The sequence below is a fragment of the Lissotriton vulgaris genome, unplaced genomic scaffold (assembly GCF_964263255.1).
Source record: "Lissotriton vulgaris unplaced genomic scaffold, aLisVul1.2 SCAFFOLD_527, whole genome shotgun sequence".
Classification (NCBI taxonomy): Eukaryota; Metazoa; Chordata; class Amphibia; order Caudata; family Salamandridae; genus Lissotriton; species Lissotriton vulgaris.
In genome coordinates, this window is record NW_028247201.1 from 457244 (window position 1) to 529332 (window position 72089).

Consider the following 72089-nt stretch of genomic DNA (forward strand, 5'->3'; position numbering starts at 1 on the left):
TGAGTGTATTTGTGACTCACGGTGGGTGGGGGGTTGTGGGTTCTTGTTTTTTTGTTGCATGGTTTGTGTTTTTTTGGCGTGACTGGGAGAGTGGGGGCAACCGGGGGGTATAGGGATGTCCTTGGCATAGTTGCAGTGCTAGGGTGGGTGGGGAGGTTTTGTCGTAGAGATGTTCTTCTGTGCAGCTGTACACAGTGGATTGTTAATAACTTATCTCATGCGTCTGGTAGAGCAAAGAATGACTTTTTACACCTTGTGCTGTTTAAGTATTGCATATGATGGAAGGAGCAGGGAAGCTCACTTGGATAACTTGGAATGTCAGGGGGTACTGGCGTATTTGGATCATCAAAATGTTCATGTAGCGTTTCTTCAGAAAACTCATCTTAGTAAGCATACAGCCTCAGAGGTGGCGAAAAAGTGGGCAGGTGCCTGCTTTGACACTTCTTTTCCTCGTAAGGACGGGGAGTGATGGTGCTAGTTAAACGAAACCTTGACTTTGAAAGTAATTTTGAAGAAGTTGATGATGACGGCAGATATATAACTGCGCAGGGGAGGTTTTGTGGGACTCTCATCACGATGTTGAATGCATATAGCCCGAATATTGATGACCCAGAGTTTTTTTAAAATGTTATGGAACAAAGTTTATAAAGTGCCAACATCTGCCATAATTTGTGGGGGGGATCTTAACGTGGTGCTCAATCAGGGGTTGGATCGGTGTGCGGGGAAATCTGTAGCTGTTAAAAAAGCTGTGCAGGCGGTGCATGATGGTATGAGTGACCTGGGACTTATTGATATTTGGAGGCTGCGACACCCTGGGTGAAGGGAAGGCACATGCTACACATATGCACATAATACGTGGTCTCGTTTGGATTATTGGCTCCCGTAGCTAGATGTCAGTATATGGGTGTACCGGGTGTCGCATTTGCCCCGGACTTTGTCGGATCACGCTCCCATCTTGCTTGGTCTGCAGATGCCCACTTATGCCCCGGCCCGTTCCAATGGAAATTACAGCCCTCGGCTTTTCTAGATCCGGTGTTTAAAGGAGGCTTACGGGAAGCTGTTGAAAATTATTTCAGTGACAATCTTGGTTCGGTACAGAGTATGTGCACTTTGTGGGATGCATTCAAGGTCACTATCCGGGGGGCATGTATAAGCCTGCGGGCGGGTGTGCTTAAATCTTTGCACGGATCCATGCAACAGATAGAACAGGACCTCGTGAGGCTAGAGTGAAAGTATAAGGAGACGCATGATAGTGTGACGTTGGCTGCTATATGGTCGCGGGTCACTGAGTACAATGAGGTAGCAGACCAGGAGGTGCGACATATGTCGAGGCGTTGCAAAGCTAGATATTATGGAGAAGGGGCTAGACCAGGGCGGGCACTAGCCAACAGGATTTTGGAACCTTGGGCAAGACACTGCATGGTACAAGGGATCACCGAGGGGTATACTGTTCATTGGGACTCGGCTGTTATCATTGCACAATTTGTCAAGCATTATACAGATATGTATGGGTGCAGATGGACGACTAGCGAGGAGGAAATAGCACAGTATCTGGATGATGTGGCTTTGGTTTGGTTGTTTAAAGGACAACAAGATTTTCTGATGCACGTGCTAACGGCCGACGAAATTACAGATGCCATTTTGTCCTTACCAAATAGGCAAGCAGCGGGCACTGATGGGCTCCCGTCGAGTGGCTATGTATGACGAGGCCTTTGAACAACAAAGGCTGCCCGATTCCCTCTGAGAAGCTCTAATTGTCGTATTGCTCAAACCTGGCAAATTACCGGACCAGTGCGAGTCATACAGGCCGCTCTCTTTCATGAACACTGATGTAAAAATTCTAGCCAAGGTCTTGGCGACTCGGTTGCACCTGTTGTTAACCGTTATGGTGCTTCTAGATCAGTCTGGGTTTATTCCTACCCGCTCCACGTAACACAATCTGAGGGCACTGTTTGCGGTTCTGCATCTTTTAAACCCAGAGCTCCCAGCGACTGCAGTACTTTTGGATGCCGCTAAGGCGTTTGATTCTGTTGCCTGGACATACATGTTCGCTGTGTTGCATAAAATGGGGTCCCTCTCTTTTTCACTAGTTGGATAAAATTACTATACACTGAGCCGGTAGCCCAAGTGCGCATAAATGGTCATACGTCGGAGCTGTTTCCAATTAAGAGGGGTACTAGACAGGGCTGTCCTCTACCCCCCTTGATTTTTGCGGTCATATTGGAACTACTTGCGTGCATTCTGCGGCAGAGGCATGCTTGGTCTGCACTGAAATGTTATCAAAGGCCATTGGCAGTGTCCATGTATGCCGATTACATGGTCCTGTATGTGAGGGAGCCGGCGCAACATTTAGAGCAGGTTATAAAGGAGTATATTCGTTTTGAGTTGTTCTCTGGGCTAACCAGTAATTGGAACAAGTCTATGATATTCTCACTTACAGATTGCACCAAGCCCTTTGTGTTGAATTACCCCTGTAGTGGGCTACTGATCCAGTAAAGTATCTTGGGGGTTGGATTCACAGGGATCCTCAGGTTGTTATTAGGGCAAATTTTGGAATGGCTATATCAAAGTTAGAAGATCAAGTGGCTCGGTGGATTCGCTTACCCCTAACATTCGCTGACAGGGTAGCAATAATCAAAATGGTGGTGCTGCCAAAATTCCTATATCTTTTTGCTAATGTCCCTTAAAACTATTTTATCGAAGCATTTTTTTACTACATTACGCTCATTGTTGATCACTCTGGCATGGGGGGTGAAGGAAATCCCGTATTGGCTGGGAGACTCTGACGAAGCCATACGCAATGGTTGGTTTTGCAGTACCAGATATGCACTTATATTATCTCTGTACACTGGCACAGTTTGCATATTACTGGCAGAACGGGCCGCCATTTACACAGCATGTGGCGGTTGAAGCTGGAGCTGTTCATCCCTTACCCTTGAACGCTATGATTGTAATTTCGCATTCGGTGTTCGAACAGGATGAGGTAGATGCGGTTCAATGCACGGCTCGAGCATGGCATGTGCTGGGTCGGTGGGGGAAGCGGCTTCCACTATACGCTCCAGCTATGCTGTTGCTGCATCATTCTGTGTTGTCTGTGACCGGTGAGGCAGGTGCCCTTAAGGTATTACAAGCAGCCGGGATGCTAACTATGGGTGATGCATTTTCGGGTGGGACATTTATATCCCTACAGGATTTTTTGAAAGATGGGACGTGTGCGGTAATGTCCACATTTATATATGCTAGACTCCGTTCTGCTATGCGTAGCTTATATCCATGCTTTCCTGAGGAACCTTCAGTGCTAGGGGCTTTGCAGCTTATTTACACTGCGCAAACCCAGACTAAATTGGTTTCACGATTATATCACATCTCGCAGTTGGATGAGTGTGTGGCACAGGTTGCCTCCAGGGACAAACGAGATGCGTGTCTGTCACAGCCGCTCATAGATGAGGAATGGGACGAAAGCTGTAGAATGACTGGGAGTTTTGCGATAAACTGGAAATTTAAGTTTATTCCCTACAAGTATATTCATCAGATGTATTATACACCTGTACAACTGTATAGATATGGTCTGCGGGACACGTCCTGCTGCAAATGTTGTGGTATGGAAAACGCAGACTTTAGGCATTTAGCATGGGTATGTCCTAAACTGGCTGCTTTCTGGGATGGAGTGGTAACGACGTTAACTGAAATAGTGGATGTTTCGATTGAAAGAGATGCGAAGATGTGTCTTTTGGGTAATGTTTCCAAGCTTCCGCCAGGTGTTCGCAAACTGTTGGTGTTGAATATGCAATTAGCTAAACGTAGGGTGGCGTTAAACTGGGATGATAGACCTGCACCTATGCTGAAACACTGAGAACTCGGGATGTGTGGGGTCCGTACACTGCCTACATGCTGGCTCGCTCTGCTGATGTTGAGCATTGAGTTATGAACAAATTGCTATTGATGAACTGCCTGCGCTTCCTGATTCCATGTTTTTTTACCAATCTCTGTATTGTTTCCCATTGGCATCTACGGACATGTATGAGATATCGATTATATGCATACTGATCAGCTGCACTGTAATTTTTTTGTTTTGTTTGAAAATTTATAAATAAAAAAAAAAGGTGGACTTATACATCAAGCTTCGACAGAGTGTGAATTAACAACCCAGAGACTTATAAGTAAGTGCAGATTCAGTAGAAATAGATAAACCACCTGATTTGTCAAATGAAAGCCTAGGAAAGGAGATGTGTGTACAGTGAAATTGAGTACTGTGTTATCCCGCCCCAACACCCCACTTCACTGAGGTGTGACCGACCCTTTCTATATGAACGCTGACAAGGATAAGTGCACTGATTGTATACCGTGTTAGTGTAAGGATAGAAATGTTGCTGTCCATCCGCTGATATTGTCATTATTTGAAAAAAGTAAATCATGTCTGAAAGAACTGCTGCTGCTACAGTTGTGCTTCTCATTCAAATCTTATTAAGACAGTCCAAGTAAAGGAGCCGCAACTTTTTCCTGCAATGGCAGTATCGCACAGTGAATTTGAATTTGTTTATTGCACATTTAATAAAAACTCACAATTTTACACAAAGATTAAAATAAAAATTAAAAGTCTTTTGACTATGTAAAACTTTTCCTAACGAAAAGGATGTTGCACATAAATAAAGTCTCGAAGAGTCTGTGATCGGTTAAGTGGATCTTCTTGTTGATCACTGCTATTGTTAGTTATAGTTCTTGTAGTTATAAGGCTATTGCAGGATCTCTGTTCCCCTGATTTAATTAATTTTCGCTCAGCAGTCTTTATAGTTTTATTAAGGGTCGTTTGAGAAGGCTACCTTTGTCCCAGTGCGGTTGGTTTTTCGCGTCCTTGTTCTGTTTCATTTAATTTTTTGGGCACTATTTCGAAATATTTAACTGTTCTACAGTTTAACTGGGTCTCGTTGGGGTTGAAGCAGAGCATTACTGCTTGCCTACATGATCTTACACCCTTCTGATTCCATAGGGGCCAGAGCATTGACCGCCTTATATCCTCAAAAGCTTTACAGATGCATATAATATGTATAAGGTCCTCCGTTGCAGATTGGCAAAGGCGACATGTGTTAGACGGATCGGGCCTTTTCCAAGGTTCCAGGTGATGTGCTATGGGTATGTTGCCTAAGCGCATGTTTAAGAACTTGCTTTTTATTTTTTGTGTAAGGCCCCTTGATAGATATTCTTGTGGCTTGATGGCTCCATATCCTTCGAGCACTACCCATCTGTGTGCTCTCCTGGTCAGGGTGGCTCTATCCTCGAGTGAGGAGACCAGTTTTGTGACCTTTGTCACCGTTTTCTTAAAAGTCCCAAAGTCCGTACTTGTTTCCCAGAGCGTATTTAATCCTAGGCTCTCCAATGAGTTTGTTAAGTAGGCCCTTGCTGGGGAGATTTCTTTGGCGTGAAGCTCGGTCCATAGGTTCGCATTTAGCAATCCCTGCTCCGATTCTTTGATTTTGCGCCAACTTTTTACATATTGTCCTTTCCTCTCCACCGATTGTTTCAATAGTCCGAATTCAAGACGAATTTGGGCAGGCGAGGAATTTTTAGGGAGGTGGAAAATTACCCAATATGCACGACTGATAGTTTTGTCCAGAGTGCTTGCGTCATTACCCCGCATTGATTCGCTGCCGTAGGAGAGCATTGGCAGTAGGCGAGCTTTTATTACCTGTAGAAGTGGCGCTAGTGTCCTGTCGGGAAGGACTTTCTGCAAGGGTCTTATTGATATTTGAAAGGTCATACCCTTCCTACGGATGGCATCTAGTTGGTGCTTGGAGGAGCCGTTGCCCTCTATTATGACTCCTAGATATTTATAAGAGGCTACCAGTTCTAGTCTTTGTTTGTCCAGATACCATGCGGGCTTCTGTTTTTTATTGTAGTTCATTGGCATGACCTTGGTTTTGTCCAGATTTATTGTTAAGGAGTTTGCTTTGGAAAATGTATTTGTTTTGTCTAGAAGGTTTTGAAGACCGATGGGAGACCGGCTGATAAGGACCAGGTCGTCTGCGTAAAGCAGATTTGAGAGCGTGATATTTCCTAGCCGGGGTGCGTGTGATGTGACTGTTTCTAACTCTTCAGGAAGATCCGCAAGGAAGAGGTTGAACAGTGTTGGTGCTAGGACGCAGCCCTGCTTTAGGCCTTTGCTGGTCTTTATTTTCCTCGATAGATGTGTGCCGGATCCCAGTTTTATTTGGACCCATGTATCGGTATGCAGCATTTCCAGCTGCCGTAGAAGGGGGCCGGGGATTCCCCATGAGCTCAGCTTCCGCCATAGTTTGTGTCGGTCTACATGGTCGAATGCGGCACTGTAGTCAATGAAACATACAAACAGAGAGCTTTTTGCCGTTTTTGCTGCGTCGGACAGTAGGGGTATCGCACAGTGGGATTTGCTGTCAAAAGAGGCGAGACATTTGCTAGTCTACTTTTGGAGCTGTGTTAAATTATTTTCGATATCAGAGTTGCCCAATGACATGGTAAACAGCCTTTACAACAAAACTTTTACAACTCACTACCATTACGACGCAACCATTACAACGCAAACCATTACAACGCATTGCGCTAGGGGGCACTCTAGGATAGGGAATAGATTTAATTTACTATCCAACACCTTCCCTACTATCCATGGGGACTGGAGTTGGAATAGTAACTTAAACTATTCACTATCCAGCACCCCGAAGCGCTATGCGTTGTAATGGTATGCGTTGTAAAAACTGCGTTGTAACGGCATGCGTGGTAAAAGCATGCGTTGTAACATCATACATCCCCCTTACCGATTATGTCATAGTGATGACATCACAGGAAGAGATATCTCTAGAACTGATTATAAATGCCTATAATAAAAAGTACAATTTGCCAAACTTGCATCAAAACCTCAATAAATTAAACAGATAGACTTTACTCCCACTACATAACAAATCATTAGTCCACCATTCTTTCCTGAATGCGTCATTAATGGAGTGGGCAAAGTGGGGAAATAAAAGTAGAGGAACTATGGGCAGAGAATCAGAGGGCAAGAATAACCTGAGGATTGCCTCAGTGGGCGGAGTCAAAGGTGTGGCCAGAAAGAGCAAAACATCCAATTTTTTTGTATTTGTTTAGCATTTCACTGACCAGTTACAGCGTATTCCATTATTTAATTCAAGCAATGCAGGAACATGTTTATTTAAGGTTTAATATGAGTTAATGACATTAAACTACATTCACTAGTGGGAGACGTTTCCAATAACAGAATGGCCCAAATAAACTTATAAGTGGAATCACAAGCCATTTGTCTCTGAGTCATGCAGTTTCTGTGATCAGCACTTCTCAACCCTTTTCCCCCAAGAGCAGTTCTATCATGAAGGGCAAAATATCCTATTTGGAAACTGTTTTCCAAATAATTATGGCTCGGTCTTATTTGCTACATAATACCTCATCTGCTGCATGATCTGAAGATTTTAACAAAAAAATGGTTTGTAACTCAAAAATGTGACTTTGTTGCTGCAAAGTACAGAGCCCTTTGCAAAAGGTTGACTGGTCGCCTTTCTCACTGCTGCATTTGTATGTTATACGGTATTAAGGAGGCACAATCTTTGCAGAGACTCTTAGTATGTTTAGAAATGTCAAAATAATAAGGTAACATAAAATATACGACATCCTGCCTCAGTCTTTATTCTGTTGAATAATTTAGTCAGCACTGCAACATCATTTTGTTCTCCATTACTGCATAATTCCAGTGACTCCAAAGCAGGCAGCACAGGTTAAAAGTGATTGTGCATGCAGCAGAAAGACCATCAAGTATGCAAACTTAGTTTGGTGTGCGTGCCAATCCGGCATTGCCGGTCCCTGGTGAGTTGCACCACTACTGCTGAAATAAGGTCAATGGAGGTACCACTGGGTGAGACGGACTGGCCTCAAAGGTCCTGTGACCTCAGTACTAGAGTCACTGTTGTTCTAGGGTGCGCTGCTTCATAGGCCTGGCCGCACCACTTGAGGTGAACTTCAGTATGGATTGTGGTTGACATGCCTTCAAGGTTAACTCACACTTGCCACTGCTAGGGTCCAACTGCTGGTGCTAAGACACCAGGGCTTCTAAGGTCTAGCTGGGCCTTTCTAAGATCTAACATGGGAATATGCTCCCTCAAGAGAGTGGTCTGGTGGACTGATCATGAAGCCCGAACATGGTTCCCCAGTTCCATTTTCGGCAGCTCCGACCATAGTGTCACATCCTCTCCCACTGAACACCACACTGCCCCACTGAGAGAAGCTCGCACTGCCTTCACCTGCAACCCAATTATGCCCTTCTATAAACACCTGGATGTGACTCAATTCAAATTATGCACTAGAAAAGAGTAACCAGATCCTAGAAAAAGCAAACACTTGTATGAGATGCAAGATTAAGTAAGGCTTGTGAAATGTAAGGAGGAATAACATAGTTATCTTAACGCTTTTACACTCAATATTCAGAAATCATTGAGTGCCTTTGCCTGAAAAGTTCAGGACATGAATACAGGGCCCAGAAAGGACTCATTTCATTGTCCATTGCTTTTATCCTCACAAGACTTAAGCAGTATGGTTTGAAAAGACCACATCCCCAAACACAGAACAACGGTACACATTTTATAAACTAAAAAAGGAAAACAGCTGATGAGAAACACATTAAAGGTGTTCAACTCCACGTATCGAGGAGGTATTGCAGTACCTCCAGGAATGGTGCACTTCCCCACCTGGGGAAAACAATGAAGTTCAAAGAAAACTGAGAAAACGAAAGTACCATTTCACTGGCAAACTCTGTAAAGTGGCACTAATATGTTCGGGTGTAAAGAAAACCAATCTGCCCACTTCACGACCACTCTGTCTTTCTTTTTCAGTTATTTTTCGTATTTTTAACTTTTTTGTCTTTATGTCCCTAGGCTGCACATTAGAATAGAAAAATTTCAGAGAAAGACAACATTCTCAGAAAAAGTTTTTCTTTCTTTTTTCTGATCCATTTTATAGGGGAATAAATGAAGGAAATGAGAGGAAAGGAAAGAGAGGGTAAGCTTCAGGAAGTGAGGAGGAGCGAGTCAGAGAAAGAAAGAGAGGGAATAAGAGGAAGAAAGAGAAGGGGCAGTATGAGGAAATGTGACAGCATTATTATAAATGTGCTACAACATCTAAAGCAATATTTCCATGGCCTTCTTTTGCATGTCGGCTGTGCAATATATTGTTATTGGTATAGGTTGACATTGTTTTTCAGCTGTAAGGACTGCACATCTTTTGCTTGCCCTTCTGTTTCATCTGGATTATTTGCCAACATTCTATACATCTTCAGCTCTTCTCATCTTCCTTTATACCCCTCATCCTCCTTCAAACAGCCTGTTATCCGCAGTCATCTACCCCTCAGCACTTCCTGTATACCTTATGCTCCTCTATTTACTATCCTCTCTCTCTCTTCCCTTCAACCCTCTCTCTTGTCCTCTTCTTCTGCCCCTCAACACTTACTGCCCTCTACTTTGCCTCCACTGTTCATCTCCCCACACTCCACTCAACCCCTATACTTCCTCATTTTCCCTTCGATAGCCTTACTGTATCTCCCTTTTCCCTTCCTATCTGATCATCTTCCCAACATCTCAGACATACCTTCATATCCCTGTAATAAGACATTATTCTCATTCTCCTTCCATCGGTTTCCTTTCAAACTAATTTTCTTCCATACAGTTCTGCCATTTTAGTCTTCTACTCTGAGCATTTCCCCTCTCAACTCTATCTCTGGGTCCAGTAAATAATCTGTCCCCTCCTCTTATCACTTTTAGCTTTAAAAGGTCTGATTGATGGATCGGGGCTACGCCTGAGTCTCTAAAGAAGACAGCCCTAAGACACAAATTCATGAAACCTAGATAAATCACAAAGGAAAATCCGCACATGAAAATCCACACGAAACAGGCTTCAAAGTACAAACCATGAAGGCTTATTTAAAGTTCAAATATCATAACAGAAGGCAAAAAGCAATGGTTAGTCAATCAATTCAAAATGCTCAAAATTCAACAGCCAGAAACCGTTTACGGTCTAGCATAAATAAAATAAGAGTAAAAAACATTTGTCATAAGGATGGTTCAATAAAAGGCAGGAGAGAAAAGCATGTGAAATTATTTTAAGCATAAATCAAACGCAGACTAACGTGGAGTATGCGCTCTAAGTGGACCAGGAAATTATCTGACTCATCTCCCAAAAGGAGAGGGTATTTACCTTTTTTGACAGAGAAATTGTGCAGTCACCGAGGTAGGATTTAAAAGTTACCTATTGCTACCACATAGTGTAACAGAAAAGACATCACATGTACACAGTTGAAATCTGTTCTTTCCTTGTAAACAACATGAACAGAAAATAATACACGTTTAAAAAGGTTACAGTGCAAGCAATAATGTAGAACTAATTGAATGTCATATATTCAATGGACTCCCGATGGTCAGATTTGAGGCTCCTCGGTGCACAGGCAATCGTAATTTGACTAGGTCGACACGTCACCTTAAGCATTTCTGTATATTTGATACAGAATAAGCATTAAATTTGCATCTCTCTATTATAATTAAAGAACAAAATAATCAGTGGTGTAAGTTATTTCCACATTACCCACTACCTCAGCACCTTCGCTTCCCATTTAGGAACTTTTATTCACCCATGTCTTCCCATGGGAAATCACCTCATTTTACACCAATCAACCCATCTTCATTCAATTCCTTTAGCCGAGCTCATTCCATCCCCCCATTATCTCTCCCCATCAGCACTTTCTTTCCTGCCAACCACTTCACCCCACCATGAGACTCCCAGGGGCAGATTTACAAGCCCCTTGCGCCACTTTTGCGTCATTTTTCCCATGTTAAAAATGATACTAAAGTGGCACAAGGAACTTGTAAATAAGCTCCCCAGCAGTTATCTCTTCTGTAACTCTTACAATCCTTGTTTCAGCCTATATAATCCCCTCAACCTTCAAAACTCAGCCTTTGTTGCTCACCTCCCTCCGACGCCAGCCACTTTTATCTCTTATTTATAACATTATGAAGACTATAGAACCGTGGCAGCAAGCAATGCATGAAAAACAATTTTAATATTTCAATCTGGTCATCCCTCTTCCTTCCGACTGACACCTTTTTCTACCAACCATCTGTCTTTCCCAGATTTTCTCCCACCTTCTTACTTTGCCATGTCTATTCCTTCACCTTCCCTTTTGCCACTCTTCATGATCCTTTTCTTTACCAACTATCCTTTCTAATTTACTTGCCAACGCTACTGCTTATTTTCTCCTTCCATTTGCTCTTCTTAGTCATTTACTACTCAATCTGGTATTTTCTTTGGTAAATATAATGGATTTATTAAAGAAGCAACCGAGTAACCTCCATTCAAGGCCAGGCACCTCTATATCCAACACTTCAATTCACATAACAACAAAGAACAGCAGCTTAAAACATATTAAATTTGAACTGCATGACATGACTACATTACAATTAAAATAAAGACACCACACATTCCCTTGCTTTCTCTACAAAACTAAAGAAGATAAACTACACACATAACAAGACACAAATTGGGTACGGAGTTTTGGGAAGTTCAAAGGAAACCAAACATACTTTACAAAAAAATTATCAGGGAGCCAGTACAGCCTTCACCCAACAAATTTCCACTGACAAACCTCCTTGCACACTAAGTCATCCTGGCAGTTTTCATGACCTTGCATTACTGGCCCTACCTGTAGGGAACATCACATCATACGCATGCTGCCAACCCCTGCAGGCTCTTCCCCTATCACCAGCCCACCAATCCTTGCACTTTTAGTCACTTTAAGAATCAATAGTAATTTCCCTTCCGGGCATTCTTCTGGAATGAAAATGAGTCTGTCGTAAATACCCATCCATTACATCCTTCTTCCTCCTTCTTTTCCTCTCTGCAGATACTACTACCCTTTTCAAACAAAGCATCCTGCCTCAAATGTCATGTTTGTCCATTTTCCAACTTCACCCAGTTACTGTTGGAAATGGGGTAGCGTGGTGCAGAGCGGGCGGGCCAAACTCCAGAGGACATGTGCAAAGCATCCATGCAGTACACACAGGCGACACACACGGCACACCACAAAAAGAGACGCGACACAAGGTTGTGTAAGAGTAATGTTTGTATTGTGTCAAACATATGATAGTAATCACAGTAATCTCTATACTGCACCAACTGGCGCCAAGGCAATATTTACAGGGGGATTATATACATGGCAGGGACAATCGGGCCACTGCCAGAACCATCGCAAAAGGACAAAGGATAAATGAGAGTCTGTGAGCAATAGAGGTATCACAGTCCGTACCTACTGGGGAATGGAAGTAACTTAGCATCAGCTCATTAGGTATAACAGTGAATGGGCACCGACCAGTAACTTCTGGCAACACCAGACGCTTGGCCACCCTGCTATAAGCATTAGGTAGACAACAAAGAATCAACCTGTAGCATAAATCACATGAGCCTCAATCTTGCAATAAAAAAACACCATGGCATGACATTAGGTCTGAACATCTGCAACGAAACCATCATGGCATCACAACAGGCATGAAGACATTAGACCTAAACCTGAGTCATAGGGGCAATATCATTAGGCATATAAAGGCTTTAGCACAGGTAGGCATTAAACGCCCTATTTACCACCATAACCTCAGCAGTGGGCATCATCATGAGCATTTCATTATGCATCACACCAGGACATTAACGCATGGGGCATCAACCTTACGGGAAAGACTTCAGGCAAGAGTACACATCCCAAGGGCATGACAACAGGCCCTAAACTTTTTCAGGAGGCATTTTTAGTAGCTTCAAAACATGAGCAAACATTAGGCATACTAGTCCTTCGACAACAACAACAGACCCTCATGACACATTAAATTGGAACTGAATGGCATGGCTACATGCTTATGAGCTGCACACAACAGTAGTGTCCCAGGCGCAGCCCACATGCTTTTGCACACGTGTTCATGTGTAACGAGCCGAGTGCCCCTTACCCTTGCTGTGTCGCAGTAACTTTATCTTAAAAGGTAGACACTGTTGGTAAACACACGCAGTCAGTTTGCAATGTGATTTCCGTGGGTGAGACACATGAAGTTAGACTCACCCACAGCAAAAAGAAAAGGGTGATCCTAAAAGGAAAAAATCTTGGCATACTGAATGGGCGAAACCCAATTGCAGCACATGTGTTGCCTGTGTATATATCATATGATCATAACGAATCATCAGACACAGGACGAGGTATTGGTGAAATTAATATGTGATATATTTATTGGGAGAGGATGTAACCTTACGGCTAAAGTGGTCGACCTCAAAGCTGGGGAACCGAGTTCGAGTCTCTGCAACAACACTCAACATCCTGTGATTCTGTGCAAATCACTTAATCTCCCTGTGCCTAACAAAAAAATGAATGTGTCCTTGTGTAACAAAACTGGTGTCATGAAAACATAAACATTGATCCTTTTCTCCTGAATATACAATGTACAATGTAAAGAGGTGTTTGGGTTTAGCAATGCTTGTTACATGTAGCTAACTACAGCATTACTGTGAAGGAACATTATTGGTTTGGACAATGCTTGTTTTCATCAAGGAACTGGGGAAACCCTATGAATATTCATTAAGCACACGTTGAGCAGGTGCGCTCAACCGACGTTGCTCCACACGTGTAATGCAGCCTATAAAAGGCTTACTGACTTTTGGTGAGACGCTTCGCTTCTCAGCCTAAGCGTCACTTCGAGAGCTCCAGGACTCCCGCATCCAGTACCCGGCCCCACCCGCTTGTCTTGGCCTCCGCTTCCTCCTACCTTGTTTTCCCTTCGAGGAGCCCAGCAGACGAAGGATTCCCCTTCACTTTGGTCGTCCGGACGATCCTCGAGCTCCGCCTTGAACAGGACTTCCGACTTCCGGTTCCACCGTCGGAGCAGATTCTCAGCCGGACCTGTCTGTCCTTCACCCTTTCGGTTCCTGTACCTCGAGTTTCCGGTTATCTACAAAGGCAGTAAGACTATTTTAAGCATGGGCGAATTTTGAGAATCTGGCGTTCGCGAATTTTGCAAATTTGCGAACTCGCAATCCGCAAAATCCACGAATTCTCGCGAAGTTGCGGATTTTTTTGTGTGTTCGCAAGGATTTCTGCCAGTTTGCGAGGGTTTTGTACCAGTTCGCAATTGCGAACTTACATGTCGGCTCGCAACGGTCGCAATTATGTTGTTTCTACGTCTGGTTCATCATCACAGGTTCCCAGCACCCTCTGTTTCACCCCTGCCACCCTCTGTTTCACCCATGCCACCCTCTGGTACATCAATGCCACCCTCTGGTTCATCATCACTGCAGATTATGGGGGGAAAAAGCAAGAACACCTGCCCTGCTTCAACTGACATGAATTAATTTGGGGTTGATTTATTAATGTGTCACTGTTTTAAAATTCCAGTCTGGCACCTGCTTCCTTATCTGTAATTTGCTTTCTGTTGCAGTGCAATTTTTTTTCCAGGACCTTTGTGGCCTACTTGTAGCGATTCTATGATCCGGCTGTGAGGGTCAGAGCAGGGTCATACAATTGTTGCAACTAGCAACTGAACTCTGGAGGGGCCCCAGTCAGGAAGCACTACAGGGAATGGTTACTAATGATGAATTTGAACTTTTGCACCTGCTGCTGAGTGCTTTCAGTTTAGCAAAACTCGTTTTTCTGCAGAACAGCATTACAGCAACTGTATTGCCCCAAACAAGCTTACTTGTGAAAGTTGATTTCTAATCCAAAAGTGATCCAAAGAAAGTCAAAAGGCCTTAAATCCAAAAAAGTGCAGGCAAATGTCAACCTGAGGAGTTATTCTCATAAAAATCATCATTTTCAGAAGGTCTATGCTGCTTGCTCGTGGATTTCTTGTGCAGAATTGCAATTTTTGTAATTTCGCGAGTGCGAGATTGTTGCTGCCCGCCGCACCTACATGTTCGCAATTGCGAACTTACACTGCACGCCGCAAAATTGTATCACCAAGAAAAAAAAATCCGCTGCATGCTAATTTGCGGATTTTCGGTAAATTCGCGAGCGTTCGCGGATTGCGAATTTACCGAAAATCCGCAAAATCCGCGAGCGGAACGGATTTTCCGCCCATGCTTAGACTATTTAGTTGTATAGGAAGAAAGAAACAAACCTTGGCAAAACAATTATCGAGCAGCTTTTCTTAGAAGGAGAATTTAACTTACAAGAGGATTATTAATGTTTTCAAACTTAATTGTAACACTCAAAAATTGTAGCAGTGACATTCAAATGCAGGACTAACTTTAAAAAGGCAACTTTACCTCTACCCCTCGAAAGATAAAATATGGAGTGCCTCAAGGGGCAACATTGAGCCCAACATTGTTCAATGTATACGTCTCCTCATTGGCGTCGATTGGCAAGAAATGGGGCATTAATATCTGCTCCTACGCTGACGATACTCAGCTGATGGTAACCCTAAATGGCGATAATGACGCCAAAAGTAGACTGCAAAACTGCTTGTCAGAGCTATCCAATTGGATGCATGGTCATTATTTAAAACTAAATGCTGACAAGTCAGAAATTCTCCTTTTCGGTGGGGCTAAACAGCTCTGGGATAACACCTGGTTGCCAAATTCCTTAGGTACTCCACCTAATCCTACATCGTCTGCTAGAAACTTAGGAATTCAGATGGACAATACTCTATCGATGAAACGCCATGTCACCTCAATATGTGGCAAAGGATTTGCCATACTAAAAAGGTTGAAACGGGTCTTTCCCTGGATCCCACTGGAATGCAGACAGATCCTAGTCCAGTCGCTACTAGTTAGCAGGCTGGACTATGGCAATTCACTATTTGTTGGTATGTCGGACTACTTATTTACAAAATTACAACTGGTCCAGAATGCTGCAGCTAAAGCTGTTTGCAATAAGAGAAAGTATGATTCAGCCACAAACTGCTTGAGAGCCTTACACTGTCTGCCTATGAGGCAAAGAGCCACGTTCAAAATGCTATGCATCGCCCATAAAACATTACACAATACTGGCCCTTACATTCTGCGGAATAGAATTAAGTTCTATGCTCCAGCACGGAACTTACGCTCACAAGCCTCAGCCAAAGCAGCCACCACACGGATCAAGCTATCCAGGATGGGCGGACGTGCTTTTTCACACATTGCTGCCAAATGTTGGAATGATCTGCCCATCAACCTCCGACTCACGGACTCCTACCCCATCTTTAAGAAAAAACTAAAAACTGCATTATTCCCCATATCAGAATAATCAATAAGCCCCGGGGAATTGCCCATGGTTTTACTGCTCAATATTGCAGCGCCGTGATATCCTGGTAGGATGAATGTTGCGCTTTTCAAGTACACATAACAATAACAATAACAAAGTGTTTACTCAAATTTAGAGTGTACTTGGGTTGTAGATACTTTTCTTTTTGGGCTTGTGTTCTCTTCTTTCTCTAATTTCACAGAACCCAATTAAAGACCCACGCATTTGAGTGCAAGGTAAGAAAATACCGATGCATGCAAGAAAGTTCTGTTATAAGTTATACTAACCAGTTGATTGGCTTAGTGTTAAGCTCATGTAAGTGCGATCATTTACTTGGTGTGTTTATATTTCAAGGTGATTATAAGAAGCTCAATTACGCTAAATGAAGCTCCATAGAACTTGCACTTTTGAAGTATAGGAATGGGTTTTTCTTGTTGTTGGTATGTATGCCATTAGATTCTACGGTCATACTTTGTAGTAGGCATTATAGTACTGTTTACATAAATTCTAATAAGTGTTGATCTTAAAATACAGTTTCAGCATTTAAAGAAAACGCAACTGTTCAGTGAAAGCCCAGAATACTTCAGGGGAAACAGACAGTCATCTCAAGAAGAGATCCAGTGTTTGTTTGTTTCTCTCTCTCACTTTCCCTTCCCCATTCCACTTCCCTTTCCCTTCCTCACTTCCCTTTCCCTTTTGGGACCAACTGGTTGTGTCAAGTGTTGAATTCCTTGCCACATTTGTTGGTTCTTGGAGGTATTGGGACTAGTCATCTTCAAGACGGAAACACCTGTACTCTTGTAGTGGCACTTCTGACAACTGGTGCTTTATAAAGTGCTCTGATACCCAATATCTTCGGGTCTAATTTGCGCTATATAAAATACAAAACATTTTTTTTTAAATCATAGGCTTCAGTTGGAAGGTGCCAGAGGCAGGAGCCACTACTTAGCCTGCCCTTTCCTACACTAGCATTGACCTTTCAACCTCTGGCTACTGTTTAGTGGTGCCAACCCAAAGGTAATTCAAACAAGACCGCAGGCTATGAGAAACATAAATTATGCAGACAACAGTAACATTAAAGCTCTTAAGTTTCCCAGGTCCATGCATGAGTAGCTAACCCAGTTCTCGTGTTTTATTTGAATTCTGAGATGTATATTCCTAATTTAATCATAGAATATAAATCCCAGCATGTAAACCAAAAAACCTAGCCTCTAAAGATATTCACGCATGGACCTAGGTAACTTGAGAGTTGTTTAACTTTGGAAAATGTATCCATTTTCGTTCTCACAGCAAACACCAGACAAATGCTGTTCAGTATGGTATAGACAATTATGTCCTATTTCAGTAAACCTATTGCAGTAAGCCAGAAAGCAGACCAAACTGTGGAAGAAGGGCGTAATGAACCACCCACTTTATCCGATTAAGCAGGGGTGCCACTGGTGAAAAATTGATTTATGGCCCTTTTTAACTTTGATCTGTAGTTTGCAGTGTGGCAAGAATAATTACCATGACAACGTTGTGTGATAAGGGCCGAAGGATGCCAAGAAAGACAAAAAGTGACAGACAGAAAGAGAAATTATTTAAACATTAAAGACAGGGGAGGAGCTTCGCCGGCGATCAAGATGGCCGCGTGAGCTCGGAGCTCCGAAGACCTCCCGATCCTCCGCAATAATCCTGATGCCTATCCTGTCCCACATTTGTGGGAATCGATTGCTGAGTGGGTCCTGATGCGGTGCCCGCTTTCGGAGTGAAAATCGGACATTCCTGGACCTCGTTAGCTCGACGGACCTCGGTGGCTCCGCCCGTGACACTGGTCGATTGCTGTGGTGCGCAGCGGTGCTCCCATGTGGGCGCTCCTTTGTCTACGCCTGGACCCTGCGGTGTGTGACTCCGCTATCGGGACTCCCTGAGACTCGGTTGGTGTATCAGACCCTGGCAACATCACTGAATGTGTGGCGCACCTCCCGCTGGACTTCTTGGTCCCTGTTGATCATCTTGTTGGACGCGCCAATATGGCGGGCAGGGGGGACCTGGACAAAGGCAAATCCCAACGGGTCAACAGAAAACCGTCCCAGTCCCAATCTACCATCCCAGAGCGCTTCTCCCAGTCGAAAGGCTCGCCGGTTCTGGCAGGCCGTGCTAAAGACCCGACTAGGGATCGATCGCCGGAGGACTCTGAGATAACGCTTCGGGACGTTATGGGTGCAATCACGGGAGTTCAATCAGAAATGCATACTCTCCGAGAGGAACTGTCCAGCAAGGTCGACTCCCTGAAGATTGAGTTGAACCTCATCAGAACTGACCTCGGAAAAACCAACGACCGGGTCAAATCGCTGGACCTTAAGATGACTAGCCTGACCACTGATGTATCGGATATACAGACGGAGGTGCGTGACTTGAAACTGGCGAACGGTATGCTGGCGCGCCAGCTGGACGATTTTGAAGGCCGTGCGCGACGCCAGAATGTCTGCATTACTGGGGTCCCGGAGAAGGCCGAGGAGGACTCGGTGGAACTTTTCGTGGAGGATCTGGTGCTTAAGAACTTGATGCCCGGAGGCTTAAGTAAGTTCTTCTCGGTGGAGCGGGCCCACAGGATACCGGGGGGACCGCCGAAGTCAGGCGCCTTCCCTCGCCCTATTATCGCACGGCTCTTTAACTTTAGGGACAGAGACGCTATCCTGCAGGCATCGAGGACCGCGGGCCCTCTGCGTTTCCAAAACTCCGAAGTTAACTTCTTTCCGGACTTCACCCAGGCCGTGCAGAAAAAACGTCAGAGTTTTACCGGGGTGAAACGGCGACTGAGGGAAATGGGCCTGCGGTACTCCATGCTCTATCCAGCCAAGCTTCGGATTGAGCGTGACCACCGGACCTTGTTTTTTGACTTTCCGGATGAGGTGGGACACTGGCTGGACACCCTTCCCCAGGAGCGGCAAGAACCAGCTGACCAAACGGAGGAGGCTACCGGAGGCGCGGAAGCACGGGAGTGATGGTTTTCAGTTTGACTTTCCGCTAGCTGGGTGACCGTATGGGACCTCAACTTTAGACATTGCTGCTATTGGTTTTGACTCTTTTTGTCATTAATATGGGGGATGACGGGGGGCGATAGGATGTCTCCTTTCTCCTCTGTAGACTTCTTGTAGATTAGTTAAGGGGCGACAGGCACACTGCTAGTTGGGGTGGATTATAGTCTAATGCAGGGGTGCAGGGTGGGGGGTAGTTGGGGTGTGATTCTTCAACTTTCTTTTCTGTCTTCTTCTTTGTTCTGGCTGAGGGTTCCTTGGACTGTTATGTCGTTGTGGTGGGCGCCATTGCGGGGGGTGGGGAGGGGGTGGAGCTTCCTTGACGATGGGGGGTAAATCTTTAAACTTGTTGAGCTGGAATGTCAACGGGTTAGGGGACCGCATTAAGAGGGGTGTTGTTTTGCAGATGCTTAAACGTTGTTCGCCTGATGTCATTTTCTTACAGGAGACCCATCTAGTGGGACACACTTGTAAAGCACTGAGCAGACGCGGATTTAAAATGGTGGCACACTCGGGGTTCTCTTCGGGATCACGAGGGGTGGGCATCATGGTGCGCGTGTCCCTCCCGTTGGAGGTGGAGTCAGTGACTGCGGATGAGAGAGGCAGATATGTGGCTGTGGTGGGCAAATGGGAGGGCCGTACTCTGGTTTTGGTTTCAGTTTACATTCCCCCGGGGTTACAGGAAACTACTTTTAGGGACCTGGCTGCCGCCATTTTGGGTCTCCCCGAGGGCCTGTTGTTGGTGGGTGGGGACTTCAACTCTGTCGTGTCCGGAACCCTGGACCGCTTCCCATCCAGAGACCTACGTCCTTCCCAGTCCTGGTTGCCTGACTTTTTGGGTTCAATGGGGATGGTTGATTGCTGGCGGTTGATGCCTGGCGGTTGATGCACCCCTCCCAGCGACAGTACACGTTTCTCTCCGGCGCACATGGTAGCCTATCCAGGATAGACTACATTCTCACCCCGGCTGCCCAGGCGCAGTCCGTATCCACGGCGCGTCTCCTGGCTAGGGGTATCTCGGACCATTCCCCAGTTTGGGTTTCCTTTGATTTTCAAATCCCCGCGTCAACGCGAGTGGCTCCCATTAACCCGTGGTACTTCCGTGACCCGAAGTCCAGGTCGCTACTGACCAAAGCAATGGACCGGTACTTTGCCGAAAACACTGGCTCGGTTGACTCAGCCGTCTCCCTCTGGGAGGCTTTCAAGACCGTGCTGCGCGGCGAGGCCTTCTCCTTGATTGCGGAGGCCCGCCGCCGGCGGGATGAGGATGTTGTTCGGCTGGAATCCGACCTTGCTGAGCTAAACTCTCAATTGGAGCTAGACCCATCTCCCGAACTGCTTCACACGCTCTCCCTTAAACAGTCTGAGCTCCGCGCGTCTGCCACGGATGCGGCGAAAGCCCTGAGTAGGGAGCAACAAGGTAGGATATACGACGCGGGGGACAAGGCTGGTAAGCTCTTGGCGTGGCTAGATAGGAGGGAACTTGCGTCTCGAGTGGTCCCGGAGTTGGTGGGAGCGGAGGGCGTCACCTTGACGGACCCGGCGGCGATAGTTGGGTCCTTCGCGGACTATTTCGAGGAGGTCTACGCCTCAGCGGACCCTCTTCCGGAGTCTGCGTCGGCCTCCTTTTTGGAAGATATAGAGCTTCCCTGTCTCTCGGACCTTGAGCGAGACGACATGGATCGGGCGCTGACGGCGGACGAGGTGGCCTTGGCTATCAAATCCTTGCGTTCTGGCAAGGCGCCGGGGCCTAACGGCATCCCGGTTGAGCTCTACAAACTCAGGGCTGACTCGCTCGCCGGTCCCTTGTTGAACATGTTCCTTGAGGCCCGTGCGGTGGGCGAACTCCCCCCAGACCAGCGGTTGGCTACCATCGTAGTGATACACAAGGAGGGGAAACCGCGCGATCTTTGCCGGTCTTACCGACCCATCTCCCTTTTGAACGCTGAGCCAAAGATTCTGGCTAAGATACTGGCTAACCGGCTAGTGGGCGTGATCTCGGACCTGGTCCACCCGGACCAGTCCGGCTTCATACCGCACCGGAACACAGCGCTCAACCTGAGACGACTTCACGCAGTGATGGCACGTGTGCACCTGATTCGTGAACCTGCTGTCCTCGCCTCTCTCGACGCCACTATGGCTTTCGACTCGTTGGAGTGGAATTACCTATGGGCTGTACTGGCCAAGTTGGGGTTTGGACCCGCATTCATTGGCTGGGTCCGACTACTGTACTCTGCACCACTGGCCAACGTGGCGGTTAATGGTCGGCTGTCGGCCTCTTTCGCGCTACGCAGAGGCACTAGACAGGGTTGTCCGCTTTCCCCGCTTTTATTCGCTCTGGCACTTGAGCCATTGGCGGCGTGGATCAGAACGCACCCCGATATCCCTGGCATTTCGTGGTCCCCGGGGTTTGAGGACCGGGTGTCGCTCTATGCTGACGACATCCTTTTGTACCTCACCTCTCCCTGTCACTCACTCATAGTGGCTTTTGATCTCTTGAGGACCTTTGGGGCCCACTCGGGCCTGGTGATCAACTGGGCTAAGTCCTCGCTGTATGTACTGTCCGGAGATACGCCGCGTCTCCCCCGGGGATGCTCAATCCAGGTGGCCCAACAGGGCTTCCGGTATTTAGGCATCTACGTGTCGCGGGACTCCCGAGCCCGTTATTCTCACAACCTCCTTCCACCGTTGGAGCGGCTGCGCCGGGACGTCGAGGGCTGGCGGAAGTTGCCGATCTCCCTTATGGGCAGAGCCGCCCTTTTTAAAATGATGGCGTTACCTCGCTTCCTGTATGCCCTGCAGAACACCCAGGACCCTGTGACAGCTAAATACTTTGCGCAAATCGAATCCCTCCAACGAGCGTTGCTGTGGGACGGCAGGCCGCGGATTTCGCTGGCCAAGCTGACTATACCGAGTTATGATGGGGGTATTGCGTTGCCCGATGTGCGGCGATATTACTGGGCGTCCCAACTTGCGGCAATCAATCACGGCCTCTACGGCCCGGCGGTTAACCCAGGCTATGCTATGGATCGATGGCTCGTGGGGGACGGGAACTACTACAGAGCGTTATACTCTAGGTCTCTGGATCGGAAGCTTACGGGTCCCACTAAGACTATGGTTCATATTGGCGTGCAGTTACTAAAACTTTGGGCTGGCACAATAGGGTTACCTTGGCCACCCCGCTGTTTGACTCGGACGTATTGGGGAAGTTGTGGCACACGAAGGGCTTCGACAGGTGGGACACCATCGGGATATCCAAGGTTGGGGACATGGTGGCCAGGGGTAGGGTCAAGTCTTTCGATGTGTTGCAATCAGAGTACCAACTGGCGGCAACGGAATATTTCCGACACGCTCAGCTTAGCCATGCTCTTTCCCCTTATGTATCGGGGGCGGAAGCGATCCCCGAATCATCTCCCCTGGAGGATCGGGTGTTGGACGGCCATATGCCGGACAGCGCTATCTCCCTAACCTACAAAAAACTTATTAATGTGCGAGTTGACTTGCTGGTGCGATTGAGAGAGCTTTGGGTGCATGATGGAATTGAGGTGGATGATGAGGATTGGCAATCGGCGATTTCCTCTCCCAGAGAAGTGGCAATTTCGGCGCGTCTCCGCCTGGTGCAGCTGAAGATTCTGCATAGGGTGTATGTCACCGGCCCCAGACTAATGCACATGGGGCTGTCAACGGATGGCTTGTGCCGAAGGGGATGTGGAATGCTTGGGACCTTCCTACATATCATATGGGAATGCCCTTGTGTGGCCCGATATTGGGCGCGTGTACATGCCGTGATGGAAGAAGTAACTGGTGTGACCCTGCCGGCTGAGGCCCGGAGATGTCTCCTTAACATCTGGGGCCCGTCTGATTATAGTGTTGCGCAGACTCGATGGGTCACCCTGGGTTGCATGGTGGCCAAAAGGGATATCGCCCAGAAATGGGGTGCGCCAGCTCCCCCCTCGCTCAGCCTCTGGGAATCAAATATGGACTGGTGCATGCTGCGTGAGAAGACGGTGTATGTGGCCAGGGGTAAGCCTAGAATGTGGATGTCTGTGTGGGGTGCCTGGAACTCCTATAGGGGTGACGTCTGCGACCCCCCCGCGGAACTCGATTCCGAGACCCTGCCTTCCCCGTAGTGCCTTCTACCCGGGACTCCACTTTGTCTCCTGCTGTGCTACCCCCCACGTAATTCACAGTTGTCATTCTTCTTGTGCACAACCTTGGGTGTCGAGCCTCCGACCCCCTCCCGCTACAAAAGCCCGCTATTTCTGTACTGTCCTCAGCCTCCCTCTCTTTCTTTTCCGCTGTTTATCGTGCTTCCTGCACGCCTTCTTCTTTTGGCCCTTTTTTGGGCCTTCCTATCTCTTGGTTTATTTATTTTTGAGTTCACTTTTATTTAAAAATTAAACCTGATTGCTTCTGATTATTGTGTTGTGCACGACCTTTCCTGTTGACTTTATGCTGCCTGGCCTCCGGGATGTATGGCTGAATAGCGGTGTACTTTTTTCTGCAAATAAAGGTTTTCCAAAAAAAAAAAAAACATTAAAGACAAAGGTGAGAGGTAAATCGAATGAGATGGCATGAAAAAAGGAAAGTGAATAGAATGTAAATGAGGAGAGAAAAATGAAAAGCAAAAAGGAAGTAGAATGAAAAACGGCACAAAAGAAAAATGGAAATAAGGAAAGAAATAAAAGTAAGGAAAGAACAAAGACATGAAAAAAAATATGGAAAGAAGGACAGCAAGAAGAAAAGATTCAAGGAAAATAACTAAAATTAAACTTGGAGCAAGGGATATGAAAATGGAGAGCTGGAAAATAGACTGAAATAATGGGAAGAAGGAAAGGGAGATGGGGAAGGGTGATGGAACGAAATGAGAGAAACAACAAATGGAAGAAGTTAGAAAAAGAATGGAATGAAGGGGAAAAGAAAGAAAGGAACAAGAAACGAATTAAAGAATTAAAGGAAGAAGGAAGGAAAGAAAATGAAATAGGAATATAAAAAAAGACATCATGGTAGAAGGAATGAGAGATGGAACGAAAGAAGGATGGAGAGGCGGAAATTTAGCTAGGAAGAGTAATGAAAGGAGAATTGAATGAAGAAAAGAAAGAACGATAGAAAGCAGGAGAGGAAGATGGATATAATGAAAGAAAGAAGCCAAGACAGGTAGATTCAGTATTTTACTAAAGTCCTTAAAAACCATGCTATAAAAGGCAGGATTATGAACGATTATCTGCAAATGTGCCTTGGGTGAACAATTCTCACTGGCTTTTATTGGAAAATTTGGGATCGCTCACGTTTCTGTATTATTTCATTTCTTAGGGCTCAAAGTGAGGGTATTTTGTTTTCCTGGCTAATTCCTTGCTGTAAAAATATGATTTTACTAGCAATTCTTGCGTACAAGCTGCCACTTTTTTTTCAACTAGCAGTTATGTTGTAATGACAGTACACGAATAGCATACGGATCAAAAGTTGAAAAAAGGAGCTTAAAAACATAGGTTTTTAGTTTTGGGTCATTTTTCTCATATGAATGTTTTATGATACATAATGTAATAGTCCTTTAGCTACAAACTTCCAAGAACAACCACGAACAGGTCTGTCATATCATTATCAAAGAAGGCAGTTATTCACATTGTTTTTCTACTTCTCATTCACTTTTCTATTAGTCATAAACAACATTGACAATAGTCACATGCAAAAAAGTCAGCAGCCACAAGTACATTTTAATTACCTCACAGAAATCCTTACAGTGGGGCCTATTCACACTATGCATTTTGTAGTATGTTTAGTAGTATCACAATAGTATTACTGTTGATTGTCTAATTAAGAGGATAGATGTGCAAGATGAGGACTGTCTGAGTCTTTGTAAGAGTATGTGAGTCTTCATAAGTCTTAGTCCAAGGCCATTGAACACAAACCTGTGCTAAACAGGATTCTATGTTAAAACTCAGACGTTTATTTAAGAATAACCATTATAGAAAACAAAAGGCAATTAGCTAGTTATCATGAATTAGCTCGAACAAAATAAACTGTCAGCGGTAATGGAAGCCATATTCTGCAAGAGGAATAGCATAATGTCAGAAGCAAAAGAAGGTCAATAGCCAATAGGGTACTTCCAGAGACAGCTACTCCCTACTGCATCCTATTGGTTAGTCTATGAATAACTAATTATTAAGATGAATTAGCATTTTTATGTAACACAGCAATACAACAGTGTGTTCAATTTATAAGTGGCAGTAAACAGAGCCTCAGAAGAAAGCCTTTGAAATGTATAGAATAAATAACACCCTGGACATTGCTTTCTCAATAGAACACACAATTTACATTGCAGATACCACTGCAGAGCCTTCTTTTTCAATGAAATGCTTTGCTCATGTAAAGTAAAAGTACACTATTATTCATCAAGTGTAGGCAGTTATCAATGCAAACTGAGGCCTTGTCAGACTAAACGAATCATCTCTAAATTAGGCAATATTTCAAATTAGTAAACAAAAAAAAAATATTGAACTACTTATGTACTGCAAAATACTATTCACATACCTATGTGCAGGGGTCTACACCTCCAACTCTCCAATCTTTTTTTTCCAATGGTATTTTATTATTTGAATTTCACAGAAATATAAATGGCGAAGGAAGCTTGCCAACAGAAATACCTTGGATACAGTGCAGTTCCACAACTTCACAGTAACTCCCTCTACCCCTTTTCCCATCCAGAGAATTGGCTACAACAAAGCCAACATAGTGTACAGTTAGCACCCATTTATTTCAATGGCAGACTAAAATATACGCCTCTGAAATATTTTTCCATAGCTATGAAGTTGGGCTTTTGACTAACATACTAATCTCAACAATCTCAATGACTTCGGACACACTAATGTCCTCTCACCTCCTGCTAAGTAGGTGGTCAAGGGCTGCTACATACTTTCATATTTGTCCCCCATATCATTTAATTCTCACATCAGCCTTCCAATTGCTAGTAGTACCACTATTGAGTGATCAGGTATTTAGCAGCTAGTAACATATTAGCAATTAATCTCCAGCCTTTCACTGACAGTTCATTTACTACAGGAGGTCATATACCCAGCATTATCATCACTTTCCATCCTACCCAAATTCCCTCCAACATTTCCCCTGTATATTAACATACATCTGCTTCAGCTTGATGAGAGTGATGTGACAAAACATCAAATGTCTGTACATTCATTCCCTGTTTTGCACACATTTGCACAGAGAGGGAAAATATATCCACAGGTTCTGTCACTAGTGGGAGGAAATATTGTTACCTAAAATACAATGCCATTTTCTCGTATATGGCAATTAAAAGTTGAGGCCTAGACCCAGGAGTCTTATATAAATATTATTGGAATAAGTAGTGAAGTGTTTTTCCCTTGGAGTAAGAGGTCTAAGAGCTGCCCCTTGTTCTCATTAGTCAAGCCCCACTGTTGCAATTAGAAGTAACGCACGTGGTATGCTTCTCTTATCTGAAATACCTTTTTGCATTGTTCAAATTATATAATCTCACTTCCCTGAAAGACGCTTTAAACCATTTCACATCCTTCCCTAGTAACCACATCGCCAATGTCCTCAGCTGTAAAATCTGGGTTAAGCAGGAGGATAGATTAGGAGGAGGGAAAGAAGGTGAGTCTTTGATTTCTAGTGAGTGAATCTCACTCGTCCCACTTAGGTTGCAGCATCTACAAGTGGTAACATCAATGGGGTCTACCAGGCCTAGGCCACCACTGTACAGCCCTTGGAGCCCAAACCATTATCACTGCATCCATATGTACCCAGTGTCTTTCATCTCATTTAGAGACATTCAAATAGAATTTGAAAATTAAATCCATTGTTAAGCCATTGCTTTCTAAGATTGACAAACTTCAATCTGAAGTGAAAAAATTGGGAGGGCAGATGAGCAAACTAACTGAGGGTGTTGACAGTGCTATGACGATAGTGTTAAACATGGGTAATAACAGCAGGCAAGATGACGATCAAGAGGGGGAGAATACAGTTGTTGCCCCAAATAATCCACCACCCCAGCTTCCTGCCCAAACAACTAGCGGTTCTGATATTAACAGAAGGGACGGTCCTTTAACGGTAGAGATACCCCCTGTACACGCTCAGCCAACCGACCCTCTTCAATTTATAGTTGAAGCTTCTCCTGTTGTCCTAGTTCTGGCTAATGTACCACCATTAGAAGCCGGCATTGAAGAATCCCCTTCCTCCCTGTCTAACAAAGCCCTACAGTGGCTTACAACCAATATGAGATTAGCTCCAGGGGGTGGTCAGCAGTTAGCTCAAGAGATCAAAACCGCTAAGAGGGTTTCATGGCTGGGTAATCGCCCCAAAAAATTCAAGGGGGACTGTGTGGCAGTAAGCTTTTCACACACAGGTGTGTTACCTAATATTCTTATTAACTTACTCCCACCACAACGTAGGCAGGGCTCTGTTGTACCATTAACCTTAAAATTATTTTATGGTGAGCAACAGAATGTTACATACCCTAAAACACCAGCCTTTGGTTGGGATTCTAACTCTGACTTACACCACAGATGGGGTTTTGAACATACTCGCAACACTGTAAATCAACCAGTATCCCAAGGGTTTCAGAATCCTTTTGCCCAACCTCTCTTACTGTCCAACCGTTTTGCACCCCTGTCGTAATTGGCATGGCCGCGTTAGCGATTAGCTGAAACTACACGTTGTCCTCCTTAACTTGGCTATATATGAAAACGCCATTTTGAATGTTGCGGCGGCCATCTTAGACCATAAGCGGCCTCGTGGCCGGCGTGCCCTTTAGTCCGTTGTCCGTTCCACTGACCACTTCAGTCTGCCCAGCAACAGGCTATTTTTAGTACTGGTCAAGCTTGCACATGCGCAGTCCCAACTGACCAGTAAGCCTTTAGGAATGTGCGCCAAACTGACCAGCGGAGTTGTGCCCCCTCCAATGAGCTGGCAGTATTCCAAAGCATGACCATATATGTACCTAAATGTGTTCTAAAACTTGTGCCGCCTATCTTTTATTGCCCCAAAACTGTATATAAATTGGGGTCACACCGGTGTGATACCTCTTGCATTACCGAAGGGTGCTGTTTGAGTGTACCACCACCCCATGGGGTCTTAATAAACTTGTTCTTTGCCTTTTACAGTTTCCGTGCCAACAGTTCTTGAGTGTAAGTGGGTTGTCTTCGGAGCATGTAGGCCTTGGGAACCCTGATTACTTCAAATTGGCGACCACGAAGGGACTCATCGGCGACTCGGATGCCCGAAGGAGAGGTCGTGACGAAGGCTTGGAAACTCGCCATGGACGCGCGCTGCCACTGAGTGACCCGAGTCTTGGCTCCCACGGTGTTTCTTCCTTTCCTTCCGATCTGACCTTCCAGGTGGCGCCGGTCTCCGACTGAGTTTTCGAGTGTCTGCGTTGCTGGGAAAGTGCCGTTTGGCTGATTTGAATTACAAGACCTTGGCAGTTGGAATCTGGACATTTGAGAATTTGGGTAAGATTTGTGTTCGGTAAGGTAGTCTTCGGACGCTTACTGAAGTTCTATGATTTGTGTTCGGTAAGGTAGTCTTCGGACGCTTACTGAAGTTCTATGATTTGTGATCGGTAAGGTAGTCCTCGGACGCTTGCCGAAGTCCTACGATCTACGTTTTGATTTGAGTTAGCTAACATTGTGACTTTGTGATCTTTGAACTTATATGTGTAGTGCACTTCACATAGGCAGGCATGTAGAGATGTTTCTCTAACTTTGTTTTTTTTTCCTCTGAGCGGCACATTTGTGTGAAGTACTGTAAGTGCCATTTTGTACGGTGTCACGCTTTCGTGATACTTTTTGAACATGCCTGTTTTCAGCACACTCCGAGGGATGTGCTGTCTTGGAAATGGTACCACAATTAGGTTAGCGGAAGCACAGCCGGCTCCCCCAGAAGGAACACCAAATCGCGAGATGTACATCAAATTTGGCCTTCCCCCTATTATGTACAGCAAATTATGGCATAAGTATACAAAGGCCGATCCTGAATTGCAATGGCCTCTACATGGGTCGTTCGATTTACGAAAAGTACAGTTTGTGGAGCAATGTTTGTTTCAACGCAGGTCTAGACAAAACATGTTTGATTGTGTGCGAATGTGAGAGAAAGCAGTGCGTGAGCGAATGAAGCGTGAAGTTGCCTTGGCGGACAAAGAGCAGCGCAAGGATGCTCGGGATAAGGCTTTACAGCTTGAGGAAAAGGAGGCTCAGGAGAAGAAAGAAAGGGAGGAACGGGAACGTAAATTGCAAACGACTGGTCAATTTCCTATCCGCCGACCGCTTTATCCTGTCCTTAATAATGAAACTGATGATTTTTCTTTGCTAGATCGGTCACCGCCTCCGTACGTTTCGCCGACGGCTCCAGCTGCAGATTCGGAGGATGATGGACAGGATAAGTACGACCAGAAGGGTGTATCCGCTCTCAGGTTTACTGCGTCGAGGTCTGCACATTTACGTAGTTGGGCTCGTAAAGTGAATAAGAAATGTGTTTCTCAGGCTGAGGTGATTGCGGAGAAGTGTTCATGGTCGGATCTTGAATTAATGTATTTTTTGTCTAGTTTGGCGGATGAAGTTGTTACCGCGTATCGAGAACTTTCAGACACGCTAGAACCTAAATCTGTGTCAGTGCATCGTGAGAATTTGGTTAAAGGTGAATTTGATCTTTCAGATGTTGATGACCTTTTCAAGCAACTGATCCAGCTGCGGGATGAAACGACCAGATTGCGGGAGGAGCGAAAGAGGAGGCAAAAGGAGGCTGAGTCGGAGCCTGACGAGCAGATTAAGCAGTGTTCTCTCCGTGGTTCAGATAAGAGTTCTGCATTGCATGTTATGCCTATGCGTGAAGCTGCACCTTTGTATGTCCCTCCTAAAGGGCAAGGTACGGATGAGGATAAATTGTCAAAGGATGCAAAGGGGTATTTTGTATATAATTGGGTGTACACGCCCTGGAATAGAGCAGATGTTATGGCATTGAAAAATTCTTTACCTGATCTTCGGAAAAATCCGGTGGCATTTTATGAAGGGGTGGAAGGGGCTATTTCGTCTTGTGTGATGACTCTTGTGGATATAGATTTGTTCTTTGGGTTAATTCTACCACCTGATATGTGGAGGCAGATTCGTAAAAATAATGATGAAACAATATTGGGGGGCACATGGAAAGAAATCAATACTGCCGATTTAGAAAGGGAGCCGGCATGTAAGCCTTGTCAGTTAATTCTAGATCTTCCGGCAGCTATCTTGATTAAATTAAAGACGCTTGTTCCCTCTAAAAAGATCGATTGGACTATGTTAACGTCGTGCAAACAGAAACCCGATGAAACGGTCTCAGATTTCTTTACACGCTTCGAGGAGGCATTCCATGATTACAGTGGTCAATCTTTAACAGACGATACGGGTCGGCATTTGTTTGTAGATAAGTATGTGGCTAATCTCCTACCGGAGATTGCAAAACGATTGAAGTCGAGTGAAAGTTCCTGGGCCACGGCGACCCCTGCGTCTTTGTTAACTATGGCTCAGTATTATGAGCGGCAGGAATTGGAGGCTAAAGAAAGTGTTGAGAAAAAGGCAAAGGAATTGAAAACGAAGGTGATGTTGGCACAGGTTCGGGGAACACAGGGTAGAGGGAATGATAGAGGTAGACGAGGTGGAGGGAATACGTCGTATGGTCGTACGGACATAGCGGAGGATCAGTGTGCTTATTGTAAGGAGTTTGGGCATTGGGCTGATGATTGTCCGGTACTTCGTGAACAGCGTAGTCAGCGTGGTCGAGGAGGTGGTAGGTCGAGAGGAGGTTATACGGGAGCGAGAGGTGGCGGAAGTGATCGTGGAAAGGTTGAGGAGAGGGGCCGTGGCCAGGATGAATGAAACACGTTTGATAGGCGGAATCAATATCAGATTTCGGAGAGTGAGAATGTGGAACACCAGGATTATGTGCATGCATAGGACTGCGTAGGATGGGGTAAGGAATCAGTTGAAGTGCCGGTAGATCAGCAGGGTCCATATGTAACAGCGGGTATTCTGGGTTCTACTGATCAATTTCTAGTCGACACAGGAGCTACACGTAGCGCTTTGTCGAAAAACTTGGTTCCGAGGGCTCCCCTGTCTGGCGAAATGATTACATGTGTAGGGTTCGATGGCACACCCTCCCCTAGCCCATTGTCCAAGCCCCTTGCACTATGTCTTGACAAATACTTCAGTTTTGGTCAATTTTTGTTATCACCCCATACACCAGATAATATCCTGGGTATTGATTTGCTTAAATATTTTCGAGCAACGATACGTTGCGCTCCTGAGGGAGTGCGGGTTATCCTGAATGACAATTAACCTGACCCCGACAGGTTTTACGCCATCTCAGATATTCCAGCTTTGGCCTCTCTACCGCATACGTTATGGGCGACCTCAGATACGGATGTGGGAGAGATGCGTATTCCACCAATACACATTACTGTTAAGGAGGGGGCCCCTCTACCGCGAGTGCCACAGTATAAGATCTCGAGAGAAGGTGAAATTGCATTGACACATATTGTTCAGGATTTAATTTCTGCAGGGGTTGTGGAGGAGGTCCCTTATAATGTTTGCAACAGTCCTATTCTTCCGATCCTTAAAAGAGATACTGACGACAAAGTCTATCGCTTTATTATTGACTTGCGAGAGATCAACAAAATTGTCATCCCCCAATACCCGGTGGTGTCTGATATTACGACCTTGCTTACATTGGTCCCACCCACGGCCACCACGTTTAGTGTAATCGATTTGAAAAATGCGTTCTTTTCCATCCCCGTTCATCCTGATAGCAGATACCTGTTTGGCTTTACGTTAAATAATAAATCGTATAGATTTTGTCGTGTTCCCCAAGGTTATACTGAAAGCCCTAGCATCTACAGCCAGGCTTTGAAAAGGCAGTTAGATTCCTTTAAATTGCAGTCTGGCGTTGCTCTCATCCAGTACGTGGATGACCTTCTGCTTGCTGCTGACTCTTATGCACAATGTGAAGAAAGTACACTTGCGTTGCTTTCCTTTTTTGGCGCAGAACAATCATAAGGTTTCGAAGAAAAAGCTTCAATACTGTAGACCTCAGGTGACCTACCTCGGTCATCTGTTGTCTAAGGAGGGGCGTGCATTAACATCTGATTGAATTCAAGCAATTTTAGACTCACCAGTCCCCCGCACGCAGAGAGATGTATGTGCCTTCATAGGGTTGACGTCCTTTTGTAGACAGTGGATCATGGGTTTTTCACACATCATAAAACCCTTGCTAGCGTTATTGTCCAAAGCTACACCAATGCCCCTGGAATGGACAGATGAATGTCAGAAGGCTTTTGAACAGTTGAGGCAGGCTCTTTGTTCCGCACCCGTGTTAGGCACACCAGACTACACGAAACTTTTCACATTGTACGTGCACGAGAATGATGGGTGCGCGTTGTCAGTGTTAGTGCAACTACACGGGGATAAGCAGAGACCATGTGCATACTTCTCTGCCATTCTGGATCTTGTAGCACGAGGGTTGCCTGGGTGTTTCCGAGTGGTAGCAGCAACGGCAGTAGCCATACGACAGAGTGAGGGAATAGTGTTATCGCACAAACTGCTGGTGTTAGTTCCTCACGCAGTAGATGCTCTGCTAAACCAAACAAAGACCCAATACCTCACGAGTGCACGGCTAACAGGATATGAGCTGACACTTTTGGCGCCACATATTACACTGAAAAGATGCGCTACTTTGAACCCTGCCACTTTATTGCCCTATCCGGCCGAGGAGGGTCAGGAAGAAAAACATCACAATTGTGTTTTCCTGACCGAGGAACAGACAAAGGGTCGTGTCGACTTACAGGATGTGCCACTTCCAGATGTGGATGGGGAACTGTGGGTTGATGGATCGTGTTTAAGGCTGCCAGATGGCACGACTTCCGCAGCCTATGCGATCACGACACTTAAGACAGTGGTAGAAACAGCTAGGTTACCACAAAAATCGGCCCAGGCAGCAGAGCTGATAGCTTTAACAAGAGCCTGCGAACTGAGTGCTGGTCTATGTGTGAACATATACACAGACAGCCGGTACACCTTCGGAGTGGCACATGACTTCGGGCTACTCTGGAGAGAACGTGGGTTTTTGACATCTCACGGAGAACACATTATGCACGGAGAGCTAGTGCGTGATCTCCTAAACGCGTTACTTGGCCCAAAGAAAGTAGCGATAGTAAAATGTAGTGCCCACAAAAAGATCACGGATAAAGTGGGTCAAGGAAATGCCTTTGCAGACAGCATAGCGAGACAAACGGCTATGTCCCGAACTAGCTCCCCCATGTATGTGATACAGTCGCAGGCTGAGCGATGGAGTGATGCTAGAGCAGAAATATTGGACATTCAAAAATCAGCTACTGAATCTGAACTTGCGGCATGGGCAGCAGATGGGGTACTAGATGACGAGGGTTGTTGGAGAAGCAAAGACATGGAGAAATGGAAATTGCCTGCGGCTTACTTGCAGGCGATGGTCCAGATGCACATGGACTGGCACATGTCGGAGCTCTTGCAATCACTCGGCTCTTAACACGAGTTTGGGAACATCCTGAGATTGCTAATACTGCGAAGAGAGTAGTGCAGACCTGCCTGGTTTGTTTACAACACAATCCTGGAAAGGGGACCCATACTCCGAAAGGAGGGTTCGTTCCACCTTCTGCACCATTTGAGGTACTCCAAATGGATTACATCCAACTCGAGCGCTGCAACAACCTGAAGTACGTCCTAGTGGTGGTATGTGCCTTTAGCAAATAGGTTGAGGCCTTCCCCACGAAAGACAATACGGCTTTGACAACAGCTAAGGTGTTGCTTAAGGAATTCTTTCCTCGCTTTGGAGTTTGCAAACTTCTGTGGAGCGATAATGGGCCTCATTTTGTTGGAAAGATTGTGGAGTATGTACTGAAGGGATTAGGGATTCAGCAGAAGTTCCACGCTGTATTCCACCCTCAGTCGGCAGGTCGGGTTGAGCGGTACAATGCTACGTTGAAACTTAAGCTGGCCAAAATTGTGGCGTCTACATCGTTGAAGTGGCCAGACGCTTTGCCGCTAGCACTGCTCTCTCTTAGATCAGTACCCCATTCACGAACTGGCCTTACACCCTACGAGGTGGTGTTTGGGCGCCCCATGAACATCTGGGGGGTGCCTAAGCCGCGATTAATACATGATGTGCCTTGTGTTATGATGAACGACTATTTGGCACGATTAACAAATGATTTACTCTCTATTCATCAACAGGTTCGAGAAGCGCTCCCTGACAACTCTACTGGAGAGGGCCATGATCTCCGTCCTGGGGACCACGTGATGATTCGGTCGTTTGAGAGAGCGAGCAGTCTGGAGCCCAGGTGGAAGGGCCCCGAACAGGTCCTCCTTGCAACCCGAACCGCTGTACGAGTGACCAACAGGAAGCGGTGGGTGCATTCGACACACTGCCGCCGTGTCTCTCCGGATCTGGTGACTCCTGCTGTGCTGACCGACTACAAAGAGATCTTGGAGAAAGAAAAGAGCCCAGCTGTGACGTCGGCCGAAGTTGAGGGAGCCTTCCCGGACCACGCTGTTGCCGGACGAGAGCGCTACAACCTGCGTCCTCGATAAGAAGATTTTTTGTTTTTTTTTAATGACTGGTTGGTTACCGCTCCAGGTTTGTGAAACGGAAACCGGGAATTCCAGGGGGGGGGGATCAGTTCTGCCAGTGTAGCGACACCCGTCTTGGCCCGGAGAAGAAAACAACGGCTACCTCGGAGTTCAGCACCGCATTTTTCTTTTTTAGGTATACACGCACGTGTATCTGAGACTCTGTGAACAATTTGTGCTATTTGAGACTTTGCACGAACATTCCTGAACTATGGCATCAACGGCATCACGAGATAAATGAATATTGGGTGCCTTTCTCTTTGTTCTGACTATTGTGGTGATAGCGGTAATAGCCTGGGTAGTTGAACTTGTGGTGCCTGTACGTGAACATTTGCTGCCGACTACCCCGGCTCCATCTGAACATTTTCACTTTACATTACCCTATCATGAAGAACGACATCGGCAAACATATCTGAATAACAGTTTTATTCAGATTCTTCATCACACACATAATATGACCAATACCTCGAATTGCTGGGTGTGTGGGATGTTGCCGGGGCACCAGAAGAGAGGGGGCACCCCACTCATTCCACTCCCGTTTTCGCACAATGGATCATGCAACGCCTGGTACACCCTCCTCTTTACTTTGAGATGGCCAACAAAAGGGGGGGTGCTTTTCCGTTTGAATAAAGTATGCTCCCATGACAAGGATGGGTTTCCACGGGCTGAGGGTACTCGATTTGAATGGGAGGAGTACAGGCCCGACAACGTGTCTGCCCCACGTGTGTACAGCAATCAAAGAAATATTAATGTATCCAGCGCACATGTCATTAATGTCATTGCTACTAAAGCCGATTTGTGTATTAGGAATAAGGGTTTGATTGCAGTGGGGAAAAGCGAATGTAACACTACTCTCACTTTTGATAGCCCGAATGGCATCTCATTTGTAGCATCACGAAACACGTATTTTATTTGTGGAACGAAGGGTTACCATCAGCTTCCATTGGGATGGTTGGGCACGTGCTACGTATCGTTTGTGCTACCTCCTGTATTCATTGCCCCACCAATGTATCACAATGATTATACTTTATATCATGATTTTGTCCTGAATAGGGTTAAGCGGACTGTTGTTCTGGATGGCATAGACCAGACCGATACTGCTTTGCAACAGTATGTGGACTTTAATTTGGGACTATTTTCCTTCGTGGGGGCTGCATTGAACAGCCGGAAAATAAGATGACTGACACGTGTTGTTGAGGCTGTAGCGAATGACACTGCCATTGCCCTGGGAAACATCACTGAGGAACTACCGATTTCCAGAATTGTTACGCTCCAAAATAGGATGGTGTTGGACGTAGTTTTGGCTGACCGTGGGGGGGCATGCAGAATTATCGGAAGCAGCTGTTGTGTATACATACCGGACAATTCTCCATCTGTTTATGATGCCATATCCAAGCTCCACAAGATCGCAGCTGAGATACATCCGGACAATGGAACTTGGACACTTTCAGGATGGTTCTGGTCCATGCTTGCTACCTGGGGCTGGAAACTGTTGACGATTCTATGTATAATCGTGGGTGCAATGTTTTTTATATGTCTATGTATTCAATGTGGCCCAGCCTTATGTTCTATGTGCCTATCAGCTTGCATACCATCAAGACGAGCTCTTGCTCATGACAAAATGATGCTTCATAAAGAAGTAACCCAAATAATGTTATTAGACATCGAGGACGAACATCCTGATTATGTTCACTATGAGGTAGATTCAGCTAAACGCTAAAAGGGTCGTCTGTCGTAATTGGCATGGCCCCGTTAGCGATTAGCTGAAACTACACGTCGTCCTCCTTAACTTGGCTATATATGAAAACGCCATTTTGAATGTTGCGGCGGCCATCTTAGACCATAAGTGGCCTCGTGGCCGGCGTGCCCTTTAGTCCGTTGTCCGTTCCACTGACCACTTCAGTCTGCCCAGCACCAGGCTATTTTTAGTACTGGTCAAGCTTGCACATGCGCAGTCCCAACTGACCAGTAAGCCTTTAGGAATGTGCGCCAAACTGACCAGCGGAGTTGTGCCCCCTCCAATGAGCTGGCAGTATTCCAAAACATGACCATATATGTACCTAAATGTGTTCTAAAACTTGTGCCGCCTATCTGTTATTGCCCCAAAACTGTATATAAATTGGGGTCACACCAGTGTTCGGTGTGATACCTCTTGCATTACCGAAGGGTGCTGTTTGAGTGTACCACCACCCCATGGGGTCTTAATAAACTTGTTCTTTGCCTTTTACAGTTTCCGTGCCAACAGTTCTTGAGTGTAAGTGGGTTGTCTTCGGAGCATGTAGGCCTTGGGAACCCTGATTACTTCACCCCTATCCTTTTTAGACCACAATGATTGACTTCAGTCAGAACATTCTGTACAGTCTGGGAATAATGTGCCTGTTTTTAGCTTTCTCACCTGGAACATTGCTGGTATTAAGTCAAAAGCAGATAATGTAATATGGTTAAATTTTATATCCAAGTATGACATTATCGCTTTACAGGAAACTTGGAACACAAACAATAGTTTTTCTCTTGATGGCTACAGTTACTTCAGTATCCCTGCTGTGGCTAGCCCAGCAGGAAGAGCGAAGGGAGGCCTGACCAGCCTCTTTAAACTTGACATCAAGGGTTGCCTCAAGATATGTGACTCAGGATCTGAGCATTGTCTTATTGTTGAATTGTCTCGAGCAGATTCTCCCAACATTTTGTTTATTAACTTTTATAATTCCAATGCTGCCGATTGCACGTCATACAGTCTCGGAAGATTGGATGATTTTCTGTCAGTCTATAGTGAAGATGTTAACGCATTTGAAATCATCTTCTTAGGGGATTTTAATATACATCCGTGTTTACTCTTGTGTGTTTGCGATGACCTAGATTCCCCCCCAAACAGTGCAATGGTCCATCTGGTGCATAACAAACAGGGGGACTGTCTTGAAAACTTTCTCGCTAGATGGAACCTATACGAATCCAGTTGTGGGGAGGGGGGGGTCAGGGCCCCTACTTTTAAGGGCTCAGACAATGGCTCTATCATTGATTACATTTTTATTTCTGCATGTTTTTTATCTAAGGTTTTATTGTATAGAACTGTGGCATCCGCCTTTAGCGACAATAACCCAGTTTCTTTGGACCTAGTAGAGAGTGATTTTTTAGGACGTAACCAGGGTCCATTATATAAAGATGGATCACTTAAAGTTAAGGACCAAAGACGTAGACTGAAATGGGACAGTATAATCCCAGAACCCTTCATTCAAGAAATTTTGTTAGAGGCAGAGGAAGAGGTTGGAGTGTGTCTATCTAGTGAAGCTAACGATGGGGATGTGATCCACGCATTTAGCAGTATATGTTGTAAGATAAACGGTAGGCTCTCTGTGATCAGTAAACCCAAAATGAAACCTCTTAAAAGATGGTTTGATCACAGTTGCTCCCTAGCACATTCTGCGCTGATTAATGCTCTTAAAACCGATCCAAAAGATCGTGACCTCATCAGGACCAGCAGGGCTTTATACAAAAAAGCCATTGCAGATAGGAAGAAACAGCTTAAAGATGAAGCTTGGGCACAACTCACAGATCCAGCCATAATAAAAAACAGTGGTGAGTTCTGGAGGATTGTTAACCAACCCCTTCTTACAGGCGAGGATAACTCTCCCCTAGAAACCAATATCCCAGATGAGGCCTGGATTAAACACTTCAGAGACATATACTCAGACCATCTTCATGTCGAGAATTGTGCACAGGAACCGTCTACTACTATACCAGGAAATCACTTGCTCTTTAAAGTTGAGGAAGTTTTAGCTGCTATTGATTGCACTCTGACCAAAAAGGCACCGGGACCAGATGGTGTTCCTGCTGATGCCTTTAAATGCTTCCCTAACTTCTGGTCAAGACTGCTTTGCAGGGTTTTCAATGCCTTAAACCGTGACAACATTCCTGTGTCATGGAAAACATCAACAATTATTCCTGTTTTCAAAAAAGGAAATAGGCAGGACCCCGCATGCTACAGGCCCATTTCACTGATAGACTCCTCAGTTAAGATTCTAGGGAGAGTCTTATTAGCGAAACTGAATGAATGGGCCTCAGAGAACAATATCTTGAGCAATTTGCAATATGGGTTTAGACCCAAGAGAAGTACCCTGGACCAGTGTCTCAACCTTCATCTACTGATTGAGAAATATACCAGAGCCAAGGATGGGTCCATGTACCTAGGGTTCATGGACCTCTCCTCTGCATTCGATATGGTTAATAGATCTAAGCTCTGGGGTAAACTAGTTGACATGGGCCTGGACAGATCCATAGTCAATTTATTGGCTGACCTCCACTCTGGCCTCTCTGCCAAAATTAGAGTTTCCACCAACGGAAGGTGCACTGATGTGTTTGCATCTGAAAGGGGAGTCCGACAGGGATGCATATTGGCACCACTACTGTTCACGCTGTATGTGAACGCTCTAGAGCCCGCCCTAAGGGGCGTTACAAGCGACATCCCACGTGCAGGGGAACAGGGCATACCAGTTCTTCTGTACGCGGATGACGCGGTCCTACTTGCTCGAACAGGGGTGGGGCTTCAACGACTTTTGGACGCCTTTGAATCCTTCATGGGTTCCTTAGACCTGAAAATAAATGCGAAAAAATCTCAGGTTTTACTTATGGGCCGGGCCTCAAGGAAATCTTTCCACAAAACCTTTTTCTGTGGCCAGGAAAAGCTTGTTCGCGTCACCTCTTTTCCCTACCTGGGGATCACCTTTGATGAGAAAGGTAGTTGGGGTCCCCATGTAAAAAGCAGAGTAGCCACGCTGGCCAGAACTTCCGCTGCCCTCCATGGGTTTTCTAAAAAACTGGGGGGTAGGCCAATTGCAGCTATCAGCAAAATATATAGAGCTAAATGCATCTCAGTTGCATCATATGGTGGCTCATTGTGGGGCTATAAAGGAGTTGATCCCATCCAGACAGTGGAAAACACATTTTTTAGATCTGTTTTGGGTGTCCCGCAGTCAACCCCATCCTATACCGTCCATCTGGAATTAGGGGAAGGCTACATCACTGATGTGATTAAAACAGCACCTTTAATCGCTTGGCTTAAGATGTGGCTTAATACTGAAATTCCCCTGAATCATACTATAATGAGGGACTGCTTGACTCTAGATAATGTACATAGGATAGGATGGTTGATGTACATTAAGGATAGCTTTTCTAGGTTGGGGAGGCCCGAACTATATTCTGTCACCGACTCTATAACATCCAAAGACGTCGTTTACACCAAGGCGGCTATGAAGGAGCTCCTTTCTTTGGAGAGGGAAGAAACCGAGCTGAAGAAACCCAGTGTCAGGGCCAGTCTTTTGCTGGCTATACCTAGTGGTCCTGACAACTACCTCAACGTGGTGACTCATCCCTTCCACAGGTTCATTTTAACCCGTTTTCGACTTAATTTGATTCATTTTAACCTGGGTCTTTTTCCTGTGTGGAGCACCCCTGAAAAGGCTCCGCCCTGTTCTTGTGATCTTTTTTCGGAGCAAAGTACAATGCATTTTATAATGTTCTGCAGTTATTATAACGATGCTCGGAAGTTGTTTCTTGTACCTATACTCAAGGAGGCAGGATTCATCTTAGTCAGACCTGCTCTTATTTACTTACAAATGTTACAAACTCCCAGGATCATGTTTTACGTGGCAAGCTTCCTGGTGAGAGCCATAAGAAGCAGGAACATCAGACTTAAAAATGCGCCTACCTCCTTTTGTAGCCCAGACTCGTTTATCAACTAGTCTGGCTGCTGGTAATTTCCGGACAAGAACCTTAGATTATATTGTATCAGGGCGTGTAGTTACCTTACTTTAATATCCATGTGGGGACACACCTAGGAAAATTTGCACTTTTTTCTGCACTTTAGCACTTTGCACTTTAGTACCTCGTAACTTGTACTAATATTTTATCAATGAAATATAATATGGTGTACAATGATTTTAACTAAAATGTTTTTTAATGTTTTTAAACTGTTTTTACTCATGGTATTTGTTGATTGTGATTTCATGCCATTGTCTTTGTATGATATTAAGTTATCGCAATAAAGAATTTTGACTGACTGACTGAAATAGAATTCAGATCTGGGAGGCTTGATAATGATGCTTAACAAGTATCAATTTACAATTTACAATTTGTTTACTTTTAGCACTTTCCCTGATATTTGCGCTCATTGCCCAGCACAAGTAAAGGCCTCAATGGGTACTTGGATGGCCTTCATGTCCTTCTGAGGAGTCTTCACCAGGAGAGTCTGAAAGATATATAGTAGTCTGGGTAATATATTCAGTTTTATAGTCTCTATTCTCCCTAACCTGGCTATATAAAGGTTCTACCTGCACAAAGAGAGGTCAGCAGGAAAAGGTAATTAATTGCCCTCGCAACTGTCAATGCTATACACACAGAGAAAAGATGGACCTCAGGATTATTTGCTTTCTCTTATGATCTCACTATTTTGGAAGTAATGTCCTCAACCACTTATTGTGGCATGCTTCATCATAGGACATGCTTCTACACTCCTTGTACCATAGTGTACGGTGATGGAGCTTGATCAAAAGCTCTATATAAAATTAAGGGCTCCTGATCATAAGTGGTTAAAAATGACTATAGAAATACCACATCTATTAGATTTCTATTGGCGGGTTCCCTGGACAGGATTAAAAATAAAAATGTAAGTTCATCGGCTTAGGCCATTTATTACCCTATCATCCCTCGATTAGTGTAAACATGCTTCAGCCAGATTTTATACACATTGTACAATTGTAATTCCCTACTTGTTTATGCTCTAAACAGTCAGTTGTTGTATCTTCATTCTACAAGTGTCAGTTACACAAAGTACTGAAAAAGCTATACTTGCCTTTTGTTAGATACTGTATGGAGCCACCAAAGGAGGGAAGAGAATGGCTCCATTCAGCAGCTATCTCTTGACAAATATGTGCGACTACAGGGGTCAAAGCCTAATATGACAGATGGGTAAAATCATCTATTGTTTTAAAAAATAAGATTTCTTTCATTTTACTCCATTACCTATTATTTTAGCCCCTTGTGTTTTGTAACCAGCATCAATCCATGTTATCATATGTGGTCCATGGCCAATTGCCTCTGGCACCTAACAAAGGAATGTCCAAGTGACCCTATTAAATGATTTTTCTGCATCTAAAGAAAGTATGGCAGAAAGATTTTTCAATGATGTGGGCTACATGCCTAATATTATCAGTTGCCTGTCTATTAAATATAAAGCCTGATCAAGTTGTATTGGATTGTGTAAGTAGGTTGAAAGTGTGTTGGCTATGATTTATGTGATGATTTTTTAGTCTAAATTGAACAAAGATATGGGGGTCTATCTGACACACACAAAGGTTTTTAAGCCTTCCAGCTTTGTGAATAAGTATAACATGCACCTCAGTCATTGAAGCAACTAAAGGTATATTCACAAAAACGCATGATAACTACAGCAAGAGTAGCATAACGCAACTTTCAACATTGCAGCATATCGTGGGAAAATAACCTCGTCTCAACGTTTACTTCACAATGCGGCAGTAGCATGCAATAGACACCAGCTAATGCATCAAATGTCCACGTGAAAATCAATGGCATGCTACAAAAATGCAATATGCGAATGCAAAAAAACATGCGATGAGGCCAACCGCTGTACAAAAAGTAGCAAAAACCAGCCACATGCCTGCAAATCCCACAGAAAAAAACCCACCAGAAACAAGCCAAAGTATACAAAGCCGGTCGCACAAGTAGTGGCTAATGGCCACATATCACCAACGTTCCAATTAGGCAGGGGGACTAGACAGGGTTGCCCCTTGTCGCCCTTGCTCTTTGCGCTGGTGCTTGAGCCCCTGGCGACTCAGATCAGGGCTACGCCCTTATTTAAGGGAATTAAATGGGAGGAGGGGTGGGAGGACAAAATCTCCCTATACGCTGACGACATGCTCATCTACATGACTGCACCTGACGACGGAATCCCAGCCCTGCTGGAACTCTGTAACACACACGGGAACTCGTCGGGATATACCCTGAATCGGTCGAAATCTGTCATATACATACTGAAAGGCCCGGCACCGAGGTTGCAGGCTGACTGTCCCCTGGCTACGTCAACGACCTCCTTCAAATACCTAGGTATTGTCATCACGAGTAATGAAACGGACTTCTTTGCCAGTAACTTAAAACCGCCTATAGATTGCCTACGTGCGGACGTTAAACATTGGGCGGCCCTGCCCCTGACCATACTGGGAAGGGCAGCCTTATACAAAATGATGGCACTCCCCAGGCTCCTATATGTCTTGGAAAACACCCCACACCTAGTACCACCACGATACTTCAAACAAATCGTAGCGCTGGTCTCTACTTTGCTCTGGGATACTGGCCCGGCACGTATAGCATACGACAAATTGGTTAAGAGCTGGTATGAGGGAGGGATAGCACTCCCTAACATTCAGCTATATTACTGGGCGGCCCAGCTTAAAGTAATTAATCATTGGATCCACACCCCGAAAGAGGACCCAGCTTATCGGGCAGATTGGTCACAGCTTGGGACGGACTGTATGCTATCAGTACTATACAATAAATCGCAACTTAAAAGTCTAATCGGTCCAACACAACACACGGCGGCCCTATGGCACATGGCACAGGCACGGCTTGGCTGGGCAGGAAGAATCACCAAAATGACACCATTGTGGGACACGAAAGCATTGGGAAACCTCAGAGGGTGTAAGGGATTTGCACGGTGGGACTCCATAGGCATTTCTATGGTGGGGGACCTCTGGGACAAAGACACGGTAATACCATTTCCACACCTACAGCAGCAATATAACCTCGGACCCACGGAAACATTCAGATACGTACAAATTAGGCACGCACTACTCCGGGCGATTCCTGCGGGTACTACTCTGCCGGAATCCTCACCTTTAGAAGATAGACTACTAACAGAATTCATGATCCAAAGCGCGACCTCACTCACATATAAAAAACTGATCAATAACCTGAAGGACCCCACACTGAAACTTAAAGAAAAATGGGAGGGAGAAATAGGTGAGGCGGATGAATCTGAATGGAATGAGGCGTTGGCCTCCCCAAGAGAGGTTGGGATCTCGACTAAATTCAGACTGGTGCAACTCAAAATTCTACACCGCATCTACTACACCAGGACGCTACTCCACAAAATACAGAGAGCGCCACATCCCTTTTGCTTGAGAGGCTGCGGGGAGGAGGGGACACTATTTCATACATTATGGGAATGCCCACAGATACGAGAATTCTGGAGGCAGATACTGCGCACGATCTCCCAGACGCTTAAAACTTCCGTGTTGCCTGAACCACGCAAATGCCTTTTGAACATCTGGGACCCCAATGACCTGGGTAGGTATGAATTAATTTGGGCAACACTGGCCATGATAGTGGCCAAGCGAGATATCGCGCAGAAGTGGGGCGCTCCAGAAATACCCACCGCGAGCAGGTGGGCTAAAAACATGGACATCCTGATGGTTACAGAAAGGGCAGTATATGTCCTACGAGCGGCGCCCCGCAAATGGAACAAGGTATGGGCAGCGTGGAATATATATAGGGGAGAGATCTGTGACCCTTTGCCAGAGGGGGACGACCTAGAATCCGAAGGAGAGGATGAGTAAAAGATAGGAACGGGGGTATTAACCTCAGCGGACCAAATGCACAACGGTTTTTGCGCTAACCTGGCTAAGTAACGACGAGAGAACTAAGGGAATTGCTGATTGGGAAAGTGGGTGAAAACGTACTGGCAATGATGACACATGTTTGGGGGGGGAGGGGTGTTTGTTCATTCTATAGTAGAAAGGTAATGTTAATGTTGAACACTGCATAACGGGGGGAAAATGTAACGAACTACAATGATTACGACTAGACCACACGGAAGCGTATTTAATGGTTTTCAAAGGTTTACTACATCACAGTTTATGCTTTTGTCATGAATGCTGCCACATACGAAGAGATATATGTACAAACTGCAACCCTAACCACATGACTGTACGATACTAAATGCATATTATGCCTTCATGTTAATAAAGATTTTTTTTAAAAAGAAACAAGCCAAAGCATGCAGCAACAGGGATGCACCCTGAGCCAGCGCAGAGGCCAACTTGAACCCCACAACCCCCACAGACTATCAGCAAGGAGCAAATGGGTCGGGAATGCCAAGGAGAAGAGGGAGAGGAAGGCGGGGTGAAGATCACAGAAAAACAAGACCAGCGTCACGGAGGTGACAGAAACTACCAGCAACTGACCCACTAGCAGACCACCTGGATTGCAGTCAGAGTGCCTAAGAGGCCAATCTAGGAGGCCAATAGGCGCCCGCATGACGTGACTACTTAAACCAGGCACCAACCAGCTGCCAACAGGAAGGCAGCAACGGCGACAAGAGGTGGCAGTCCAGCGCCACTAGATGAGCTGGAGGAAACCCAGGCCACAGTCATCAGTGTGGAGACGGTGCAAGGAGTAGGGAGTACGGTCACAGATTGAGAGGACCTGACACAACATTAACAGGGAGTGCAACGATCAGGGACTGGGGGGATGGGGGGAGATGGGCACAATGGCATACATGCACACTGAGGTGTAGCACACTGCACACCCACAATCCCCCAGGATCATGTCCCAGATCCCCTTGGTACACTGCAGCACACACACATAGCACGAACAGCACACCCACATTGACGACAATGTGGAACAACGTGCATAGTAGAACAGAGGACACAACTGGCTCCTCACATGAACAGAAACATGCCTACTACATCTGACATAGCTGGAAACTGTGAAATAGAAATGTACGCGTACGACCTAACATATGTCATGTAGTCCAAATGTACACTGACCCACAGAAGAATCCAGCACCCCCCAAACAGTCACAGCGCACATTGCCTTACAATGTGAATGCAAACCAGCACAATGTGCCAACATATATGTCAAAACAAAGTCAACACGCAACTCCCCTTCACATCGCAGAGGGGCACACAACACCTTCAGCAGAGCACAGAATACAACACATCAGTGATGCCGGAGAGGACCACCACACTGTCGACACCGGCACCCTACAACAGCCCATGGATATCCCACACAACCCCCCACCAGGACCTGGCCAGCCAAGCTACTCAGATGAGAACCCTGAGCCTGCAACAGACCCCACAGCAGGAAGCACCCGCAAGCACAGCTGGCTCACGACACTTCACCCACCCACACATGGCACCCCAATGCCATGTGTCAGCACGCCAAAAGGAGGTGGCCGAACAGGTGTTGGTGGGGGCCGAACCCATGGAATGCGAACTGGGACAAGTACATAGGTATCTATCACCCTTCAGGGCCCACTCACACCCACATGACGGTTTTCTCGATGACCTTGGCCGGGAAGAGGAGCAGAGAGATGGGCCGGAAGTTCTTGAGGTCTCTTGGGTCTGCCTTAGGTTTTTTGAGTAGGGCGCTGATCTCGGCGTGTTTCCAGATTTCTCGGAAGGTCGCGGTCTCGAGGGAGAGATTGATTAAGTTGTGCAGTTGGGGTGCGATGGAGCTGCTTGCTTTGTTGAAGACGTGATGCAGGAATGGGTCTGACGGAGAGCCGGTGTGGATTGTGCGTATGGTCTTAATGGTGTCATCAATGCTTACGCTGGCCCAGGCTAGCAGGGGGCCGTGGTTGATGGTGTGCGGAGGGTCTGTTGTGTTGCTATTAGTTGGGGCTTTCTGGCTGTAGAATCTGTCTGCTATCTTGCGGTGGAAGAAGGTGGGGAGGGTGTCGCACAGGGCTTGCGACGGTGGGATGTCGTTGGTGTTGGAGAGTTCCTTCACGATGTTGAAGAGCTCCTTGCTATTGTGTGCGTAGTTGCTGAGGCGGTCTTTGGAGGAGGTCCTCTTGGCCGCCCTGATGAGGTGGTTGTGGTTGCGGATGGCGTCCTTGTGTGCTGCGTGGCTGTCCGGAGTTTGTTCACTGTGCCATTTCTTTTCTAGTTTCATGCAGGCTTGCTTGGAGGCTAGGAGTTCTGGGGTGAACCAGCTGTCCCTCTTGCTGGTGTCTCTGTGGGGGGGTTTCTTCAGCGGGCGAGGGTGTTGGTGCAGTTCTCGATCCAGCATCTGAGGCTGTGGGCAGCGTCGTCGGTGTTGGAGGGTTTGGTGAGTGGGCTGAGAGCAAGGTTTGCGTGTACTTGGTCGGGGGATCTGTTGGGTGCGGTGGTGTGTGGTGGGCTTCTGGAAGGCGAAGTGGATGCAGCGGTGGTCGTTCCAGAGGAGTTCGGTGGTGTGGCTGACGGAGACTTGCGGGTTTGAGGAGAAGACGGGGTCGAGGTGTGGCCGGCGGAGGGGGTGGGCGTTGTGACGAGTTGCTTCAGTCCGAGGTTGGTGAGGTTATCAATCAGGGTTGTGGAGTTGTTGTCATTGTTGTTCTCAAGGTGAAAGTTCAGGTCTCCGAGGAGGATGTAGCCAGTGGAGGTCAGGGCGTGCGTGCTGATCAAGTCGGCAATGGAGTCGCTGAACTGGGGGCGAGGTACGGGGGGTTGGTAGATGAGGGAGCCTCTAAGGTTGGACTTAGGGTCTGTGTGGATCTGGAAATGCATATGTTCAGCGGTGCTGAACGCATCGTTGGTGCTAGTCGAGACCCTGACCCTGATGGCGATTCCTCCTCCAACTCCGTTGGTGCGGTCTCTGTGGGTGATCTTGTAGCCGTCTGGGATGGCAATGGCTATGCCGGGTGCAAAGGAGTCATTAAACCAGGTCTCTGTCAGGAAGGCGACGTCTTGGGTGACTCTCCCTCACCAAGGACCCCCCACACCGCCAAAACCAACCTTCACGAAGGAATGAAGGCTGTTGCTTAATGGATGAGGAACAGCCGACTGAAGCTGGACTCAGACAAGTCCTCACCCTCGGATCCAACCCTTCGGCCTGGGACGACTCCTGGTGGCTGACCGCATTGGGCACCGCTCCAACACCCACCGACCACGCACGCAACGTAGGGGTCATCCTCGACTCCACCCTCTCCATGACTAAACAGGTCAACACCATCTCCTCTTCCTGCTTCAACACCCTTCGCATGCTCCGTAGGATCTACAAGTGGATCCTCACTGAAACGAGCAGAACAGTCACCCAGGCCCTTGTCAGCAGTAGGTTGGACTATGGAAACGCCCTCTACGCAGCAGCCTCGACCCAAACTCATGAGACGGCTCCAACGCATCTAGAACGCCTCTGCACGCCTGATCCTCGACATCCCTCGCCGCAGCCACATCACACACCACCTGAGAGACCTGCACTGGCTCCCGGTTAACAAGAGGATAACCTTCAAGCTCCTCACCAACGCACACAAGGCACTCCACAACACCAGACCAACGTACCTCAACAGACGACTCAGCTTCTATACCCCCACCGCCAGCTTCGCTCTCCTGACTTCACCCTCGCTACAGTCCCCCACTTCCGAAGAGCGACCTCGGGCAGCAGATCGCTCTCCCACCTCGCCGCAAAGACCTGGAACACCCTCCCCATCCACCTACGGCAGACTCAAGACCTGCTGACCTTCAGAAAACTCCTCAAGACCTGGCTTTTCGAGCAGTAGCAGCATTCCCCACCCCAGCGCCTTGAGACCCTCACGGGTGAGTAGTGCGCTTTACAAATTATATGATTGATTGATTGATTGATTGATTGATTGTGTTGAGCAGGTCCCAGAGCTCGACGGCATGCTTGCGGGCGGAGCGGTTGTTCAGTAGTATGAGGTGGTTGAGGTCTTTCTTGGAGAGTGGTTAGTCGGCTCTGAGGCTGGTGTTGCTGCAGTTCCGGCAGGTGAAGGGGCCGTATGTGCGTTTCGGGCGGCCTTAAAGCAGGTGTGGCTCCGTCCAGAGTGGAGAGCGTGCAGAGTGCTGGAATTGTAGTGGCTGCGGTCGTCGTGGCGGGGGAGGGGGCCAGGGGTTCTGGCGCTGGGGGCGGTCCAGGCACGGACGGGCGCAGACGGGCTTGCCTTAGAAGGTAACAGAAGAAAGAAGGGGTACAAAATCGAGGGAAGAACGAGTGGCAAAGAAGGTGAAAGGGCACAAAAAATGAGCGGAACAGAAGGTAAAAGGGGCACAGAAACGAAGGAAAAACGAGTGGCACAGAGGGCAAAAAAAACGAGTGGAACAGAGGGCAGAAGGGTACAAAAAACGAGTGGAACAGAAGGCAAAAGGGGCACAAAAACAGGGAAAAAACAAGTGGCACAGAAGGCAGAAGAGCACATAAAACAAGGGGAACGAAAGGCAAAAGGGGCACAAAAACGAGGGAAAAACAAGTGGCACAGGGGGCAGAAGGGCACAAAAAACGAGTTACACAGAGGGCAGAAGGGCACAAAAAACGTGTGGAACAGAAGGCAAAAGGGGCACAAAAACGAGGGAAAAACATGTGGCACAGAAGGCAAAAGGGCACAGAAATACCGGAAAAACAAGTGGCACAGAGGCAAAATACAGAACACAGAAATACAGGGGCTGCTAAGAACAGAAGGCAGAACGGGCAGAGAGGCACGGAGGCAGCGAGGGGAACAGAAGGAAAGACCGGGCAGAGAGAGCATGGGGACAATGAAGGAACAGTGGGAAGAAAAAGGGGTACGGAGCACGTACACGCAGTGGGGGAAGACAGACAACAGCAGTCACAAACACAACAGTGAAAATACAGGCAATACAATAAAAGCAATAAAGCGGAGGATGAATAAACCTACCTACGGCCTACCACTGACCACAAGGGACGAGGCGTAAGTGGTAGCCTGCGGGTGGTGGATGGCCTCAAACTTCCTCAGCAGCGGTGGCTGGGGCAGGGAGACACAGGCAGTGCTGTGCGAAGGGGGAGCGACCTACCTTGTGGGGTCAAGGGGCGCTCATGGGTAGTCCTGTAGGTGGCTAGTTTTCCACTTCTTTTTCTATCATGGTCACAGTGACAAATTTGGAGGTCTTAGCTCTTGTGGTACATTCCCCAAAATGCCCTTTTTGCCCTAATATAGGTGCTGCCCATTCTTTCTGCGTAGTTCCTTTTCTTCGGAGGTCAACCACCAGGTTAGGTCAATTAAGTCTCTACCAGCTGTAGATTGTGTGTCAATCTGAGCTAGAACATCTTTTAATTTGGTAGTAAACTGATGCTTTCTTGTCCTTGGGCCAATTAGTTTAAGGAGTTAGTCGATTGAACTGTGATAGATATGTCACCAGATCCTTGTTCTCTTGCTTTAGATGAAGTAATTCTCAGTCAGCGGACCCAGTAATGGTTCCTCTAACAAACATTTTTTTAAATTCCCTTTTAAACCTCTCCAATTAAATAGAAGTAGGTAGTCTGAATTGATGAGCGGAACTGCCTATGTGTCAGCATCTCCTCTGAGTTATGAAAAAAATAAATGCTATGCGCGATTGCGCACTTGGAAAGGCCACTGGGCCGACCATATAATGAAGCTGGATCGGAGTTACAAGTCTGTACCTTAGTCGGTTCTCCCGAAAACTGTTCGAGAGAGTCCAGTGTAGCGGAAGTTGGTACCACAACGAAGGCTGCCGGGAGAGGGTTGGGGGTAACCGGAGTGGAGGACATGGGATGAGTTGGATTGATGTGGGGCAGACTGAGCTGCCCCTGAATCTTCACCACCTGGTTGATCAGGCCTGCAGTCTCCAATCTGGCTGCTGCCTAGTCCTTTTGCATGTTAGCAAGCAGTATGCGTAAATCTTCTATGGTTGACAACCTAAGGGCACTGCTCAGGAGGAACTAATACCTCAGTTCCAGTTCAACTGTCAGGAGCTTTCTTCCTCTGGAGCAGTACCCTCATCAAGCCCACCTTCAGCCAGCACCAACTCTGATTTGAGGATTTACAGAGGTTCAGAATGGCCAGGCCGGGGAGCAGTATCCAAACTTTCTTGTAGCTACTCCAGCGGAGCTTAACATCTCAGCTCATATACTGTTCAGTTTCTTTCTCTTGTTCATGTTAGGGATTTCTCTCTCTGTTTCTACATGGAACATTGAGACACTGATCTACTAAGGTCAGCTGAATCTTACAGGGATGGGTAACAGGTAAGAGGGCTGAGTGGTGTGAATAAGCGTTAATGATCTGAACGCAGTAGGTATTGCATGCCTTACCAGGATTCGGATTTGAGAATTGTCTCACTCAGCCTCTGTGCGTATGCACACCACAGGTTCACTGCAATGTGCACTTGCATCAAATCTAGGAGCCGGATCCGATCCCCAATTGGGCAGTAGACAGAAGTTCAGTATGCTGCTTTGAAGCTGGAGCACAAGGAAGTGGCATGTTCTTCTGAGATAGGCCGCCCATTATATAGATGTGCACAATCAAAACTGGCACCCGGGACCTAAAGGAGTCTATTTCGAGAACTCAGGGATGCAAGCTCTCAATGTAATGAAAGAAAACAAACTAAAATTTACCATGAGAATGATTCTCCCTTTCCAGAAACCGTTCACAATCCTGTTACATAAATATATATATTCATGGTGATTTCAACGAATGGTTCACAGCATTTAAGGGGAAGACTGTAGTTAAGGTGTATGGATGGTGCATTTTGGGAGCTCAACACAGTAGAGATGTAGGTGGGGGACACCAGGAAGGTAGCAACACCTTTTTTGCTTGCACAGTGCTGACTACCTGGAAGGGTCCCTGGCAGGCGGGCTGAGAACATGTTAACCACACATGTTTACTAAGCACAGCGTGGAGCAGCAAATGAGAGAGGTAGAGAGGCAACATACAGGGCGGCATGTCAGAACGGGATAATGGTACACAGTCTTCAATCATGCAGGCATGCATGCAAGCGACATACAGGGCGGCATCCTGGAACGAATAATAGTGGATGAGGTGGTGAAAACTGAGATGCAGGCGTGCACGCAAGCAGGGTAAACTGTGACAGTCTGCGATTACTCTGATAAGTCGCTAACATTTTTTGCTCATTCTGGTATTCGGTTTAATCACTCTGGCTCCACCTATGGAGTGGATGGTTATTGTTATTCAATTGTTTAATTAGGACTTTGCCATATTAGCAGCTTCATATTCCATGTTAGAAAGAGTAGACTTTACAAGTAAAAATAGCTTCGTTACTATGTGTTGTTTCCAATCATATACATTATATGATGTGTTATTGTGTAAATATTGTGCTGATGATACTGGATTATGCTACCCCTCCTATTCTCAAGATTCTGCCCTCCTCCTCATTCCTCAATTGATTAGTTCCACTTTTCTGATCCCTTGCAACCCCTTACATCTGTTTCCTTAGCCGTACAGTCTCAGGTTTTGGCAATTAATATATTGTAATGGAACTTAAAATTTTGTGCTCGATATTCTCATCAAGCACTCTAAAACAATTATTATATTTCAAATGCATACATTCTTGCAGCTTATAGAGAAGGTAGACTCAATGACTGTGTACACTGTGCATGTAAAAAAACGTTAAATCCCTTTCTTCAAAAAGCAACTTCAGACCTGCTGTTCAGACCCTCATACTCTTGCATCTTAATGGAGATAATGCCATGCTCCACGGCACCTCAAATTTCACATTGGTTCCTTTGAGATTCATTTGACATGGCACAATTCATTTAAGCTACAGTTGAAGAAATATGATCACATCACCCACATCCCGAGGAAACTCCATTGTCTCTCCTCGTCGGCCAGCCCCATCTTCAAAACCAGCTGCATCATTTACAAAGATAACCAGCTTACCGCTTATATTGCTGACAGGCTCAGCTGCTTCAGTGGTTCTCAGCACACATTCAGCCAGAACACCATCAGACTGCACACCAAGAGTAAGAAAAAAAATAAAACAAGACAGCAGGCCTTTATTTTATCTATGCATCCCAGGATCTGGAAAAACATCCCCTTATCCACCAGGACCTTCCCAACACTGCTCAAAAGGAACACCACAACACAATGCATTAACCCATCAAGACCCATCTTCCTCTCATATTACTCGTTACCTCTATGCTTGTCTTCAACTGTGTACAATGCTGTATTGCCTTTTTGCTAGGTTTGTGCTATTGAAATATCATATACAAACATACATTCATCCATACATATTAAGAAACAAGATTCCCAGGATTCTAGATCTATAATTATGAGTTCCCTCCTAATGGTAAGGTTCAGTTTAACATGGCAGATCATTAACACTGAGTGCCACAAGAGAAAGAGAAGATACTCACATAAATGCTGAAAAATCCAGATTTGGTTTTATAGCTTTCAGGATCAGACCGTGCATTCTATAAATCCATTTTTCTTCAAACTAACCTAGTTTACAGTCTCAACCCCCTTGCAGATCTATTTTGCCAATACGTATATTACTAGCAAATACGGCTCAGACATTTCCAAGTAGTGTAAAATTTAAAGTGTGAATTTTGCCACCTTCATAAATCTTTGCACAGTCACGTGTGGTCGTCACACTTATTCTTGAAATGTAGAAAGGCATTTGACACACAATTCAACTTCTTCTACAATCTGCTTGAATTGTAAACAAGCATTTGCAGTGCAATAGGTCTCGCATTTATGAGAGTTTGAGCTATTGGCATTGTAAATGACAATGCCTTTTATTTATGTGTTAATTTTAAAACAGATAAATAAAATGGATTTTCATTTACAATGCCAATTGCTTAAACTCTCGCAATTGCAGATCTATTGCATTGCAAATATGTTCCCGCCCGTGCTAGAAAAATACAAATTAAACGTTAGGCGAGAGCTTGTCCTGCCTGCAACAACAGCCAGGACAAAGTTATTTGAGAAAATAGTAATCGTAGGCTGTAATTAGAGCCTACCGGGTAACAACACACATAATGGGGTGTGTCACCATGAGAAGTTATAAAACGAGACAAAGCGGTACTAAGGAGTGACTACTAAGCCCATTGACTAATGAACAGCCACAGTTTACAGTGGACAATGACAACAGCCAATGAAAAATATGGGTGAAGCTTCAAGTCCCTACCTGAATACAGCATGCCTCGCACAGCAGCGCATGCACTGCCCAGGCTCAACCTAAAAAAGCACTAGCTTCAATTTCATTTTTGTTCTTCGGGAACAAATAAAAAAGTGTATAAATATTAATTAAATGGCAAAAATGTAATAGGAAATTAAACAGAAGGACGCGTCAAAAAGAGACACTAATAAAACATAGATCCTCTTTTACATTATAATGTATGTAGATGTCAACATCATATTTAATGTGCCACTGCAAACATAAATGCCTTATGCCACACTGTTTTGTAAAGAATACATGTGGATGCATGTGCATTTTAAAATGCACATACTGATTTCAGTATTTTTGTTGTTTGTATTCATGCAGGACACTAGCACATACCAGCCTGCTATTTTCAAAGGTTATACATTTCACTCGCCGAACGAAAATGCGTCCTTTTACCAAATTCGTCAAGAAAGCAGTGACCCATGCCTTTTCACCTGTTCCCTGGTGAGTGACATGAACAAGGTGGAGGAGCTGGTGATCAGTTCACCACAAAACTGATAAACTCTGGGCTCGCGAGAAGCCTTTGAGAAAGAAGGATCTTCAGAAAGCAAGAATATGCTACAGAACAGATTAGATCTAGTCAAAAACAGCTAGCGTTCTACTTACGCATTTGGACGTATTTAGACTTTTGTTTCGATCTTGCCGTTGCTTTTGCGGTCCTCACTCTGAACCTAGGGAAAAGACTGAATGTACAAAATAGGTTGAAATTTCAAACGTGGCAGTATAATCCCAACAACTCATTCCCAAGAGTGTAATGATGCACTTTCTTCCCCCAATAACTCTCGGAGTCGGGTGGTGGTGCCAACCTCTTTATTCAGGTACATACATACAAGGAGCGCAAAGCATGTCCTACGCCCAGCCTGCTCGCGCTCTGAATGCCGCGCTCCGCCTGCCGCGCCTCTACGTCAACGTACGTCACGTAGCCACGTGACGTACCATGCTAGCGCGCTCACTACATATCTCCCTTTTTTCCAACGAATTATGTGAACAAGTCCTGACTCATATCGTAGTCTCTGAACCTCACTGGTGGGACCACCGCCCTGCCCCTTCTTGTCAGTCTTACCGGGGAACTGGCAGTCATTGCTTCTTCCCTTTGTCCACTCTCTAGCGCAGCCGCGCTAGGCACACTCCGACTGCTGTCTTCCTCCGGCTGACACTCTGCACTTGCCTCTTGATCCTCATTACTACTTTCTCCAAAGTCCGGGCCCTCACCTCCATAGTCACTGGAGTGGTCACTGTTGCTCTCACTCTCTTCCATGTTGCCTCTGCTTCTCCAGTTGAGTATTTTATTGCACCTGGCCATGCGATCCTGCGACCACACATTTCCATCGCTCAGCAAAGCCGCCCGGCCCTTGATTTCCACAACTCTCAGGGGCCTGCTGTACTTACTTTCCCCCTTTTTCTGTAGTGTGGGCAATCTTACTCTCACCCATTCCCCCTTTTCGAGGGCAGTGTCTTTTACATTCCTCCTCGCATCGTAGTGTTTGGTATACACTGCTTGTGCCTTCTTTAGATTGGCTTGCACCACTGCCGGTGACCACTCACTCTTAATGACTCTGTCCTTCCATATCCTGTTGTCTTGGGTGAACGGCTCCCGGCCCCTCAATATCTGGAAAGGGCTATAGCCAGTGTTCGTGGGAGTTATCCGATACGCCCACACCATGTGCCATATCTCCGCCTCCCAGTCTTTGTTGTCTGCAATAGCCACTTGTATCGAGCCCATCACCACTCTATTGAAGCGCTCCACCAAACCATTCCCCGCCGGGTGGTATATGGATGTGTGTTTAGACGCTATTCCGTTTCTTTGCATAAATTGGTTCCATCTGTCAGAGCGGAATTGGGGCCCATTGTCACTAAGGACACACTTAGGGATGCCCTCTCTCACGAAGGTCTCCGCCATGAAGCTCACTATCCTCTCAGTGTCCATTGTTTCTTCGATCTTTAATTCCGGCCATTTTGAATAGCGATCCACCATTACACAAATGTATTTCTGTATACCTTGTGCATTCAGCACTGGCCCTAAAATGTCTATGGACAGTTCCTCCCACTGATTTTGTGGAGGATCAATCTTTCCCAGGGCAGGGCGCAATGGTTTCAGTGTTTTGTCCGCGCCCTGGCACCTCGGGCACTCTCTCACATGTCTTTCCGCTCTTATGTCCATTCCTGGCCACCAATAATTCTGCTTGGCCCTTAGTTTCAACTTTCCCGCTCCCAGGTGGCCTTCGTGTAACATGTCCATCAATCTGGATATCATCGTTGCCGGGGGTATGACTCTTTCCCCTCTGTATACAAATGTGCCCTGGTCATCCATAGATAGTTCCTCTCTCACCTCGAAGTAGGGGACAAGGCCACGCTCTAATTTGCATTTGTCCGGCCAGCCTCTTACAATGTAGTCCTTCACTTTCTCCAGAGTCGGGTCTCCGTCATATGCCGTTTTCCATTCCTGTTTGCTGATGGATACTTCGAGGTCCTCGGTGAGTGCGACCCACTCTTCCCCCGCCTCGGGGCATTCTGTACTGGGCTCCATCGCTGCCGCCCTACTCAGGTAGTCCGCCACTTTGTTCCTGTTCCCTGGAATGTGTTCAACATCATATCGGAACTCCATTAATTTGAGCGACATTTTCGAGATCCTCGGTGTCGCTTCCGCATGTCCACTCGATGTGAGCACTTTGAGCAGGGGCTTGTGATCGGTCCTCAACCGGAACCTTGTGCCCCACAGGAACTGCCGGAACCGGGACATGGCCCACACCACCGCCAACATTTCCTTTTCAATCACACTATATCTTTTTTCAGTGTCATTCAGGGTGCGGGATGCGAAGCATATGGTTTCGACTCTCCCTTGGCCTCGGTCTTGCATGAGGACTGCTCCCAGTCCTTTATCACTCGCATCTGTAGTGAGTATGGTGCTTCCTTGGGGGTCGAACCCTTGCAGTGGAATTGCCCCTGCCACTTCACTCTTTATCATTTCAAATTCCCGTTGAGCTTCCTCTGACCAACAGAACTCGCTGTTCTCTCGGGTTGACAGCCTCATATGGTGAGTTTTCGAGGCGAAATGTTCAATGAATTTCCCATAGTATTCCGCCATCCCCAGGAATGATCTGACCTCCTCCTTGTTAGCTGGTGATGGTGCGTCGCAGATCGCCTTTACATTTTCACTCTTGGGAGTCACTCCTTGAGCACTGATTTCGTGGCCCAAGTACGTCACCTTCTCCATCCCTATCCGGCACTTGGCCCATTCTGCTGTGAGGCCCTTCCCTTCCAGGATGCCCAACACCGCCTCCAGCTTTCTGTCGTGGTCCATCCTGTCATGGCCCATCACCAATATATCGTCCTGGAAGTATTGCACTCCCTTGAGGTCCTGAAACAGCTGATGCATGAGCTTTTGAAACACCGCAGCCGCCGAGGCTAGTCCGAACGGCATGCGGCGGAATCGATAGCATCCGAAGGGAGTTATGAAGGATGTTAAGCTGCGGCTCTCTGGGTGTAATGCTATCTGGTGATACGCTGAAGTTAAGTCTATGGTGGAGTACCACTGAATACCCCTTGTGCTGGCCAGCATCTCCTCTATCCGGGGAAGGGGAAACTTCTCCACCACTATGTTTTTGTTCAACTCACGTAGGTCCACGCATAAACGGACCTTCCCATTCGGTTTCTTCACTACCACCAACGGCGATAGCCATTCGGCACAGGCTATCGGCTCAATGATCCCTCTTTTCTCCAGCTGTTGTAGTTCTTCCTTCACGTCGTCCCTTACTGCTAGCGTGATGTTTCTCACCTTGTGTGCCACCGGTACAGCTCCTTTTTTGAGTATGATCTTGTGCGCGAATTTGTCGAGCCTGCCCACTGAACCTCCAAAGACCGTTGGGAACTCCTTCCTCCATTTATTCGTGTCCAGTGCTTCCTCCGGCTCCGTCATTAATATCTGTTCCTTGCCTCCCGGGTCCAGCTTGATGCCCAGGTCTCCTTGGTCGAGCCACCCTAGGACGGAGGGACCTTTCTCGGAGACATACAGTTTGCATCTGGCCTCTCTGCCCCTGAACTCGAAGTTCAGTTTCCTGCACCCGGCCATGGGGATTCGATCACCGTTGTAGGTGACGGGACGTATGTCCAGCTTGTCCAGCTCGGGGCCCAGTCGCGGAGCAAACTTCTCTTCCCACACGCTCCGGGGATGATGGTGTAAGGCGACCCGGTGTCTGCCACCACTTGGATTTCGACGCCTCCGATCTTCATTTCCAAGACTGGTTTCATCGTTCTTCTTCCGCCGGTGCCACGGCCTCGGTCGTTTATGCTTAAGATTTCGTCGTAGATGCAGAGGACTGTGATCACCTCTTCCTCTGCTGCCTCTTCTGGCTCCTCCGCTGCTTGGGCCACGTACTTCACTGCGTTCTTGGCTGCCTTCTTCCTGCACGCCTTTTCAAAATGGCCGACTATTCCACAGAACATGCATTTGGCGCGAAGCGCGGGGCACTTCCGGTCGTGCGCCTCGTGCGTCCAACTGCCGCATCTGTAGCAAGGCCGTTTGCTACTTCCGGCCTGTTTGCCAGGGTTGCCTGGGCTGTTCCGCCATTTGTCGGGACCCTTTTCTGGCTGTTTCCGTGCCTGATTATCCTTGTGGTGTTCTTCCTCATCTACTTTGTTCACCGTTCCACTGGGCACGATCTCTTTCTTCGTAGCCGCTGCACACCTTCTTGCCAGTTCAGCCCTTTTAACTATCACCAACACGTCCTTGAGCGAGGTGTCCCCCGCGGCCCATAGCTTGTCCTGCACGCTCGTGCACGTGGTGTGCATCACCACTTGGTCTTTTATGAATTCACTTTCCCAGTTGGCATATTTGCACGAGACCGCCAGTTTCTTCAACGCCGCCACATATTCTTCCACCGTTTCCCCGGGTAGTTGCTTCCTTTGCTGGAAGTTAAACCTGTCTACTGAGACGCACACTGAGGGTTTGAAGTGTTCTTCTAGGTCTTCCAGCGCGTGGACATACACGTCGTCATCCTCTGTCTCTCTCTTCTTCGGCACCAAGCTTTTGTAGATCCTTAGGCCTTCTGGGCCCAGATTTAGCAGCAGGATGCGTTTCTTTCTCGGCGGCTTGAACTTCTCCTCGCTTTCGTCTTCCATCACTTCTATGAAATTGTCTATGTATTCCTTCCAGTCCTCCCATTTCATGAGCGGTTCCCCTGGTCTGGGAAGGAACTGGACTGGCGCTATCGCGTAGCCCGCTTGTGCATTCATCTTCTCCGCCCGGGCTGCGGGCAGCGTACCTTCCAGGCTTCTCGGGCTCCCTGGTGCACCGTTTCGTTCTTCCTTCTTGAGCAAGGGTGGAGGGCTGCTCCTTTCAGCCCTTTCCTGTTCGGGTGGAGTAGCCAGTGCGTATACCGGTGGGCCTTGACCGTGACTGGCTTCCTACCTCGGTTGTTCAGGATTCTTCGACCGTCTGGGAAGGAACTGGACTGGCGCTATCGCGTAGCCCGCTTGTGCATTCATCTTCTTCGACCGTCGCTATTTGTGCTCTCGGTGCTCTGTTCTCCTTGCTGATGGTTGCGTTGCGCTCCTTGCTGTGCCCTATGAGGGTGGGGTCGCTGTGCGTACCCTCGGGCCTTCCTCGTTTCTCCTGCGCCACCACTCCGTTCCGCCGTGCTTCTCGTAGTCTGCGTGGTGGGGGTCGTGGGTCGGTATCCCACCCTCGTCGCCACTGTAATGATGCACTTTCTTCCCCCAATAACTCTCGGAGTCGGGTGGTGGTGCCAACCTCTTTATTCAGGTACATACATACAAGGAGCGCAAAGCATGTCCTACACCCAGCCTGCTCGCGCTCTGAATGCCGCGCTCCGCCTGCCGCGCCTCTACGTCAACGTACGTCACGTAGCCACGTGACGTACCATGCTAGCGCGCTCACTACAAAGAGGTCGACGTTATGTGCAACTCTGGGCATTTTCACCCATATCCCCGCTGTCAAGAAATACACTTGTTGCAGCAAGGCCCTTGCTGTGGAACTAGGGACGTCAGGAACAAGCAGCTCCCTGGATACAATGTTATTCTTTTTATTTGGCGAGAGGATAACACTCTCGGTTTCTTTTAGATATAATGGCTATTACTAGTAGCTGCTGCAAAGGCTTGACGTTTCTGGAAGGGCCCGTACCTAGGACTTCAAAACGTGCTTGCAATTGAGGAAGCACTGCCAAGCTACAGGTATACCTTTTAAACGGCGATAGCCAAAGCTATTAGTATTATTATTATTATTAGTTTGTTACATTGGCCAAAAAAAAGGAAGATGTAGTTCCCTCATGTCAGCGATTTGCGGACAAAAGAATGCTAAAGTGACCAGGGGAATATCGCAGGCTCCTTCAGCCCCTGTACAAGGGGCCCTCAACCCTTCAGACAATGTTGCACCAATTTGGTATTAAGTGTTCCTGTCTTCATTGCGCTTAGATGTTCCTGGATTCTGATTTTAATTTTTCTGGTGGTGACCACCAGAATTTTTTTTTTTTTTTAAATAATCCAAAATTGTCATGAGCAAAAACACACTTTCACCTCGGTAGTACTAGAGAAGGTAGTGGGAAACCCACAGAACATTGATGGAATTCTGGCTTTAAAGGAAGCCTGCTGGATTTTCGGCTTAACGAATTAATAGAATGGAATAAAGTCAGATAACACTTCCTCTATAGATCCTAGTCCTTGTTGTTGTTTCAATGAGTTCACTACAGTAATTGACCAGGGTGCATGGTATGGCAACAGGAATCCGGAAATGAAATCTGCCTGTACCATGCCATTATTGTAACTATAAAAACAATGGTATGTGATACAAAATAGAGAATACTTAAAGTCTGTGTTGTCCCATATTCTTTGAAGAAGTTTTGAGAAAATGAACATTTCATATGTACATAAATATATATATATATATACAGAATTGGATTTTTGGTGTTCTTCGTTTTGAGTCTGTGAGTTGTTGCAAGATTCCATAATGCACAAGGCTCTATAATGCAAATGCACTTTCTCACCTTCTTATTTGGTGTTTTTAGTAATAAGGGTCTGCTGTTGATGATTTTTATATGAAATATAGGTCAACGGCTTTTATATTAAAATCTCCCCCGTTTGTCAACCATTCTAATTCGCTGTTGGTGATAGAATGTAATCCTTTTCCAAGATGGCGCCACCGCCGGGTCGCCTCCCCATGTGAACGCATGGCCCCTCCACGTGATCCAGCATACGGAAGTGGATATAGGCAGCATGCGAGTATCGGGAGAGGATCGGAAGATGGAATGCGCTCAGTGAGGCCCTGGTCTGTAAGGAGGAATGTGGGAGGTAGTAAGATGCTGAACACAGTAGATAAGCGGGTGGTGGCAGACAAATTGAGGAGAAATGGCCCTTTAATCAGCGATACCGCACACCCGCAAAAGCTATGAGAGTGACTCTAAAAACGACCGGCAGTACGACGGTGCATGCGGCTTACTGCTAAACCGTGCGTGAATTGGGAAGTGATGAGGACAGCTAAATATAAAGGTTTAATGCAGAGACGCTTAAAAAGTGTAAGAGACACAGACGAATAATACATTGTTTTTTAATGAGTGCCATTGGTTTTCCATCGTGTGCAACGAAATGGCCCTAAGTACAAAGAGATTTTGAAATGGTACAAAATTTGCCCTAAATGCCCTAAATACGATCATTATGTTGTTCAGAACTACATGTATATTATTTTACAGATTGACATTATAGCTGAATGATCAATCCACTTTGAGGACTCACAGATGGAGTTCTCTGTGTGACCTCAATAGAACAAGCTGATACGTGGAACAGTGGCTTTTTGAGGGTAAATATGTATATAAACACATACGATACGCTTAATGAATAAGAAGGTCTTCTGATGAAATGGGAGTTGTGAGAGTTATGGAAGGTGTTGTCTTTCTTCTGTTTTTACATTTGGCAGTCTCCAATAACGGTATATGGTGTGTTCTATACTGATACTGGTACCTTGATGAAGTGGCTTGCCCTTAAGAATTTGCCTAAAATTGATGTGCCAAAGAAACATGTTGGCACTGGAAACGGTATGCATGATAAGCAAATGGTTTTAACCCCTTCGCAGCGGGGGTAATTCCCCCGCTGTGCTGGGGCACAGGGAGGGAAGGGGGGAAAGCACCCCGATGCTCATGTGCTCATGACGAGCTGAGCTCGTCATGACCACACCCGTTTCCGTGGAACGTTCAGCACAGCAGGGGAATTATCCCCGCGTGTGAGCGTTCCATGGCTCATGACGAACTGAGGTCGTCATAAGCACCGGAGCACCGTGCCTCATGAAGAGCTGAGCTCGTCATGAGCATAGAAGCTATTAAATTTGAAAAAATACACAGTTGAATAATAAAGGGGTTGCTAATATAGTGTATTTTTTCAATTTTAGTGACACACGGTCACATCGTAAGATGTGACCTGTTCACTTCACTGCACCCAGTTTATTTTCTTTTGGACACCAATTCTCATTTTTTTAGACAAAATGACCACCAATGATGAGAAAAGTGGGCACAACTGGTGAGTACCAACCAGTGAACCTGTTGGTGGTGCACACATGAGGGGTCATTTTGTCTTTTCACACTTTTTCCTTTTTCCTCTTTGAAACCTTTGGGTTCTTTTCAGATTCCAACACGTTGATGGAACTATTACAAGAAGTGGTGACTGCCAGTTGTAAAAACGGTTTTATTCCTAAGTAAAGGTGGAAAACATCTGGCAATTACCTCATAAAAGGAAAGAGAGCAATATATTGAATTTAGAGTTTGTGAATCCTCGCCTCCCGTTTTGAATGTTTCCTGACAATAGGTGCCTTAAAAATCAGGTCTTGTTGTTTTTGATTGAGTGGAGGGCGACCTGTGTTTTTCTACCCTCTAAAGCTGCTTTTTGAATGTATGTACCATTTCAAATTGACGCACACACATGCCAATCCAAAGTGTGGGAGGAGTCTGATCCCACAAAGCACTTACAGCAGATCACCTAACAGCTGTATAGGCTCAACCTAAAAAAAAAAAAACTTTGCAGTGGCCTCAGTAGGACAATCCCATAGGGAAAGGAGGTTTACCTTATTTAGAAGTCTCTTTGCCACAATAATGCAGGTATTAGGAAGCCTACTCCAAGCTATTGGGCTTATGCAAATAAATTATGTCACCACCAGTACTTCTTAAGTGTAATTTTGTTATGTTTTTTCAGATCATAATCTGTAAATTAATATATCGTAAAGCCAGTCTGAAAACATTCTTATCTTCTTATAAAATATGAGGAATTTCATCGATAAGAGTTTATATATTTAATGCTTGCACTTTATTTACAGATTCAATAAAGGAGTAGGAACTGTAACCTTCACTTAGAATTCTAGAGTCGATAATATTTTATTCTCAATCAAACTTCGCCTATATGCTACATTAACATTTCACGTGAGATCCGCAAAATAAAAAAAAAAAATTTTCATTGCATTGGAAGACTACACACTGCTGGGACTGCCAAAATTCAATGATGACTCTTTGGAGAAATGCCAGACATTACACATACATTGATAATCTCCAGTTTTAATTAGACGAAAATAATGCTTTCCTGACATGCATTCAATGGCAAGAACATATTCAGTTTATTTTGCAACTGCTATCCTATAAGACTGTACTAGAAGTTGAAAATCCTAGCTTCTTCGGTTTGACATGAGAAACTTGTGGGAGCGCAATATCTAAAATTATGTGCTGCTTGATTTTGCTAGATCTGCCAGAGATAACATAAACACATTTTTTTTAAAACAAATAACATGTTCCTGAGGGAACAATTTTTAAGTACCCATAAGTGAATGAAAAAACTTTATGTACTATGTTTTAATGGAAACATTTAAACAAATGTAACTATGACTTCACACATCACATTACTCTATGTTGTAAAATACCATGGATTATCCAACAGCTCTTTTCTTTGTCGACTGAGAGGTGTTTGGTGATAACACTTAATCAAACACATATAATTAACAGTACAACCAATTTTGCTTCATCTTATTTACCAGGAATCAGTAAAAAAAAGTCAAGAAGTTTTATTACAAGTTAGCAGTTCAGTTTCGGAATTATAACCTGGTTAATAGGCATTGAATTCCTTTTCTATAACAATAAAACCATGAAGAAGTCAAGGGTTAACACCCTAACAACAAAACACTTGTTGGCTGGACTTTGTGGTGTTCTCTTGAATAAAGATCAGAAAATATGCCAAGAGACAATATTAACTACAGAGAAGCATGTCCACAGGAATTGACAAACATTAACAGATTCTCCTAGACTAGTCCTGTGATGGATATCTACTTTGGGTACCTGCAACTCCTCAATACATTTCTGAATAGGGACGCTCTGGCTCTCCCTTTTTTGTCAAGGTTCTCTTCTCAGGCTCTCTATCACTACTACAGTGTTACATCTACTCTCAAACTAACAAACCAAGTGAACATACCTGCAAGGAAAAAGACAAGCAAGCATAGATGGAAAAGCAGTATTTTAGACAGAAAGAAATACAGGACTACTTAGGTCAACTTAAACCTTATGATTCAATGGTGCATATTTAATTGATGTTCATATGTGTATGTAAAGCCACAATAAATGAAATATCAGCACTAAAATTCAATGTTAAATTCAGAGTGCACTTAAGAAAAATCAATATAACTTTAAATGTATGAATAAAAGTGTGAGAATTACATTATAAAGGTAAATGTGAAAAGATTAGTGCACGTGTTTACATAAATTTTCTCGGTTCTAAAGTGAATACATTTTAATAATGTGAGGATGATTTTATTCAATCTCTAAAGACTACATTTCATTTTATAACATAATGGTACACAAGTTTATATAAATTTCTAGTTCTACAGTGAATGCACTTCAGTACTGAATTTAAGTACAATACCATCCATTGATAATTTTAGGGCACACGAAGTATGTAGTGTTAAGTGCATGTTTATATTGCATGTTTGGGACGTGTAAGGGTGGATCCAAAATTGAACTGCTCAAGTCCCCCCTTTGGTGTCAAATCAAGCCATCACATCAACATATAAATCTCTTATCAGAGGGACCAGTTAAAACCTCATGCGCTTCATAAATGCTTGCCTGTAATCTTCCTGATGCTTCATGTCATCTTAGTATCTGCCATTTCTGTCTTCTAGTTTTATGTCTGCTCCTTTCCTCTTTGTATAATAATCCCTAGCATCCATACTATCAACATACTCACAAAGTAAGACTAACTGGCAACTCATGACTTTATTCTGTGCTGTTAGCTCACTCTGATTAAAAGTCAACCGACATGTTTCATCACTTTGCCTTACAGTGATTTCTTCAGGGTTTCTTGGTGGGTCAGCGTTTAACATGCACCTTTCATAGTCTTCCCTTATTGTACCAGGTGGCCTTCTGTGGTGAGCCTACCCGGCCCCCGTGGAAGACTGCTTCACGTGTATCGTTCCCTGTCTCAGTACTGGGACGCTTTGAACCGCCAAAAGGTCGGTATCGCGTACGCGTGCAGGTGTGGTCAGATACGAGGGGTGAGCCGAGACCACACCTGCACGCGTACGCGATACCGACCTTTTGGCGGTTCAAAGCGTCCCAGTACTGAGACAGGGAACGATACACGTGAAGCAGTCTTCCACGGGGGCCGGGTAGGCTCACCACAGAAGGCCACCTGGTACAATAAGGGAAGACTATGAAAGGTGCATGTTAAACGCTGACCCACAAAGAAACCATGAATAAATCACTGTAAGGCAAAGTGATGAAACATGTCGGTTGACTTTTAATCAGAGTGAGCTAACAGCACAGAATAAAGTCATGAGTTGCCAGTTAGTCTTACTCTTTTTATAGAGGTATATTTGTTGTTTTTTTCACTTAATTGGGCACGGATATATCACACCGGGTCTCAGCACTCACAACACCTTACGATTGCTTGACCTATATGCACTTTCTTTATGTTTGTTTTTCTCCCATTTCTTTAAGGTTGACAGTAGCCGATGATGAGAAGTGAGGAATCAGGCGAGTACCAGTCTGATACAATCCTCTCCTTGGTGTTGCTTCCGTGAGGCACTGTCAACCTCCCCTCCCCCTTTTTTCACGTATGGAAGGGAGGACATATATGTAGCTCTGTGGTGGTACCGATATACAAACACACGTCCTGGCAACATTGCCAGACTGAAAATTGCAACGGTGTGCATTACTGTGGATAGAAGGTAAATACTCCCTCTACCACAAGAGTAAATTCTTCCTTTTTAGCCTTTGAGCTGCTCAGGAGCAGGCCATTGTTGTATGAGAGATATTTGAGTGGGTGGCGGCCTGCTTCTGTTTCCCCCTAGGCTCCTTTTTTTGTGAAGGTATCTAATTGTCACGTATGAAGATTTCCAAGCATCATTTCTTTTCATTCTAGTTTTAACTTAGCCACATTTGCTGTCTTTTCCCTCACTTGGGTTTGAACAGTCTTTCCACTTGTTCCCGAACCTTCACCTTCACTTGGGATGTCAATACCTTTAAACCAATCATCTGATTCTTGGGCACTAAGACAAGGTTACACTTCAGGGATATTCATTAATATCTCTCCTCCAAAGGGACTACGACTTGCATTGGCTGGTGAATTCCAGATAGACATGTCAGAACCTGGCGAACCTAAAGGTATTTGTGTACTATGGGTACTGCTCTGGAAGGTACATTCATGTTGGGCTTGAAAAAGAGTGGTGATCTTTGGGGAAACCTTACATGCAGAGAAACCCCTTTCTGATTCAATATTAGTTCAGCACTTGAAACACGTGGAGTACTCACTTGTATAGACATCAAAGGTATTTTTCTCACTGTCTCACCCATATGATTGCTACCTGAGGTACCTATCTCAATAAAAATAGCCAAAATAGGTGTAATATTTCCTGCCAACCCAGGTTTATACAAACGAACTACCGGATCTATTGTGAAATTAATGGTCAATGCATCTGGGGTATTTAAGAAAGACACATTTGGAGTGACTGTCATTCCTAAACCTTCTCCTTTCAAATTAGATTTTACATTTACTGGTGCTGTAGGCACATGAGAATCTCCACTGGTATTTGCATTACTACCTCAGCCAGCTTGGGGCACACTGTATAGGGTGGACTGTTTAACAATAGCTCATTTATGAAATCCTCATCTGAATCACTATCACTGTCCTCACCTCCATTCTCTGTGTAATCTATCTCTTCTTTTGTTGTCAAGTCAAGTCAAGTCAAAAATTTGTATAGCGCGCTACATACCCAGAGGGTCTCAAGGCGCTTGAAGAAGGGTGGGGAGTTATTTGTTGAAAATCCATGTTTTGAGTTGCTTTCTGTATGCTAGGTGGTTCTGAGTGAGACGAAGGTGAGTGGGAAGTGAGTTCCAAGTTTTAGCTGCTAGGTAGGAGAAGGATCTACCTCCCATGGTGGTTTTGTTGATGCGAGGTACAGTGGCAAGGGCTTGGTTGGAGGATCGTAGTTGGCGTGAAGGGGTGTAGAAGGATAGTCGTGAGTTGAGGCATTCGGGTCCGATTTCGTAGAGTGCTTTGTGTGCGTGGGTTAGGAGTCGGAAAGTGATCCTCTTATTGACGGGGAGCCAGTGGAGGTTTTTCAGGTGATCAGAGATGTGCTCTTGACGCGGGATGTCTAATATGAGCCTGGCTGAGGCGTTCTGGATACGTTGTAGTTTCTTCTGGAGTTTTGCGGTGGTGCCGGCGTAGAGGGTGTTTCCGTAGTCCAGTCGGCTCGTGACCAGAGCGTGGGTGACTGTTTTTCTGGTTTCGGTGGGGATCCAGCGGAAAGTTTTTTTGAGCATGCGAAGAATGTTGAAGCAAGATGAAGAAACGGGGTTGACTTGTCTGTTCATCGAGAGTGAGGAATCCAGGATGATGCCCAGGTTCCGTGCGTGGTCCGTCGGGATGGGTGCTATTCCAAGGGCCTCTGGCCACCAAGAGTCGTCCCAGGCGGAGGGGGAGGTACCTAGGATGAGGACTTCTGTTTTGTCTGAGTTCAGTTTCAGTCGGCTGTGCTTTATCCATTCGGCTACTTCTTTCATCCCTTCGTGAAGGTTGGTTTTGGCCGTGTTAGGGTCTCTGGTGAGTGATAGGATCAGTTGAGTGTCGTCGGCGTAGGAGATGATGTTGAGGTTATGTTGGCGTGCGATGGCCGCAAGGGGGCTCATGTAAACGTTGAAGAGGGTGGGACTGAGTGAGGATCCTTGAGGTACTCCGCAGATGACTTCAGTAGCCTCTGACTTGAATGGTGGAAGGCGGACTCTCTGGGTTCTTCCGGAGAGGAACGAGGTGATCCATTCCAGAGCTTTTCCTTGGATTCCGATGTCATTGAGGCGCTGTAGAAGGGTGCTATGGCAGACTGTGTCGAATGCTGCGGAGAGGTCGAGGAGGATGAGGGCGACTGTGTCTCCATTGTCCAGTAGAGTTCGAATGTCGTCTGTTGCTGCGATGAGGGCGGTTTCGGTGCTGTGCTTAGCTCGGAAGCCGGACTGTGAAGAGTTGAGGGATTTGTTGGTTTCGAGGAATGCGGCGAGCTGGTTGTTGACAGCTTTCTCGATGACTTTGGCCGGAAATGGAAGGAGCGAGATGGGGCGATAGTTTTTGAGTTCGGTGGGGTCCGCTGTGGGTTTCTTCAGGAGGGCGCTGAGTTCGGCATGTTTCCAGCTTTCCGGGAAGGATGCGGAGTTGAAGGAGCAGTTGATGACGTCTCGGAGGTGCGGTGCAATAATGGAGTCTGCTTTGTTGAAGATGTGGTGAGGGCAGGGGTCTGTGGGGGATCCTGAATGGATAGAATTCATCAGACGGATGGTGTCCTCAGTTGAGATTGGCTTCCAGTCCTTGAGGGTGTTCAGGGGGGTGGGAGTCCTGCAGGGGATTGGGTGGGTTGGTCTCCGGGTTGGTTGTCGAAGCTGTTGTGGATGTCTGCAATTTTATCGTGGAAGAATGAGGCTAGGGAGTCGCAGAGGGCTTGAGAGGGGGTGATGTCGTTGGAGTTGGCTGAGGGGTTGGTAAATTCTTTGACGATGTTGAATAATTCCTTGCTGTTATGGGCGTTGTTATCTAGACGGTCCTTGAAGGCTGCTTTCTTGGCATTTCGGATTAGTTGGTGGTGTATGCGGGTGGCGTTTTTGAAGGCGTCCTTGGTGCTGGTGGTTGGGTCTTTTTTCCAGGCCTTCTCGAGGGAGCGAAAGAGTTTCTTGGATTTCTTAAGGTCGTCGTTGAACCAGGAGGCCTTCTTGCTGCCTGGTTTGATTTGTCGTTGTTTCAGCGGTGCTAGGATGTCGGCGCTGTTGGATAACCATTAGGTGAGGTTGGTGGCTGCTTGGTCAGGGTTTGAGGAGTGGGCGGGGGGCTTTTGAAGAAGCGATGAGGAGATCTGGTCGATGGTGATTTTGTTCCAATTTCTTTGCAAAGTGGGTTGGGGGTGGTTGTTGGATGTGGGCTTGTTGTAGGTGAAGTGAACGCAGCTGTGGTCAGTCCAAAGGAGAGCTGTGGTGTGGCTGAAGGAAACATGCTTGCTGGAGGTGAAGATAGGGTCGAGTGTGTGACCTGCGATGTGGGTGGGGGTAGTGACAAGTTGTTTAAGTCCGAGGTTTGCGAGGTTGTCCAAAAGGGTGGTGGTGTTGCGGTCGTTGTTCTTTTCAAGGTGAAAGTTGAGGTCTCCCAAAAGGATGTATTCCTCGGAGGGGAGCGCGTGTGGAGTGATGAAGTCCGTGATGTCTTCACTAAATTGTGCGCGGGGTCCTGGTGGTCTGTAAAGGAGGGTGCCTCTGAGTGTGGTCTTGGGGTCGGTGTGGATCTGGAAGTGGAGGTGTTCAGAGTTGGCGAGATTGACGTCTGAGCTGGTTGAGATGCGGATGGATTTCTTATGGACGATAGCGATGCCTCCTCCTGTTTGGCCGGTACGGTCCTTGCGAATGATCTTATAGCCTTCCGGGATGGCAATGGTGATGTCCGGGGCTGAAGAGGCATTCATCCATGTTTCTGTTAGGAAAGCGACGTCCGGAGAGATGGTGTCTAGTAGATTCCATAGGTCAATGGCGTGCCTGTGGACCGAGCGGGTGTTGAGCAAGATGCATTGTAGGTGGTTGGGGTCGGATATCTGTGGTCTGATTGTAGATGAGGAGTTGGTCTTGTTGCCGTTGAACTTGCAGGAGTAACAAGAAAAGGGTCCATGGGTGTATCCAGGAGCAGCTTGGGCACAGTTGAGGGAGCGGCCGGGGTTGAGGGCTAGGAGGGTGGTGGCATCGTAAGTAATGCGGGCGGGGTGGACAGAACGAGGACCAGGGGGTAAGGCGCTGGGCGCGGTCCAGGCGCGGACGGGCGTAGACGGGCTTACCTTTGGCGCACCTTCGGCGTGACCGGGGCGCGGTCGCTGCGCGTAAACGCTGCGCGCGGGAGCAACTGTCATATATGGGTAGTGGAGGGGGGAGGGGCGACGGCAGCTCAGCTGGGAGGCGGGGCGGGCTACAGAGGACGACAACAACAACAACAAACAAAATGGCAGCGGAGGGGTGGGCACAGCAGAGCGCTTGGGGGAAAACGCGCAATCAGTAACAATGGCAATTCAAAAGTGCTTAAAAAGCAAAGCGGCAACCAAGGTAGACTGCAGGCAATATTTCTGAGGCAGTTTACATTAAAAGCGAAGCACAGCGGAGGGGTGAGCAGCGCTAGGGGAGAAAACGCGCAATCAGTTACAATGGCAATTCGAAAGTGATTAAAAAGCTAAACGGAAACCAAGGCAGACTGCAGGCAATATTTCTGAGGCAGTTTACATTAAAAGCGAGGCACAACGATACCAAATGTCGCCAGGGACACTGGGGAGCGACCACTCAGCCTTGCCTTTACCGTCTTCTTCATTCGTTAATGCAGGGTATATTCCATGACCTCTGTTACACGTCCCAACTAGCATCCGCCCAAGTGCGTATTGGCTTCTAGGCCCTTCCTTCATATCTTTCCTTGTGCCTTAGGTGAGCTATATGTTCATAAGCAGTAATTGATTTGTACTGTGCAGGTCTAGGAGGTGGCTTTATGTACAGCGTCCTTCTTAAATGTTCAATGATTCTCAAATTATATGTGCCATAGTGGCAAAATGTCAGTGCACCTCTTTCTCAGTGATCTTATGCCATTGTTCAAGTCAAATACACGTGTGAAGATCCATGTTTATCACCATATAAAAACCTGATTGACCTTCAGGCGGTTCTTATTCTCCCTTTCTAACAGGTATAGTCACGTCTTCCTTTATTAGACTTTGTAGTGCTTTAAAGAATTTCAGAGAGAGTGTACCGTAACGGCCAGAGCTCCCAACTTCGGAGCTAGAGGTCCAGGTTTGAGTTTCTTTATCAGCTCAACAACCTTTGATTCTGGGCAAATCACTCAATCTCCCCATGCCTAAGGACAGTGCCTTGATACGCTCATTTGTGATCCAAATCCAAATATTTATTTATTATTTTCAGTTGAGATATACAAAATTCACAAATAACTTTCTGTTTAAACCAGAAAATTATTTTTCACCCACAGTTCTCTGTCTGGCATCCACAACCCATGCCAACACAGCTCCCCATGACGTAGCCAACCAATTCAGGTGCAGCTCTATACTAGCTGACCAAAAACAGCACAACACCGTATGAAGTCAATCTCACTCCTTGCAGTGGCTCACCCTACTTTATCATTTTTCATGAACACATTCTCTCACCAATTTACATGCAAAACAAATGCACAGAAACTTCAATAAATAATTTTGTCTGCTCCTCTAAAAGCATTCATACACACTAGAAAGGGTCCAGAGTAACACTTTCTGACCTATCCTCGAGCACATTCGAACTAAACCTCGACCCGTAGGGTCTCACTCGGATTGATACAGTTCATCTCTGTGTACTGAGATTCACTATAACAACTACACCTCACAATCACGTAAAGACAAAGTCCATATCTCAATTGTGCTGTTGTCAACATCTCACGTCTACCACCTCAACACAGCAGACAACTACAATATAATGTATTGTACATTTTTTAATGCCATCCCGTGATCTTAGGCCACATCGGACCTTATAACCAATTCAACTTCTTTTCATTAAGTGCCACATTCACAAAATAACTCAACATGTCTCTGCAGAACACCACACAATCACTGCAAAACACCTCAAGACAAGCCTAAGCAATTGGAATGCACAACCCTATTAATGGTCATACCTGCGTCAGTTTCCTCCCA